We start from the raw sequence: 72089 nt of genomic DNA, 5'->3' as shown, positions 1-72089 counted from the left end.
TAATGAATGAATTTTTTTTTTTAGTTTGAATAACATTATCTAATAAAACATCATAAAATAACATAAGATATTATAATATTGCATAAGATTTCAAAAATGATAACAATTTTTTTTTTGTTATTCATTCCTATTCACATTACTAAAACTCAGAGACTCTTGTAACACTTTAGATGGCAATTGACAAGACTTGGACAACATTGAGAAATCATGCTTGTCAAGAATATTGGAATGGTCTACAATCTTTTTTGACGGTGGCCTTGAAACATAAGGATTCTGATGGAAGAATTAGGTGTCCATGTGTCAAATGCATAAATAATAGGCTTGAAATTTTACCTGTTGTCGAAGCACATGTATTCGACAGGGGATTTTAGCAAGGTTATGAGAGGTAGATTTATCACAGGGAAGCGAAACTAGATGTTGTTGATGAGGTAGTTGATGATGATGAAGTTGACGAGATGATTCCCATAGTGGAGGACTTCCTCTTACCGACAACTGAGCAAGTAGACAATAATTACAGCGCAAGTCAGTATTACGACGAGTTATTTGAGGAGATTGAAGCTGAGTTGTATCCTGGATGTGATTGGATTTCTTCCCTTAACTTCTTAGTTAAGCTATTACATTTGAAAGTTAGAGGGAAGATTCCTAACAACATATTCGATGAATTATTGAAGTTGTTAAAGCTTTCCTTTCCGAAGGAAAATAAAATCCCATCAACGTACTACGAGGCTAAAAAGAGATTGAAGAAATTAGGGTTGGGATACGAGTCGATTCATGTGTGCCAATATGATTGCTGTTTATTTTACAAAGAGCATGCAAACAAAGAGGAATGTCTAGTTTGCGGAACTAGTCGATGGGTTACTTTTGAAAAAAACTAAAGGAAAAAAGGTGTCGCATAAGGTGATGCGTTACTTTCCATTGACACCCTGGTTGAAAAGGCTATACAACTCAAGGCTTATAGAGAAGGACATGCTATGGCACCACACTGGGAAATCGAAACATGATGGAGTGATGTGACACCCGGTGGATGGGGTGGCGTGGAAGAACTTTGACGTCAATCATCCTGCTTTTGCAAGTGATCCTAGGAATGTTCGTTTAGGCTTAGCTGCTGATGGATTTAATCCATTTGGCAACATGAACCTAGCATACAGCATGTGACCTGTGGTGTTGACGAACTATAATCCTCCACCTTGCTTATGTATGAAAGACAATAATTTGATGCTGACCATCCTTATTCCTGGTCCAAAATCACTGGGTAAGGACATAGATGTATTTATAAGACCATTGGTGGATGAGTTGAAGGAGTTGTGGGTTAACAGAGTTGTTACGAGAGATAGTACGACCAATACTGTGTTCAAGCTGCGCGCAACCCCTTTATGGACAGTCAATGATTTTCCAGCTCGAAGTAGTTTTTCTGGATGGAGTGGTCCGGGATACAAATCTTGTCCCACATGAAATGAAGACACATCTTCCATTCGAGTGATCGGTAAGACATCTTATGTTGGTCATAAAAGATCCTTGCCCAGTACACATCGAATGAGAAGGGACACTGAGTTCGACAACCAAATTGAGAGAAGACGTCCTCCGAGACGATTTACTTGTGAGGAAATATTAGAAAAAGTGAACAACCTTCCACCCCAAGTTCCTGGAAAACACTTGCAGTTTGGAGGTGTGAATCGTAGAAGAGTTGCGGAAGACAGAAATTGGAGGAAAAAAAGTATTTTCTACAAGCTTGATTATTGGTGTACAAACATTTTAAAACATAACATTGATGTCATGCATGTAGAAAAAAAATGTGTGTAATAGTCTCCTCAGCACAATCTTGGACAATGACAAGTCTAAGGACACCACTAATGCAAGATATGATTTGAAGAAGATGGGAGTAAGGGAATCATTGTGGATTTATGAAGATGAGAATGGAAAGTTGATGAAGTCGCATGTTTCTTACGTGTTAACTCCTGCTCAGAGACAACAATTTTGTCAATTTATTAAAGAAGTGAAATTTCCAGATGGCTTTTGTTCAAATTTTAAGAAAAAAGTAATCGAGAATGAAACAAATATCATTGGGTTGAAATCCCACGACTGTCATGTTATAATGCAACGATTATTGTCAGTGGGTGTTCGCAAGTTTCTCCCAAAAGATATATCGACCACCATTTCTTAACTGTGTAATTTTTTCAGGCAAGTATGTTCGAGGACTGTAAATGATACAGATATGGAGGAAGCACAAAAAGACCTTGTTCTAATATTGTGCAAGATGGGGTTGATTTTTCCTCCGGCTTTTTTTGATATAATGATTCACTTTGTCTTACATTTACTTGAAGAAGCGATTTTGGGTGGACCGGTATTTATGAGGTGGATGTATCCTTTTGAAAGGTACATGAATAAATTGAAGAACTACGTGGGAAATAAAGCTCGTCCTGAAGGGTCGATAGCTGAAGGCTATGTTGCTGATGAAACTTCGACATTTTGTTCGATGTATTTCAAAAGGGTTGAAACAAAATTTAACCGTCTTGATTGCAATGAAGATAAGGTGTATGTCCCATGACACCTTACTGTGTTTCAATCTCAATGTCGTCCCCTGACAAAGGGAACTCTCAAGCCTCTCGACCTTGCGACTCGTGAAATGGCTTAATGGTTCATACTTGACAATTCTCCTGAAATTCAGGATTACTTAGAGTAAGTTTATTCCCTTTAAAGTGAAATTTATGTTCATTCAAAATTGTTTTATCTAATATAGTCAAAGCATTCAAATTTACAGTGAACACCTAGTGGAGATCAAACTGAAATACACAAATGGTGATCCTAATTTTTTACACAAGAAAAATTTTCGCCAGTGGTTTCATAAGAAGGTAAAATTGAGATTATTTTTAAACCTTTATTGTTGTAATAATATTTTTATCATTCTAATATATGTTTATTAATTTATTTAGATATATGACTTGCACAAACTTGGATCTTTAGAGAATGGTGATGAGTTGCTAGCTTTAGCATCTGGGTCAGATCACTTGGCAACCTACTACGTAGGTTGTATAGTTAACGGTGTTCGATTTATCGCTTACGACCGAGATCAAAAGTGCACCACACAGAATAGTGGACTGTCTGTTGCGGGAACTGAAGGTTTTAACTATTATTGTACGCTTCAAGAAGTACTGGTGTTATCTTTCACTGGTGCATATTCAGTTGCATTGTTTAGTTGCAAATGGTTTAACACTGATCCAAGCAAGAAGAAAACAATCACTGAAAATAATATGACCAGTATAAACGTCAGTAGCGAATGGTACAAAGATAAGTCTTATATACTTGCTAGCCAAGCTAAGCAGGTATTCTATCTCGATGATCTACTTAGAGGCCGACACTGGAAAATTGTTGAGGATGTCAATCATCGTCAAATTTGGGACATCGAGGATGGTGAAGCTAATGCAGATGTTGATGTTGTACATGACAGAAGCTCATCAAATTTTTTGTTGACAGTGGATCTCGGTCAGTTGGTTATGGAATCTCATGAACCTGCAACATATATTGGCACTATACAAAATTCACATGCTAATCAATTGGATGGTAATTTCATAAATGACGACTTAGGCAAAGAAGAAGTCAATGAAGAAGATGAATTGCTAGTTGATATTTGTGAAGATGATGTTAATCATGTGTCTCCGATTGATGTTAATTTAATTAATGATGAAAGTGATAGTGATTATTCTACATAGTTGTTATATTTTTGTAATAAAGACAATCGTTTAAAATATAATATATGGAACTTGTAATCATTTTATTCATTTCCATTGGTGATATTTGATACTAACTAATAATTTTTGTTCCTAAGTACAATGTCAGCGGATATAGCTGTTGGGGTTTTATGCCCTAATTAAAACTCAAATTCTTTGTAATCTCATTTTATTATCAATAAAAGAATAGAAATCATTTTTTGACTTGGTCAATCACTTTGCTCACATGTTTTATTTTCATGATTATTTGTTTAATATAAACTTCTATTAAATCCCGAGCATATAGCTAATCTTATTTATAGTGACGTAATCACAGTGGAATATAAATATGATTATATGTTCAAAATAAGTTAGTCCTAAGATTAGTCAGTGCACCAGATTTACACTGACTTGCCAATCTACGATATGATCTACTTACACATTACAGTGTTATGTTCTTTCCAGAACATTAGCAAAGTAGATAAGATCGGATGTATTTGTTACATCGGACAGGACCGATATTGACAGTTGATAAGATAAGTAAACATACCGTTATTATATATTCTAGTCATATCATATAGTTGACCATAGGTCAATCCAATATCAATTCTGAGTGGTTAGTATTCTAACTGATTATATTATTTGAGTTCTTTGACTTGTTCGTTACCAGCTTACCCTACGGACTAGCCCATACTTACATCTTGGGAACTCAGTAGTATAATTGAGTGGGAGTGTTAATCATAGATATGAACATCTATAGCTTCTGATGAAGAAGTGAAACGATGGTTTCCTTTTAGTTTGGTTCAAGGTGTTAAATGATAGAGATCTCATTTCAGTAATTAAATTAGTTTACTGAAATATCATTTACAAGGAACTAAGTGTTTTAAGGATAGAATACAATGAGGGGTAAAACGATATTTTAGTCCTGTCTCATTGTAGACCGTCTATAGAGGATTGAGTGACAATTATGGTTGTAACAATGGATAATTAATAGCGTATCTATATTTGTTATAGAGCATTCTATGAATTCAAGAGTGCAATTCCAAGTCTATAGTGGAGTCACGAGGAATTAATAAGTTAGTAAATTTATTTGTTAGATTTATGATAACTTATTGGAGCTTGATTTCATAGGCCCATGGTCCCCATTGTACCTTGGATAATATCATCTAGATAGTCTCAATTAATTGATTTAATTATCAATTAGAATTATCAAATTTGACCAGGTCAATTTTGGATAGTTTCACAGAGCTGTGTAATTTTGAGAAGAAAAGAGAAATTATGGCAAATTTATTAATTAAGATAAATTGGTATCTAAATTAATAAATAAGTTTAAATCAAGGTTCAAATTATAAATAATTAATTTGATAAAGGATTTAAATAATTATTTAATTAATTAAATCAATAGAAAATAATACAGGCCTTGATTTTAAGTCCAATGGGCTTATAATCAAATGGGAAATTTCACAGGCCTATAGCCCATGATAATTTCGACCTAGGGCTTCAAAATGACTTATTTTATTTATTTTTTAATTAAATTAAATGGCCTAATTGAGTCTATAAAATGACTGCTTAGAGAGAAGTCAAAAGATAAGTTTGATAAGTCACAAGTCAGATTTTCTGATAGTTTTAGATTCTCTCTAAACACAAGTCCTTTTCTAAGCTACTTTGTTATTTTCTCTTCTTCTCTCTATATCTATCTCATGTGTTGAGAATTTTCCACACTAGTCTAGGTGGTTCTAAGGATACATTGGAAGATCGTGAAGAAAATAGAAGATCGGTTCAGTTTCTTGATAATACTCTGCGACAGAGAGGATACAAGAGTTAGAGAAACTGAAGGAAGGACTCTTTAATTCCGCTGCGTATACTGTAAGTATTCTATTTTTTGTTTCTCTTTGAATTCAATTTTAGAAACATGTTTTAGGTTATCTCGTATTAATTTGTTTAATATTAGATATACATGAAAATAAAAAAAGATCTTGTATAAGCTTTTTCCAACAATAGCCACCTCTCACGGCGGAGATGGTGGAGGTCTAGACCCGCCAGATCCTAGTAGAGTACCCACTTCTTGCGAGTCAGGTTAATAATAATTTTAAAATTTTGTTCATAGCTTGAAAGTCAAGCTCAACGAATGTTTAATATATATTAATATTTCAAATTTTGGTTATTGTTGAAAATGTGGATAGCTGAAGTGCCGAGAAGAAAGGGTCGTGGCCTGGCTAATAACATACCACTTGAAATTCGAAGGCGGAATGCCGGGAAACCACTAGATCTTCACCTTTATCCTAGGACGGACAAAGTGGTTGGCTTGGAGGACCAAGCTTTTTTCCGCGAGATAGGCCTCCAAGTCACCTTATTGTTGCCAGGACATTACTTGGATTTTGCTAATGTACCTCAACAATTTAAGGAACAAGTCGTACAAAAGATGAAGGTAAAAATTTAGAACAAGTCTTGTGGTATATATTTTTTATTAAAATCATTTACAAACTAAACTAACGTGTTATTTTTTAATGTAGCATTTTTATAATGTTGATGGTCATCCAGAACCCGAGAGAGTTATGAAAACTATCTACACAGAGATGTGCAAAAGATATTTTGAGAGAAAGAACATCAGACATACTCACTTCAAAAAATATTACTCTAAGCCAGAAGATTTGGAGAGTGTTCTCATTTCCCCACTTGACCATTGCACCAAGGAGAGTTGGAAAGATATTGTTCAGTTGTTTTTTAGCCCAAAATTTATTGCGCGATCCAACCAAAACAAGAAAAACAGAAAAGAAATGAAGTATACATCGACGCAAGGCACAAAATCGATGACAGCTAAGCGTCACCAATTTGTAAGTAAAAATATTAATTTAATTTAACAAAAGTTTACAATCTAACTTCCTATCTCTACATTTGTATAGGTGAACCCTGATGAACATGTTATTGATACTTGGAAAGATAACCATTTGAGAAAATCGACAAAAGTTTTTGTCAACGACACAGCTCGAGAAACTTTTGTAAGTTTAAATTTTTGTGTTATTATTTTCATTAAACTATGTTACTGTTGTGTTTCTAACACTTTTTATGAACAGGAAAAAATGACGGAAGAGTTTTAGAGGGCACAACTTCAAAGCTAGTCTCAAGGACCAATGGAGGGATCTGAAATTGGATCTGCTGCTGATTCCTCGTCGATCGATCCATACGAGATTATGAGTAAAGTACTTGGGGAGAGGTCTGACTTTCAAAGAGGAGTAGGTTACAGCAAAGGTAAAGGGAAAAAATCAGCTTCCAGCTCCACAAGTCAAAGTCAGTCACAGGCCCAACCTGCTCATACACCTTAGAAAGACATGGCTACTATGGCGGAAATGATGAATTCAATGCGTGAAGAGATCCGGATGTTGAAATCTCAACAAGATCCATCTGGTAATCCTCAGCATACTAGTACAGAAACTGAGTCGCGGTTTGAAAGCCTTCTACAATGATATTTACCATCACAACCTGAAGGTGGTATATCTTCTCAAAGTCCACCTCCTTGGTCGATGCCACAACAACAAAAATATTTTTATCCACCTCAACAGAATTATCCAAACATGTATGGACGCTCCTCCCAGTCCCCTCCTTTTTATTACCACGACGTCCCTGCAGGATCTCAGACGTCACTTCCTAGGCGTCGTCACTTTGGGGATTCATCACAGCAGCAACATCCACAACAAATGTATGGTCAATTTGTGAGCTCGTCGCAGCAACAGAGGTATGATCAGTTTGAGAGTTTATTGTATTAGTCTCCCTCGGCGCGACCACATACTCGACAATTTGGATCATCTTCGCAGCAGCACTCTCCACAAGCACCACAGTTTGCTTCACCACCATTTTCGCGCCCTAATACTGGTGATCAAGATATTGACCTTAATGAATATCTTACACTTGGTTGGCCCGATCAAAACAATAATAATTAGATTACGTTTTTTAATTATATTAAGACAATTGAAATTTTATTATGTTTATTTTATAATTAGTTCATGTATAATTAAAATGAGACAATTGATATTTTTATTATGTTAATTATAATGCTATTTTTGTTTGATGCATATTAATTGTGTTATTAATTTTAATTTATGTTAAATATTATTATTTTTAAATAAGTATTATATGTATATTTATTATGAAATAAAATAAAATCAATTATTATATTTTAATATTAGTATTTTATTACCGGCGGATTAATAGAGGCGGAACCCACTGGTATTAAATGAGTCAAACGAGGTTGACAGTGTTAATTTATACCAGCGGAGTCCCGCCTCTATTAATCCATCGGTATTAATACAATACCGGCGAGTGTGTCAGTCGGTCAGTAATTCTGCTAATTACCAACCAATTATTATCGGCGGAGCATTACTGGCGGACTGTCGTCGGTAATATATATTACCGGCGGATACACCAATTATTACTGGAGGAATCCTCCGTCGGTAATACTATATTTTTTTGTAGTTATTCTGAGTGATTAGTATTCTAACTGATTGTATTATTTGAGCTCTTTGACTTGTTCGTTACCAACTTATCCTACGAACTAGTCTATACTTACATCTTTGGAACTCGGTAGTAATTGAGTGGGAGTGTTAATCGTAGATATGATCATCTATAGCTTCTGATGAAGAAGTAAAACGATGGCTTCCTTTTAGCTTGGTTCGAGGTGCTAAATGATAGAGATCTCATTTCAGTAATTAATATTAGTTTACTGAAATATCATTTACAAGGAACTAAGTGTTTTAAGGATAAAATACAATGAGGGGTAAAACGGTATTTTAGTCTCATCTCATTGTAGACCGTCTATAGAGGATTGAGTGATAATTATGGTTGTAACAATGGGTAACTAATAACGTATCTATATTGCTTATAGAGTGTTCTATGAATTCAATAGTGCAATTCCGAGTCTTTAGTGGAGTCACAATGAATTAATAAGTTAGTAAATTTGTTTGTTAAATTTATGATAACTTATTGGAGCTTGATTTCATAGGCCCATGGTCTCCACCATACCTTGGATAAAATCATCTTTATAGTCTCAATGAATTGATTTAATTATCAAAGTTGACTATGTCAATTTTTGATGGTTTCACAGAGTTATGCAATTTAGAGAAGAAAAGAAATTTTAGGGCATATTTATTAATTAAGATAAATTGGTGTATAAATTAATAAATAAGTTTAAATCAAGATTCAAATTATAAATAATTAATTTGATAAATGATTTAAATGATTATTTAATTAATTAATCAATAGAAAATAGTACGGGCTTTAATTTTAAGTCCAATTGGTTTATAATTAAATGATAAATTTCACGAGCCTAAAGCCCGTGAGAATTTTGACCTAATGGTTGCTATAACCTATTATTTTATTGATTTTTTAATTAAAATAAGTGACATAATTGAGCTTATAAAAGGAATGATAAGTGATAGTTGAAAACAAATGAACACGTGATCAAAAGATCTAATTTTGATGCTTTAGGGTTTTAGACTCTCTCTACAACAAAAGTCATTTTCTAAGCCTCAATATTATCTTCTCTTCTTCCCTTTGTATCTATCTTATGTGTTGAGAATTGCCCACTCTAGTCTATGTGATTCTAAGGAAACTTTGTAAGGCTATGAAGAAATTTGAAGATCGAATCAGTTTCTTGATGATACCCTGCGACAAAAATGATACAATGGTTAGAGAAACCGAAGAAAAGACTTATTCATTCCCTTGTATATAGTGTAAGTGTTCTTATCATTATCTCTGTATAAATTCAATTATAGAAATATGTTATAGGTTTTCTTATATTAATTTGTTTAATATATGATTTATATGAAAATAAATAAGATATTGTATAAGTATTCCCAATAGTATTTATTTAGTTAATCTATTATTGTTTGAACCATAGTTATTTTATTGGATACTTTATTGCATATATACATCTGTAAATATATACATATATTTATATTACTATGAAGATGCATTAATTTGAATATGGGATGATAAATATATTAATCGGATTATGTTTTTGAAATCATTTATATTGTGATATTATTATTATTATATTTGCTAAGTACCAAATCAAATTCATATGATATCACTTATTTATTGTTATTGTTTTCTTTTTAATTTTATATTTATTTTTTGTGAGGATTTTTAATATTATATTAGGTCCTTGTAAAGTATCATCTTCAGCCACCGTAAGTATATGTGTAATGTCTTGGATAGTCAAGACCATTACACTGTGTGTTTTAAATAGTGATAGACTCTCTAAATGAGTCTCTTGGCCATAAGCGTGTAACTAAACGTGATTATCAGTTTAGGGTTAAAATTTTTGGTAAAAAAGAATAATCATTTCATTAAATGTTTACATTCGTAAATGGGATCCCAAATAACGTTTAAAAGGCTAATTACAGTTCAAAAGGTACAACTAGCCGACCTAAACGAAAAAATAAGGTTTGACCCTAGTTCCTTTGAGAAACCCCGGCTATGGTGGTCGAGCAGCCGCATATGTACACGTCGCCACCGAAGCTCTCCAACTCATGGCTAGTCCAGCTTCCCTGTAATGCCCTACTACCTTAGAGCCGTTACTAAGTGAGTTTAAAACATAAATTGTGCATTTAATTGACTCAAAGTGGTTCCTAAAACCAAAAGTGTGATTAAACCAGAGTTTAAGGCTGTAATCTTTTAAAATGGTCAACTTCATTGAAAGCGTTAAATATAAAACATCTGGGATCCCAAAATAAGGTTTACAAAATATTTACAACTCAAAAATAGATCTACACTTGATCAGTTATCAAAAGAATGGTTAAATACAGCCATATACAAAATGCCCCCAACCAAAGCAGTCGGGCAGGCCGAACATGTACGCGCCGCCCCCACGCTCCCCATACTCATGGCCGGCTGACTGACTCCTTGCTTTTACCTGCCACACGGAGCACCCGTGAGCCGAAGCCCAGCAAGAAAACCCAAATAACACATAACATATGCAAAGTAAATAGCTGGCAATAATTCACTGATACATAGGAAAACCACCATAATAAACAAGTACGGCCATGCCGCTCCCAAGGCCTTACCAAAGCCTGGAGTTTCGGTTCTCACCGCGAGGATAACTCATGTATCCCTTGGGTCCCACCCTGAATATAAGCATCCCATGTGCTGTGTTACTTTCGGCCCACGGCCGCCCCGGCCTATGCCGTACCCGGCCTCTGCCGCTCGTTTCATCATAATAACACATATAGTACATTCAAAATAAACATTCACACACATCATGGTTCATTTAAGGTTAAGCATTTGCACGTAATACAATCCGGGGCCACGCCCTACAATCACACAGTGGGGCCATGCCCTAAACTCGGGTGTTACGGTTTTCTTACCTGTATTCCGTGCTTTCCGATGCACCACGATCACGAGCACGGTCCACAAGCACGAGCCCCTCCGAAATCCTAGTCACAACACACATAAAACACTTTCAATACTAATCAAGCCTAGAACCACTTCCCGGGACCAATCCCGCACTCCCGGGACCTCTAAATCCACAAAACAAAGTATCGGAATCATCCCCCGTGTCCCCGGGCAAAACCCCTAAAAATTCAACATTTGGGCTGCCAAAATGGCCTAGGGCCGCGGCACACCCATCAAGGGCCGCGGCGCCCAGAGCCCAAGCCCCATCCTGAAGCCTCCTCGCGCCGCGGCGCCCAAGAATAGGGCCGCGGCGCTCCATCGCGAACCCAGAAAATCTGGGTTTTTCCTGCATTTTTTCCGAACTTTAACCTCTCCAAATCACCCCAAACCAATACCTAAACCCCAAAACCCAAATCCAAACCTCATATGAACAATCTAACATCCTATAAACACTAGAATCCACTCAAAACATCAACACACCCAAGATCCACTCCTATGATTTCAAATTTCAGCAACTAACCCCAAAACCCAACAATGTTTAGCTTAGGCATTTTAATTCCTTAAATCAAAACAAAAATCCATACTTAGATATGTATAAAACCTTTACCTCAAATGAAGAATCCACACAAGTCCTTGATCCCCTCCTAGACTCCCCCTTCTCCTTCTCTTCTTCTTCTTCTTCTTGCTTGCCCTAGCCTTTCTCTTCTCTTCTTTTCCTTCTCTTCAAATTTTATCAAGACACTAAATGCCCAATACTCCAAACCGTGCCCCCTATATCCCAGCTGCCTTTTGTCTATTACCCTTGCCAAAAGACCAATTTACCCCTCCTTACTAATCCTTCTAAGCTAAACCTTCAAGGGTACTTAAGTCTTAACACTTTCATTTCAATTCTACCACTTCCTATCTTAAAACTTGTTACTCACAGCAGTTACAAGTGGTTACCAAAACACCAATAACTAATCACTCTTTCTAAACTCAACTTATAAGATTCCTGAAGTACCCCTGGGCTCCTCCCGAGCCGGGTACAACATCCCGTTGTGACTTTAAGACTAACTGGCTCTCTAGGACCGTCTCGATGCGTGCATCCTGATAAAACATCACATTCACATGGCATAATTCACATAATACAATTATCACAGTTATGCCCTAACGTGGCCAAGTTATAATCATGCTCATTTTAAGACAATCAGTTCTACATGCATACTGATTCACATAGTCATGCATCTCAAATAATCAAATAGTCATATAACGTGCAATAAATCATAATGATGCATTAAACTTAATAAAGTCACACACAAAATCCCATCATGCCCTCCTGGCACACTACTCCAGGCCCTTAAGCCTTAATCACTGAATTTGGGTCGTTACAACTATCCCCTCCTCAAGAGAATTTCGTCCTCGAAATTTACCTGAACAACTCGGGATGCCGCTCCCGCATATCTGATTCCAGTTCCCATGTCGCCTCTTCGACCTTGCTGTTTCTCCACAATACTTTAACCAAGGGGATGGTCTTGCTCCTCAAGACCTTGTCCTTCCTATCAAGGATCTGAACAGGCTTTTCTTCGTATGATAAGTCCCGATCCAACTCCAAGTTCTCATAGCTCAACACATGAGTAGAGTCCGAAACATACTTCCGGAGCATGGACACATGAAACACGTCATGAACTCCTGATAAAGCTGGAGGCATTGCTAACCTATAAGCCACCTCCCCAATTCGTTCTAGAACCTCAAATGGGCCAACAAACCTGGGACTCAGCTTGCCCCGAACGCCAAATCGTTTTACTCCTCTCAGGGGTTAAACCCTGAGGAATACATGATCACCAACCTGAAATTCTACGCTCCTGCGTTTCTGATCTGAATAACTCTTCTGGCGACTCTGGGAGGCGAGCATACGAGCTCTAATTTTCTCAAGTGCCTCATTGGTCCTCTAAACCATCTCAGGACCTAAATACCTTCTCTCACCTGTCTCATCCCAGTGAATCGGTGATCTGCATTTTCTACCATACAACATCTCATATGGAGCCACTCCGATAGTCGCCTGATAACTGTTATTGTACGAAAACTCAATCAGAGGGAGATACTTACTCCAAGATCCCTCAAAATCCAAGACACAAGCTCGTAACATGTCCTCCAGTATCTGAATTGTCCTCTCAGACTGTCCATCCGTCTGAGGATGATAAGCGGTACTAAACCGAAGCTGTGTGCCCATTGCCTTCTGCAGGCTCTTCCAAAACTTGGAAGTGAAAGTGGGGTCTCTGTCGGATACTATTGACCTCGGAGCCCCATGAAGTCGAACGATCTCCTTAACATAAAGCTCTGCATACTGCTCCACGGTATAAGTCGTCTTCACAGGTAAGAAGTGGGCGGACTTCGTATACCTGTCCACAATCACCCATACCGAGTCATGCTGACCCACGGTCTTTGGCAATCCTACCACAAAGTCCATGGCAATATCTTCCCATTTCCACTCGGGAATCCCAAGAGGCTGTAATAATCCTGCTGGCCTCTGGTGTTCCGCCTTAATCTGCTGACAGGTTAGGCATCTAGCCACATAATCCACCACGTCCCTCTTCATGCCTGACCACCAATACAAAACCTTCAGGTCATGGTACATCTTCGTAGAACCTGGGTGTAAGGAGTAAGGAGTGGTATGAGACTTGTCCAGAATCTCTCGCCGAATGTCTGGATCAATCGGAACGCAAATCCATCCTTTGAACTTCAACAAACCCATCTCAGAAATAGAGAAGTCCTTAGCTGCTCCCGATAGGACATTCTCTCTACGATCAACTAACTGAGGGTCCTTTCCCTGTGCTTCCTTAATCCTCTCGAGGAGCGTTGACTGAAGAGTAATGTTGGCTAACCTACCAACCACTAGCTCTATACCCGCTCTGGTCATCTCTCCTGCTAGTCTGTCAGATATCTGCCTCGAACTATACAACTGTCGTGGGCCCCTCCGGCTCAATGCATCAGCCACCACATTAGCCTTCCCAGGATGGTATAGGATATCACAATCGTAATCCTTTACCAGCTCTAGCCACCGTCTCTGGCGCATGTTCAAGTCCTTCTGGGTAAAGAAATACTTTAGACTCTTGTGATCAGTGTATATCTCGCACCTCTCTCCATACAGATAGTGTCTCCAAATCTTAAGTGCGAATACCACTGCAGCTAATTCCAGGTCATGCGTGGGATACCTCTGCTCGTACTCCTTTAATTGCCTTGATGCGTACGCTATCACTTTCCCAGCCTGCATCAACACGCATCCCAGACCCTGTCTGGAAGCGTCACAGTAGACCACAAACTTCTCATTATCTGTTGGCAGGCTCAGCACTGGTGCAGTAATCAACCGCCGCTTCAGCTCTTTGAAGCTATTCTCGCATCGATCTGTCCACACAAACTTGGTCTTCTTCCTTGTCAATTCTGTCAACGGAGTAGCAATTCTGGAGAACCCCTCTACAAACCGCCGGTAGTAACCTGCTAGTCCAAGGAAACTTCTAACTTCAGGAACATTGATGGGTCTAGGCCAATCTCTTACTGCTTCCGTCTTGCTTGGGTCGACCAGTAACCCATCCTTACTGATAATATGGCCTAGAAATGAAACTTGCGATAACCAGAACTCGCACTTACTAAACTTGGCATATAGCTTATGCCCTCTTAACTGCTGCAACACTAGACGCAGATGATGCTCATGCTCTGTCTCTGTCTGGGAGTATACTAGGATATCATCAATAAACACAATTACAAACTTATCCAAGTAATCCTTAAAAATTATGTTCATCAAGTCCATAAATGCCGCCGGGGCATTGGTTAATCCAAAGGCCATAACCAGAAATTCATAATGCCCATACCGTGTCCGAAATGCAGTCTTTGGTATGTCCTCATCTCTGATCCTCAATTGATAGTAGCCTGATCGGAGATCAATCTTTGAAAACACTGTACTCCCTTGAAGCTGATCAAATAAATCGTCGATCCTAGGCAATGGATATTTGTTCTTGATGGTCAACTTATTCAACTCCCTGTAATCGATGCACATCCTGAGCGATCCATCCTTTTTCTTAACAAATAAAACTGGAGCACCCCACGGCGAGAAACTCGGTCTGACAAACCCCAAATCAAGTAGTTCCTGCAGTTGAATCTTCAATTCCTTTAATTCTGCTGGAGCCATTCTGTAAGGTGCTTTAGATACTGGCTCTGCTCCCGGAGCCAACTCTATGACGAACTCGATCTCTCACTGTGGCGGCAACCCCGGCAGATCTGCTGGAAACAAGTCTGGAAACTCACAGACGACTCTGGTTTCATTCGGTCCCACTGCCGCCACCTTAGAGGAATCCACTATACTTGCTAGGAATCCTATGCAACCCTCTTGCATCAGGTCTCTAGCCTTTAGTGCCGAGATCAAAGGTACCCGCGGTCCATCCACCGTTCCCACGAACACAAAGGGTGCCTCGCCCTCTGGTTCAAAGGTCACCATTCGTCGCCTACAATCAATTGTTGCTCCATACCGCGTCAACCAATCCATCCCTAGTATTATGTCAAAATCGCCCATATCTAGTTCAATCAGGTCAACAAACAATTCTCTACCGTCTACCACTACTGGTAAGGCTCTAACCCACCTCCTAGAGACTACCAGCTCCCCTGTAGGCAATATAGTCTGAAAACCCCTAGCATACAAAATACTAGGTCTACACAGCTGATCAATCACCCTAGCAGAAACAAATGAGTGCGTAGCACCAGAATCAATCAATGCAGTAAACAAAGATCCAGCGCTAAAAATCTGACCTGTGACCACTGATGGACTGGCCTCTGCCTCAGTCTGAGTCAAGGTGAAGACCCTAGCAGGTGCGAGGCTGTCTCCCTGCCTAGGCTCCTCCTTCTTAGCCTGTGGGCAATCTTTCTTCAAGTGACTGGTGCTTCCACAAACAAAACAGGCCCTGATGCCGGTACCCGCCCCAGAGGCGGACCGGCACTCGCCCTGATGCCGTCGCCTGCATCGAGGACACCATGGATAACTCCTCCAGTTGTCATTACCGCCCTGGCGGCCACCCACAGAACCGCGAACCCTCCTGTCAGAACCATAGGGAGTAAAGGAGTCTGGTACTCTCCTCTTCTGCTCACTGGGGCCGCTGCCCCGACTAGGCCCAGAAGAAGAAGGCACTACCCTACTGGTATCACGCCTAGCAGCGTTATCCTTCCAGATCTAATCCTCAGCCCTCTCAGCAGTGAGGGCCTTGTCCACCACTTGCGCATAGGTAGTCTCTGGAGCCATTGTAATACTCACGTCACGGGCGATCATTGCACCTAATCCCCGTACAAATCTGTCCCTTCTGGCCGTATCAGTCGGCACAAGCTCTGGCGCAAACTTCGCCAATCTATCAAATACCAAGGCATACTCAGTGACAGATAACCTGCCCTGAGTCAGACTGTTAAACTCATCCGCCTTCGCCGCTCGAACGGCTACGCTGTAATATTTCTCGTTGAAAAGGCTCTTGAATTCCTCCCAGGTCATAATAGCAGTATCCCTTCGCTGCCCCACCACCTCCCACCATATTCGTGCATCATGCCTAAGCATATAACTGGCACAATCAACCCTATCCCTTCCTTCAACCCTCATGAAGTCCAGGATTATCGACATTGTACTCATCCACTGCTCAGCCTGCAGTGGGTCTGCTCCCCCCTCAAAGGTAGGAGGTTGTTGTTTTCTGAATCTTTCATATAGAGGTTCCAACCTGTTCCCAGTCACAGGTTGAACCGGAGCCAGTACCACACTAGGCGGTGGTGGTATCACAGTGGCCGGTGGAGGAGCTGGTTGCCTGTACTGACTAAGCTCATCCTCTGTTTTCTTCAACCTAGCCTCCATCTCTGCTAAAATCTGCTGCCAGTTCTGAGGAGCAGGTGGAGGGTCCTGCCCCTGGTTATCATCCTCGGCCTGAATGCCGCGGAGTCTCGATGATTGGCGAGGCATTGCAACTAAATGCCTGCAATCAATGACACCGCTCATTAGGCATGATAACAAGGTCCAATTTCCACCTCTCCATCTCAACAACAACCAAGATCAATCGACCAGAATGACATACAAATATCATGCAGCATACAACGGGCCTTGCCCTAGCATCATGCATATATTATTTCAATGATCATGCTCATAATAATTTAGGCAGGCACACAAAGCATTAAACACATATTCATGAATATATCAACCGATCATACCAAACCACCCTGAGTCGAGCTTTTCAATGGCAGCGTGCGTACATGTTCGGTCAATCTCCAGAACCAATAAACCTTGGCCCGCTCTGATACCAAGTTGTAACGCCCTACTACCTTAGAGCCGTTACTAAGTGAGTTTAAAACATAAATTGTGCATTTAATTGACTCAAAGTGGTTCCTAAAACCAAAAGTGTGATTAAACCAGAGTTTAAGGCTGTAATCTTTTAAAATGGTCAACTTCATTGAAAGCGTTAAATATAAAACATCTGGGATCCCAAAATAAGGTTTACAAAATATTTACAACTCAAAAATAGATCTACACTTGATCAGTTATCAAAAGAATGGTTAAATACAGCCATATACAAAATGCCCCCAACCAAAGCAGTCGGGCAGGCCGAACATGTACGCGCCGCCCCCACGCTCTCCATACTCATGGCCGGCTGACTGACTCCTTGCTTTTACCTGCCACACGGAGCACCCGTGAGCCGAAGCCCAGCAAGAAAACCCAAAAAACACATAACATATGCAAAGTAAATAACTGGCAATAATTCACTGATACATAGGAAAACCACCATAATAAACAAGTACGGCCATGCCGCTCCCAAGGCCTTACCAAAGCCTGGAGTTTCGGTTCTCACCGCGAGGATAACTCATGTATCCCTTGGGTCCCACCCTGAATATAAGCATCCCATGTGCTGTGTTACTTTCGGCCCACGGCCGCCCCGGCCTATGCCGTACCCGGCCTCTGCCGCTCGTTTCATCATAATAACACATATATTACATTCAAAATAAACATTCACACACATCATGGTTCATTTAAGGTTAAGCATTTGCACGTAATACAATCCGGGGCCACGCCCTACAATCACACAGTGGGGCCATGCCCTAAACTCGGGTGTTACGGTTTTCTTACCTGTATTCCGTGCTTTCCGATGCACCACGATCACGAGCACGGTCCACAAGCACGAGCCCCTCCGAAATCCTAGTCACAACACACATAAAACACTTTCAATACTAATCAAGCCTAGAACCACTTCCCGGGACCAATCCCGCACTCCCGGGACCTCTAAATCCACAAAACAAAGTATCGGAATCATCCCCCGTGTCCCCGGGCAAAACCCCTAAAAATTCAACATTTGGGCTGCCAAAATGGCCTAGGGCCGCGGCACACCCATCAAGGGCCGCGGCGCCCAGAGCCCAAGCCCCATCCTGAAGCCTCCTCGCGCCGCGGCGCCCAAGAACAGGGCCGCGGCGCTCCATCGCGAACCCAGAAAATCTGGGTTTTTCCTGCATTTTTTCCGAACTTTAACCTCTCCAAATCACCCCAAACCAATACCTAAACCCCAAAACCCAAATCCAAACCTCATATGAACAATCTAACATCCTATAAACACTAGAATCCACTCAAAACATCAACACACCCAAGATCCACTCCTATGATTTCAAATTTCAGCAACTAACCCCAAAACCCAACAATGTTTAGCTTAGGCATTTTAATTCCTTAAATCAAAACAAAAATCCATACTTAGATATGTATAAAACCTTTACCTCAAATGAAGAATCCACACAAGTCCTTGATCCCCTCCTAGACTCCCCCTTCTCCTTCTCTTCTTCTTCTTCTTCTTGCTTGCCCTAGCCTTTCTCTTCTCTTCTTTTCCTTCTCTTCAAATTTTATCAAGACACTAAATGCCCAATACTCCAAACCGTGCCCCCTATATCCTAGCTGCCTTTTGTCTATTACCCTTGCCAAAAGACCAATTTACCCCTCCTTACTAATCCTTCTAAGCCAAACCTTCAAGGGTACTTAAGTCTTAACACTTTCATTTCAATTCTACCACTTCCTATCTTAAAACTTGTTACTCACAGCAGTTACAAGTGGTTACGAAAACACCAATAACTAATCACTCTTTCTAAACTCAACTTATAAGATTCCCGAAGTACCCCTGGGCTCCTCCCGAGCCGGGTACAACATCCCGTTGTGACTTTAAGACTAACTGGCTCTCTAGGACCGTCTCGATGCGTGCATCCTGATAAAACATCACATTCACATGGCATAATTCACATAATACAATTATCACAGTTATGCCCTAACGTGGCCAAGTTATAATCATGCTCATTTTAAGACAATCAGTTCTACATGCATACTGATTCACATAGTCATGCATCTCAAATAATCAAATAGTCATATAACGTGCAATAAATCATAATGATGCATTAAACTTAATAAAGTCACACACAAAATCCCATCATGCCCTCCTGGCACACTACTCCAGGCCCTTAAGCCTTAATCACTGAATTTGGGTCGTTACATTCCCTTTCCCCTTACCTGCACCACATAGCACCCGTGAGCGAAGGCTCAGCAAGAAAACTAAAACATGCTCATAAACAGTTAATAACATATTACATAATCATAATAAGCATGCCTAGCAGTAATAACCCTACTTATGCATGCATTCTATTCAAATAAGTGACTAATATGTCATAGTGGGGCCCGTTGCCCCAAATACGTGACCATAGGGTCACCCTGGGGCCGCGGCCCTAAATAAATGATTAATAAGTTATATCGGGGCCCATTGCCCTAGGATATTGGACTATAGAGTCACTTCGGGGCCCACTGCCCTATCCTTTGTATAACCAGCCTTAGAGCTAGCCCAGCGTAACTGGCGCTTTAATTTTCCAACGAACATAGGGCCAGTCAAGTGTATATCACGCTCTTGATTAGGCCTAACCATATAGACCAGCGCTCAGCGCGCTATTGCCGCCCTTGACTTATAAGTCAATGCTTTCGACCAGCGCTCAACGCCCTATTGCTTCCATTGACTTATAGGTCAATGTTTTTCAATCAGATAATGCAACACATGCATACAACATCTAACAATTATCCACATACGGTGTATTCAAGCATGCTTAATCAAGCAATCACAGGCACAATCATAATCATGCTCATTCACACGGCCCGAGTCGTAATCAAATCTATGTTTAACAACCAAGTCAAGCCCTAATCACATACATCACTGTTGACCCTCGTTTTGGTCAACAACACGGAGTCTAGAAAATGACAGAAAAATAATGTAGAGCTTGAGAAAACGATCTAATGGAAAATAAAGAACACAGAGAATTATAGTGGTTCGGCCCCAGTGATTGGTAATAACCTACGTCCACTTGATACTGTTATTGGTATTGAGCTCCAGAGGTGTGATCAAAGAACTAGGGTTCCTGAGTTTCACAGACCTTAGAAGAAAAAAACAATACAAATGATGTATAATAGTAATATAATTCAGAAAAAGAGAAAGGATCCCTTCCTTGAGTTATTTCTTATGTATTTATAGGCTCAAGAAGGGTTACATGAATCAAGTAATAATATCTTCCCTTAATAAATGGATTTTCAGGTCATAATGAAGAGATATTCTCGGATATCATTACAAATGTACAGATCTTTTCATTAATGAACGGAGTATACGACCAGTCTGGTCGTATATAAAACTTGAACTTCGCATGTAGAAATATTTCTGGTCGATAGGCGAACAGTATCTCTGCCACGTGTCAAAAATTCTTGCCACATCATCAACAGCTGTTTTTTGGATAAACATTTTCCCCCCAAGCTTATTTATTGCGACTAGCAATAAGTAAACTTAGAAAACTATCTTTTCGTATGCCCCACGAAATCTGTCAAAGCCTCTCGTGCGTTCTTGAAAACTATGACCTAATCACATCCAATCATGCCTTTTCAATTTCCAAGTAACCTTTCCAACGGCTGTTACACCCCCCCATGCCTTGAAAAAGGTAACTCATGATTACCCCTTTTCAACACATCTCAGCTTCTATAAATAATCCTCTCATTCACCTTTTAACCTTTTACTCGCCATTTCCTGCCAAGAACTCTCAAGAACTCCATCTCAGAGCTCAGAACATCGAAGGTCTCCATCACTTTTCTTAAGGGTTCTTTGTTTGCAAGCCCAAAGTCGTCCCATTTCAGAATCTTCAACCTTCATCCAGGTAAATTCCTTCGTCTTTTAAACCCTTTGAGATGCCATGCATACTGCTTTTGAGTTCTTAAACTTTTTGTGTTCTTGGGTAGAAATTCGTGAGGATATTGTATATACCGTTTGATGCTTGATAGGGTAAGTGTATTTTTGCTCTATAGAAGTTAGGAATCAATTTGATAGTTAGGATCATGGGTTTAGGGAATAAAATCAAAGTAAAAATTTGATTTTTAGGCTAGCTGAAAAACTGGGTTTTTCCCGCCCCTTTGGAGTTGAAAAAGCTTTTTCCAGAAAAACTTTTTACTTTCATTTTTTTATCAGTCTTTCAAACTGTTCGCATAAAACTTAGTGCTTCGGTTAGAATACTGCTGGTCGTAGACGCGAGCAACGTTATTCAAACTTTCAACATAAGCTCCCAGGCTGTGCGTCTTATCTCCTCCTTTGTCTGTTTGTAGTTTACATGCAAGACCTATGGGGAGGAGAAAGACCCATCGACGACGACCTGCTAGCTCAACTGCTCGAGGACGAAGAACAACCCTCGTCATTGATACCTGAAATTCCATTTTCTCATACTAATCCAAACACTTCCCCAATCTTGACTCGAAATATGGCTCGCACCAAAACCAAAGCCCAGAAAAGGAAAACCTCCGACCCTTCTCATCAGCCTGCTGCTTCGGCTGATGCTCCCTCGACCAGTGGTCGAGATGAAAATTCTCTCGACCCTAACATCCAAAGACATGCCTGCCCTCGACACGCCATTTAGCCGGATGTTGAGTGGTATGTAGTTTTTGAAAGCAGGGTGATGATCAGAATGATCGCCAATCATTTAAGGAAATATGGTCTCCCATGGGTTACCTTAGTCAGACCCAAACCAGACCAAAGGGCGAATCTGCCTGGATGCGCCTTCAGTGCTTGGTTGAGGTTTCATATCGAGGTAGGGGCTACCTTGGCTCTTCACTCATTTTTTCAGGGGCTAGCTAACTATTTTGGAGTTGCCCCCTTTCAAATAACCCCAAACGGATATAGGATGCTTGCTGCACTCTATATCCTTTATAGCCAAAAGAAATGGCATGTGCCATCGCCTCATGAGGCCAACTACCTATTCGACCTCAAATCCAACCCCAACCAAGAAGGCACAGGGTTCTTTCACTTCTGTCATCAGGAAACCAAGCACACCTTCCTGACTGACACAACCCATATCTCAAATGTGGGGAGGTACTATCAGGAGTACTTCCTCACAACTGATATGATTGTAGACAACCTGGCCTTCGCACAAGGAGGTAAAACTTTCGTATCACTGGCTGTTACTTCTTCACTTAGTATTCTCCCTCCATATTTTCTTAAATTGTTAATGTCTTCCAGGCCCATGGCTGCGACCAAACCCAACTCTGAGCATGGAGTTGAGATCTGCGCTCCTCACCAGCATGTCTGATGCAGAAAAGAGCGTTAAGCATCTGGTTATAGAGGCTAACCTTAGGTTGGTTGGCCTCTGGGCCCCTCAATCGGACACGAGGGCCCCTTCAGAAGGGAGTGGCTTTGCCGAGGAGGAACCCAAGCAGCAACCTTCAGCGTCACCTCCACGGAGGATATCGACTGGGGTCACGATCAGGGAACCTGCTGACACTCCTCCAACAAAGAGGTCCTTAGGGAAAGGAAAGAAGAAGGCCACTGAGCCTGTCGAACTCTCTGACGATTCGTCAGATGACAATGGTATAGTTATTTTGCTTTTAGACAATTTTCCAATTCCCTGTCATCTATTCGACGGGGACGGCAATTTTAAATATGCTCCACATTTAGGTCCAGACTTCTTCATGTCAAAGAGTGAGTATAAGACTAGTAAAGTCTGTAGGATAGCGACCAGTAATAATAGCTCGGGTATTTGACTTTGTAATCCTTTTTTGCTTCTTTTTCTGATGTAATGTACTTGGTCATTCATGCTATCTCACTGTTCAACTTTGTTCTTCTTTTTCAAACATGGAATCCGTCAATGTGTTCGACCTCTACAGCACTCCAGAGGCTGTCGCGGCTCCCCCGAGCAAGAAGAAAACCAGCAAGAGACACCATGGGGAGAGTAGCAAAGTGCCTCAAGCAAAGAAGGCTCGGAACACAGACCCTTCAAAGGATAGGCCCTCCGCCACCACAACTCCACCTTCTCCCCGCAAGCAGTAGACTCTTTCTGCTCCGGCCGAATCGACTCCTCCTCCCGTGGTCCCGACCGACCAACCTCAGCAGGTTGATCCTGCCTCAACGGGGGGTGAGATGGTCGGTCACGCCTTTAAACTAATCAAGGAGAGGATCACCAAGATCGCGAAGCACGACCGCTGCCGAGAGGCAATGGCTGCTACGGAGACGATGGGAGTTGACCCAATCCTGAACCGTGCCCTGAATGAGTTCACCAGTGTAAGTCATCTCTTTCTATGGAAACAGGTCTTCTTTAGTTTATTGTTTGTCTAACTTCTGGTTCTGACTGCAGGCCATGCTAACCCTTACTGTCGGCCGCATCCGCCTGGGTGCTGTCACCGAGCAGGCCAAGACTTCGGAGCAACGGCACAAGGATGAACTCAAAGCTGCTGAGGCCAAACATGCTGATCAGCTGGCAGCAATGGTTAAGGAAAAGGCCCAACTGGCTAAGGAGTTAGAGGAGAAGCAGAGGTCTCTGGAGAAAGCTTGCGAGCAGAGGGACCAATTCAAGGAGTCCAACCGCTTCAACTACAAAATGGCCAAACAGCTCAAGTTAGACTTGATCGCGAGTAGGCAGGAGACCACAACTCTGGAGGGCCGGGTTGAGGAGTTGGAGAAGGCCAACACCGGCAACTTGGAAAGGTACAAGAATGTCACCCTGAGATGCTTCTATGATTTCTGGAAGCATAATCAGGGTGCCAACTTCGACTACCTTCCCGAGAATGTGAGAGATGCCGAGCTTGCTCACTGTGTGGCTCAGTTGGCTGAGGAAGAAAAATCAAGGGTCCCTGCTTCCCCTGAAATCTCACTGGCCACTGGGATGGATGGTGCAAACAACGAGGCTTCGGGTGCTGTCAACCAAAACCTTCCCCAAGATCCTCCAACTCCTCAAGCTCCTTAGTCTTTTCTCTTTATGTTTTTTTTTTTAACTACACGACCTATGGGTCGTGATGTAAAAACAATATAATTTTTTGGTATGCTGCATGGGCAGCTTTTACTTTTACTTGAACAATTACATCCAAGCATTTACTGCTTGCGGTGTAAAAGGATTCGCTTTGATATTATAATATATTTGCATATTATTATAACATCTATCTGTTCGCATGACCAAACTTAGCATAGCACTTTGGTTTGATTTAACAAAATATCAAAATTTTGAAAAATACTCTAAGTGCCCTAGCATGCTTTCACTTATTTTGCTCATGTGTTTACATACCTTTTAATGATATGCTTTGCTTACTTGTACCTTGTATGCCCCCCAAGTGATCGGGGAGCTTTAGGTCCTTGGTCACTTCCCTTGACTAGAACCTGCTTGAACATTTCTGCTCGGAGCAATATGATTAGCATTATAATATAGCAAAATAACACACGTAATGAGCAAATACTTGTAATAAATACAATAGTTGGCAAGAAATGACTAGCTGAGCACAATCCCTTTTATTTCTCGTAATAAATGGACTAAACATGTCTTTACGAGCGATCAATAAGATCTTACATTTTTCCAAAACTTGTAAAAAGTAAAATTTATACAAGCCAATTCTTTAAGAAGAATTGTTCATTGATAATACTTGCGAAGGTGTTCTCCATTCCAATAGCGAGGAACGAGATCTCCATTTAAGCGTGCAAGTTTATAAGTGCCTGGGTGAAGGACTTCATCAATTTGGTAAGGCCATTCCCAATTTGGGCCAAGTACGCCAACAGTTTGGTCGCGGGTGTTAAGGAAAACTCTTCGGAGCACAAGATCTCCAACATTGAATTTTCTTTCTCGCACTTTAGAGTTGAAATACCGGGTAACCTTCTGCTGGTATGCAGCTACTCGGAGCTGGGCTTGTTCATGTCTTTCATCAATTGAGTCCAAGGATTCCATTAGTAGTTGGCTGTTAGAGTCCTGGTCGTATGTTATTATGTGGTGCGAGGGTGGATCCAACTCGACAGGCAACATGGATTCATACCCGTATGCTAAGGAAAATGGGGTCTGACCTGTTGTTGTTCGATGGAAAGTTCTGTATGACCAAAGAACTTCAGGCAACTGTTCTGGCCATGCTCCTTTAGCTTCTTCAAGTCTTTTCTTTAGGGTATCCTTCAGCATTTTTTTAACTGCTTCGACTTGCCCATTCGCCTGGGGATGAGCGACTGAAGAAAAGCTTTTGATAATATCATGATGTTTGCAGAAGTCCGTGAATAGATCACTGTCAAACTGAGTGTCGTTATCTGAGACTATCTTCTTTGGTAATCCATAGCGACAGATGATGTTTTCGACTACAAAGTCAAGCACTTTCTTGGTCGTTATGGTCGCGAGTGGCTCGGCTTCGGCCCATTTGGTGAAGTAGTCGACGGCAACCACTGCATACTTTACACCACCTTTTCCTGTAGGCAAAGATCCAATTAGATCTATTCCCCAAATTGCGAAGGGCCATGGACTCTGCATCTGCTTTAACTCGTTGGGAGCTGCTCGTGGGATTTTAGAAAATCCCTGACACTTGTCACATCTTCGCACGAACTCTATTGAATCTTCATTCATGGTTGGCCAGAAATATCCCTACCTTAGGATCTTTTTTTTATAGGCTTTGCCCCCCAACGTGGTCCCCACAAAATCTTCGTGCACCTCTTTCATTAACCCTTTAGCTTTCTCCTTTGCAACACATTTGAGAAGTGGCAGTGAGTATCCCCTTCGGTACAGGATTCCATCGACTAAGATATACCTAGCAGCTTGCCGCTGAAGGATCCTAGCTTTGTTTCTGTCCACTGGTAGCACACCGCTTGACAGATACTCCACATATGGTGCCATCCATGTATCCGCCATCTGGATGACCAAAGTGGTTTCTGTTGATTGGATGCTTGGTTCTGATAGTCGCTCGACTGGCACTATGTTCAGAGTATCAACATCTTTTGCACTTGCCAACTTCGTCAGAGCGTCTGCGTTGGAATTCTGATCGTGAGGTACTTGCTGGAGACTATATCTGTTGAACTGGGCTAACAGATCCTTTGCTTTGTTCATATAGGCGACCATTTTCAAACCCCGTGCTTGATACTCTCCCAAGACTTGGTTCACCAGCAGCTGAGAATCACTATAGATGTTAAGTGCTTTTATGTTCATATCCTTGGCTAACCGCAGTCCAGCGAGTAATGCTTCATATTCAGCCTCATTGTTAGAAGCAGTGAAGTCAAATCTTATTGCACAGTGAAATCGATGCCCTTCCGGTGTTATCAATATCACTCCTGCTCCTGCGTGAGATTCGTTATATGAACCGTCTGTGAACAATTTCCACGAGGGCGCTTGGATTTGACATTCAGGCTCACTGGGCTCCTCAATCTGCTCGCCACCCACGGGCTCTGTGAATTCAGCGATGAAGTCAGCTAAGGCTTGTCCTTTTATCACTGCTCGCGGCAAGTAAGATATATCGAACTGCCCGAGTTCGACTTCCCACTTTATTAATCTTCCGGAAGCCTTTGGCTTTTGCAGAACTTACCGAAGAGGCTGTTCGGTCAATACCGTAATCGAATGAGCTTGGAAGTAAGGCCACAACTTCCTAGAGGCCAAAACTAAGCAATAGGCTAACCTTTCGATGGGGGGATACCTCAATTCTGCTCCGAACAGCCTTTTTCTTACGTAATAGACAGCCTTCTGCACACCTTCTTCTTCTCTTACAAGAACAGCACCAGCATCGTAATCCGTGATTGCCAGGTAGATGAACAAAGTCTCTTTATTGACAGACTTTGACAGGATGGGTGGCTGCGCCATATGCGCTTTTAGTTCTTGAAAGGCCTGCTCACACTCATCTGTCCATTCAAATTTCTTATTGCCTCTGAGTAGATTGAAAAATGGAAGGCACTTGTTCGTTGATTTTGAAATAAATCTACTTAGGGCAGTAATCCTCCCGGTTAGGCTTTGGACATCTGTAACGCCCTACTTCCTTAGATCCGTTACTAAGTGAGTTTTTAAAAGAAACTTTGTGCAATTAACTCGCTAACCGAGGTTTTTAAAACAAAAGTGTGGCTAAGCAAAATTTTAAGGCTGTAATCTTTGAAAATGCGTTTCTTCATTAAAACATCTAGTAATAAACATTTGGGATCCCAAAATAAGGTTTGAAAACTAATTACATCTTAAAATCAGTTTACAGTTGATTAGTTATAAAAATCATAGGTAATTACAGCCATTTTTCGCATAAACCCCCAATCAAAGTAGTCGGACATGTACGCGTCGCTTCACGCTCTCCATACTCATGGTTGGTTGACTCAATCTATACCCCTACCTACAACACAGAGCACCCGTGAGCCGAAGCCCAGCAAGAAAACTCATGCAGCTCATAACATATGCAAATTATACAGTTAATCATATCAGATAGTCCACAGATAAACAGGTCAACCATTAGACTAAGCAAACACGGCCATGCCGCCCCAGAAGCCTTACCACAACCTGGGGTCTCGGTCCTCACCGTAGGGATATCACACGTATCCACTAGGTCCTACCCTGACCATAAGCATCCCATGTGCTAAGTGTTACTACCGGCCCCGCTGCCGTTCTCGGCTCCGCGCCATATCATTCCACTATAATCACGTATAGTATAACTCAAACAACATTCAAACAAATATCAATTCATTTAAGTCTACACCCTAACATGTAATGCAATATAGGGTCGTGCCCCGCAATCACACTATGGGCCCATGCCCTATCTTACGGGTGTTAATAGTTTTCTTACCTGTCAATTTGATAGCTTTGATCACCTGACTCCTTGAGCACGATCCCACTCGAGCCTTAGCGCACACCTAGACACAAACATAGGTCAAAGTCAACACCGAACCCCAAGTCCGAAAACCTAGCCTCGGGACCAATCCCGAGCCCCGGGGAAGTCCTAGATCCCCAAAACAAAGTGGCGGAATCGAGCCCTGAACCCTAGGTCAAAATCCCTCACAATTAACCCAAAAACCCCTTCTGTGAACAGTGCAGCGCTACAGCGCTCTAAAGAGGGCGCTGTAGCGCTACAAGCAGAACCACACCCCCAGGAACAGGGGCTAGCGCTACAGCGCCCACTGACTAGCGCTGTAGCGCTAGTTGTAGACCAGCACTACCCAAAATCGCCTCCTGCGATTTCCTTCTACCAATTCAACCCCAAACTTGTCCAAATCATTACCAAACTCAAAATCAAGCATATAAACACTCTCCATTCATCCCAAGCATCCCCAAATCTCAAAACCCAAGCACACACATCCTAAATCACAAGATTCAACATAGATGAACCCTAAACCCAGAAATTCAGTCAAACAACAAAGTTAAGGTCTAGAAATCATACCATTGATGCAAATTTCGACCTTGATTCAACCCTAGGCCTCCTTAGCTTGCTCTCCCTCAAAGCTTGCCCAGAAATTTCCAAAAGTTCCCATCAACTCGGCTCAAAACACAGCTCAAACCAGCAAAACCCTTAAAACTGAAATCTCTAAAAACTTACCTCAAAAGTTGATGTGTTCTTGCTAATCCTTGACAAATCTTCAAGTCTAACTTTAAGATCCTTGATGCTCAGCCTATCCTAGCTCTCCACTGAGCTTTGCCCCGAGAAATTAGAAGAGAAGAGGTGCTAGAACCCCAAACCGATCCTTTGGAAAACCATCTGTTTTCTCTCTTTTCTTTCTTTCCTTTTTCCTTTCTTTTCTTTCTTTTTCAGCCTTCCCTCCTTTTCTACAAAATCCACTAAGTGAATAAAGCCTCAAAATAAATCTCTCAAAAGCCAATTGACCAAAATGCCCTCCCTATTAATTCTAAACTCTTTTGTCCATGTAGGGCCATTTTAGTCATTTTACCTAATTCCCGCTAATCCTCAAGTGTCTCTAATATTTTCCCGTTGCTTTCCAATACCTGATAAATCACCAAATAATATTCCCCATCATCAAAATTAATCTCTATCTATTCTCTAAATTCCTGCTTATACCCCCAGGCTCGCCCCGAGCCGGGTATAAATCTCTGCCTCGACTTTCCGCTAGTCCGCTCACTGGGATCGTCTCAAGTCACAAATCACAGGTACATCCACATCACAGTGTGGTCTCAACAGTCATCACATATCATGCCCAAAATGGCCAAAATTACAATTATGCCCTTCTAACACAATCCGGGCCTACATGCATACTAATATACATAGTCATGCATCTCAAACAATCAAATAGTCATATAACACGCTTTAAATCATAATCATGCATTTAACTCATAAATCACACATAAATCCCATCATGCCCTCCTGGCACGCTAATCAAGGCCCTTAAACCTTATTAGCGAATTTGGGTCGTTACAACATCCTTAATCTTCACTGGCGACTTCATCTCGATCAGGGCTTTTATTTTCTCTGGATTAGCTTCAATTCCCCTTGAGTTAACTATAAATCCCAAGAACTTCCCTAATCCTACTCCGAAGGAGCATTTAAGGGGATTTAGCTCCATCCTATATTTATTCAGGGCGTTAAAGCATTCCTGCAAATCCCTTACATGCTCTTCTGCTTTCTTTGACTTAACCAGCATGTCGTCGACATAAACCTCCATGTTTGTATCGATCAACTCCTTAAGCATGTGGTTGACGAGTCTCTGTTAAGTCGCACCAGCGTTTTTCAAACCAAAGGGCATCACCTTGTAACAGTAGAGCCATGTATCAGTTCGAAAGCTAGTGTGATCCTCATCAGGGGGATGCATACTGATTTGATTATACCCAGAGTATTCATCCATGAATGAGAGGATCTCGTGTTCTGCAATGGCATCGACCAGCTGGTCGATCCTCGGGAGTGGGAAACAGTCTTTGGGGCAGGCTTTATTTAGGTCTGTAAAATCCACGCACGTACGCCACTTGCCATTTGGCTTGGGCACGAGTACGGGATTGGAAACCCATGATGGATAAAATGCCACCCTGATGAACCCATTCTTCTTCAGCTTCTCGACTTCCTCTTTCAAAGCCTTTGATCTGTCTTTATCGAGCAGCCTTCTTTTTTGTTGCACTGGTGGAAAGCGTTTGTCAATGTTTAGGACATGGTTGATGATTGCAAGATCTATCCCGACCATTTCCTTATGTGACCAGGCAAAGACATCCTGGTTCCTCCTTAAGAACTCCACCAGTGCTTGTTTTGTTGTTGTCTCTAAGTTTTTACCGACTTTCACAACTCTGGTCGGATTTTCCTGATTGAGTTGGACCTCTTCAAGGTCCTCAATGGGTCCACTTCTTCTTCAAAATCCCTAAAGCGAGGATCTAAGTCTCTATCCTCACTTTGGGCAACGCCCTATTTGGTGAGATTATCACCTGAGTGGGCTTGAACATTAGTTGCCATTTGCAACTCCTTTCCGGTGGCATCTCTCGATACACCCTTCTTTGCCCTGGTGATCGAGGCATTGTAACACTCCCTCGGTTCCCTTTGGTTTCCCAACACGCATTCTACCCCTGCGTCTGTTGGGAATTTCATGGCGAGGTGCCATATAGAAGTGACGGCCCGAAGGTCAACCGGAATTGGCCTCCTTATCACAGCATTGTACGCTGAAGGACAATCAACTACTATAAAAGTAGTGAGTAATGTCCTGTTAGCAGGCGCAGTGCCTGCTATGACTGGGAGTCTAATCGACCCTACTGGGGCGAGCCCATCTCCGGAAAAACCATAAATGGTTTGGTTGCATTGCTCTAGGTCCTTTACGGATAATTTCATCCTTTCCAGCGAGGACTTATATAGGATGTTGACCAAACTTCCTGTATCGACCAACACCCTTTTTACCATCATATTCGCGATTTGTACATCCACGACCAGCGGATCGGAGTGTGGGAATCATACATGTTGGGCATCGTCTTCAGAGAAGGTGATCAGTTCCTCCTCTGCTCGAGCCTTTTTTGGTGCATGATCCTCGACACTCATCATCTCAATGTCCTGGTCATGGCGTAGGGTTCGAGCATATCGTTCCCTCGCTTTCCCACTATCTCCTGCAAGATGTGGGCCTTCACAGATGGTGAGTAAGGTACCTGCCACGGGAGCTGGCTGTAAAGGTGGTGAGCATTGGCATGCAGGCGCCGGCTCGTTGCCACCTTGAGCCTCTCGCTGAGAACCTCCCGCAGCTCGTACATATCTTCTTAAATGCCCCTGTCTTATCAAGAACTCAATTTCATCCTTCAGCTGGTTACACTCATTGATGTCGTGCCCGTAGTCGTTATGGTAATGACAGAACTTTGTAGAATCTCTCTTGGAGATACCCTTCCTTATTGGTGCGGGTCGTTTGTAGGGCACGCTCGAGCTGGTCGCCTGGTGAACCTCGGCTCGGCTTTCAATAAGGGCAGTGTAATTGGTGAATTTCAGTTCATACCGATTACCTTTAGGGCGCTTACTCTCGGAGGTCGAGGGTTCGTTGCTCGCCCGCTTTCCACCATTCTTACCATTGCCATTCCCGTTGCCTTTGCCATTGCCATTGGGCTTAGACCCATTGGCGGCTTTGGCGGGTTCTTCCTTGGGCCCCTTCTCTTTGCTGGCGATTTCCCTTCATTGGCAATCGCGTCCTTGAGCTTGATGTACCGATCAGCTCTATCTAAAAACTCCTGGGTACTTTTAACCCCATGATTTCCGAGGCTACTCCAGAGGGGAGAATGGCGCCTAACCCCAACGGTTAGGGCCATCATCTTGCCTTCATCGTCCACAGGCTTGGCTCTTGCTGCGGCTCGCATGAAGCGTTGAACATAATCCTTCAAGGGCTCCCCCTCTTTCTGGCGTATCTCGACCAATTGGTTCGCCTTGGTGGGGTGCACACGACCCGGGTAAAATTTTCCGTAAAATTCCTTCACGAACATCTTCCGGGATACTATACTTGCAGGAGGGAACTTAAAGAACCACTCCTGGGCGGCATCAGAAAGTGTCGTTAGGAAGATCCTGCAATGAGCATCTTCAAAGACTTTCTGAATGTCCATTTGTATCTTAAACCTGTTAACATGAGATACCAGGTCTCCATACCCGTCGAAATTTGGCAGAGTTGGCATTTTGAACTTGTTGGGGGTTTCTGCCACAGCAATCCTTTGTATGAAAGGTGTGCCTCTCCTCCGATCGTACTCGATGTACGATGTCCACCCCCCGACCAGCTGCTGCACAGCCTGGTTCAGGGCATCGATTTGAGCCTAAACGGCTTCTAGAATTGCTGGGGCCTCTGGTGTCGGGGGGAATGTACTCATTGTGCCTTTCTTGGCGGTCGTTGAGTACATCCCTCAAGTCATCGTCTCTTCCCCGCTGTTCGCTGGCTCCGAGCCGGCTAAATATGTTATTTTTTCTAGGCTGCCCCCTAGCATTATGTCCTGCTTGTCAGTCTTCTCTAGGTAGGGGGCTCCTACCTCCACCTCTTTCTTCGTTCCACTGACTAGCATTTCCTCTGCCTGAGTCGGCCTCATTGTAGTCGTGGCCATCTCTGAACCATGACTGGCTATGATGCAACCGACTATTTCCTATGTTGCCTACTTGGGCTGGCATTTCCCGAGCATTAGGGGGAGGCATGCGTTGGTCGGTGGGTCCCCGTGCATTGTCATGCCGTGGGGGGCCCCTAACCGCAGAGCCTGTCTCTGAGTTCCTTCTGTTGGCAGAAGGATGCTGCCCCCTGCTCGGTGGATTCGGCTCTTCACCCCTGGGCATCTAGGGTTGCGGGGTTATTGCCCAGCCCTATTCTGCCTCGGGCGCGGGGGATTGCCTCGACTAGCTTGAGACAGAGGTTGCGTCTCAGGATCCCTAGGTGGGACATCATCCTGAGGCATAGGTGGCTGCTCCGGCCTCTGAGGGCTTATTGGTTGGAGCGGAGGGCTAGGATTGGGACCCCTTTGAGGAGGCCCGCTTGGGGGTTGATCAGGCTGTGAGGCTGGCGCAGCCTGATTCTTAGCCAACTGGAGGGCTGCTTCAAGGGCTGCCATGGCATCCCTCTACCGACGGTCCATCTCCGCCTGCTGATCGCTCAGCTCTTGGCGCTGGCGCTCTATCTCCCTTTGCTGCGACGCCATTATCTCGGCAGCATTCTCCTGGTTGGCCCTCAGATTGGCCAACTCATCTTGCAACACCCCCAGTCTTGTCTTCAGGGTCTCAGAGTCCAACTCCTCATCAAAATCCAAATGAGGTTCGTCTTCAGCCACATTTGGGGGAGGAGGCTGGGATGGTGCAGCGGCAACCTGTCCAGTTTTCTTGCTAGTTTTTTCCATTAGATCTTCTTGAGTTCAGCTCTCAATGAAAGCACCAGAATGTTGACCCTCATTTTGGTCAATGACACGGAGTCTAGAAAACGACAGAAAATAATGTAGAGCTTGAGAAAATGATCTAATGGAAAATAAAGAACACAGAGAATTATAGTGGTTCGGCCCCAGTGATTGGTAATAACCTACGTCCACTTGATACTATTATTGGTATTGAGCTCCAGAGGTGTGATAAAAGAACTAGGGCTCCTGAGTTTCACAGACCTTAGAAGAAGAAAACAATACAAACGATGGATAATAGTAATATAATTCAGAAAAAGAGAAAGGATCCCTTCCTCGAGCTATTTCTTATGTATTTATAGGCTCAAGAAGGGTAACATGAATCAAGTAATAATACCTTCCCTTAATAAATGGATTTTCAGGTCATATTGAAGAGATATTCTTGGATATCATTACAATTGTACAGATCTTTTCATAAATGAACGGAGTATACGACCAGTCTGGTCGTACATAAAACTTGAACTTCGCATGTAGAAATATTTCTAGTCGATAGGCGAGCAATATCTTTGCCACGTGTTCGGCCACGTGTCGAAAATTCTTGCCACGTCATCAACAGCTGTTTTTTGGATAAGCAATCACGTATTGGGTGTAGTTTTATTACATCTAGTCCAACCACAAGTTAGTTTATTACAACCCTTGAGCACGATCCTGTTCCGAGCCCTAATGGTACCCCAGGCACAACCATAATAAACGATATCCATCAATATCGAATAAATAAAGACTTCCAGACTGAGTCCTAATCTCTGGGACCTCGAATTTTACTAAACCGAGTAGTAGAATCTTTCACGAGCCCTTAGGTTTGAGTTTCCGCCACCCAAAACCTAACTTGGCCAAAATTCCCATTTTGAGTCGCGGCGCCCCTCACAGGTGCTGCGACTCTCCTCAAGTCAGAGAGCCCAACCCTCTTTTCTTTGGACACAGGCTGCAACACAACCCAGTAGGCGTCACGGCGCGATGGCGGTTCAGGGAACCGCCCATGCTCTTGGGTTCATGAGGGTTGCAGTGCCCCAGGAACAAGACCGCGGCGCGACCCCTTGAACCTAGTTTTTCCAACGTTTTCTCCTGGCTAATTCCCTTAAAATTCACCCTAAAAACAGTACCAAACACACAAAATGAGTCCCGGGACATCATCAATTTATCACAGGCAGCAAAACCCAACTCACAAACGAATCAAAAACTCACCAAAACCATAAAACTCAATCAAAGCTTAAGAAACTTTAGAAAAACAAAACTCAGAAACTTAAGGGCTCGAATTACCTCAACTACAGTTATTTTCCAGCTAAATTCTCAGGCTAGCAAGCTTCTAATCTTCCCTAGAATCATTATGACTCTAACCTCGCTTGACTCCGAGCTCTAAAACTCGAGTTTCCTTCGAAAACACTAACGAGCGTAAGGAGAGAACGGGAGAGAGAGAGAACGGGAGTGAGATTTGTGTTTTTCTGAGTTAATGAACTCAGCCGAACCCTTACATTCGAACGGTCCCAAATGAGAAAAATGCCTCCACTCAACCCATATCTCCCTCAACACCCATTAGGGAAAAAATGTTATTTTCACTTTCTAATCCCGCTCTATACCCAAATTTCCCCAAATAATTTCGCTGAACCCGGAATAATGCTATATCTCCCAATATACGATTCACGCTACAATGAGTCCCGGTGACTCTCCAGATCACCCAAAATACCCCTTAGCTCGCCCCAAGCCGGGTATTTCTCATCGTTGTGACTAAACCACTAACTTGCTCCCTAGGATTGTCTCATGCTAGATAACTCAAACATATCCACATAATAATGTGGTCTCAATCAATATGCACACTTATATATACAAATATGTCATCAATTGGCCAAATTACGAAAATGTCATTCTAATAAGAAACGGACCCTTATGCATGTTTGATATACCTAAACATGCTGATCTAGTCATATTATAATATAACTCACATTATAATGCAATTAAATCAATTATTGCTCTCATGACCCCCTAATCAAGACACTAAGTCTTATTAGGGAAATTGAGATGTTACAATATATATGTCAAAATGCTTATCTATATGTATAAATAGCAAAACAAGAACTCGACACTTTCTTACTTTCTTAGGGCTTTGTATATTATTTGTTTTCTCTTTTCAATTTTATTTAGCTTTTTTTTTTATCGTGTTGTACTTTTAGTTTTTGCTATAGTGAGTATATTTATATATATATATATATATATATATTATATGTATATATATTTATATGTATTACGGGGAAATCTTTACTCTCGCAGCACATTTCTAATTGAGGAGTGTGAAATAATTTTTACTCCAATTTTTTATATATAATTATATTTATTATAATCATAGTAAGACTTTTACAAAAAATGTTAAAAATATAAATAATTTATGGTATTGAAATTAGAGTTTAAAGATTTTGTTGTACTTGTGTTTATTTTTTTTATAAATAGGAAATAATAGTTTATTTGAATCTTGATTTTGACATAAAAAATTATACACTTATAATTATAATAAATACTATCATAAAAAAAAAAAATTATAGTGAAAATTCAATTATGAATGTACCGCACCAATATGACATTTTGGCATGCCGCACTAGAGACACGCCCATTGTATTATTTTATAAAAGTACTTCTAGTTATTAACTTTGAAAAGTAGATAAACTGTCGCTTACAAGTCGTCGAGATAAAAATAATGTCGTTGTTTTCCCATAGCAGATCTAAGAGGTTGTTGTAGTTTTTCCTCTCTGGGCAGGAACAACCTGGAATTTTTGGGTTCAAGGGAAATAAAATAATAAAATTAAATAAGAAATATACAAAGAAGAAGAATTAAAATCGTATTAGATCAGCTAAACACACGTCATTACAGATCTTTATTGGATTAATAACTTGTATTTAAATATTCAGACTATAACTGCTAAAAGAAAAGTCTAATTTTACCTTCAAGAAAAAGGAAAAGTCCAATTTAATCTCTTACTCTTATTTCAATCAATTTTATTACAGTGACTCTTTCAGGTCACAGTCCTTAGATCAGCCAAAGCTAGAAAATATAAGCAAATTTTAACTATACTTAATTGTTATAAGACTTCTTAGATGTAACCGTTTATAATAAGAATAATATATAATGTGGATGCTATACATATCATTCATAAATAAAATTATATTAACTACTTTTTTGACATATCAATTAAATTATTACCTCATATAATGTGTGGCACACGAACACTAAAACACTTATATAGCAATACTCAATATTTATACATAAAATTCTTCTCCATGTAACCAATTTTGTACTATATGAAGACTTTACATACACAATTTGGACTCTTCATAATTAATTGTCCAAACCAAACTAGACATGATGTCACAGTCGCGTACATATTTATTCATTACTCCCAAATACACAAGAGAACAATTAAAATTAATCCATCTAGATTCACAAAAAAGTCAGAATCTATTTTTAATTAATTAACCTGCCAAACCCTTAATTAACCAAAAAAAACATTAATTAATAATTTAAATCAAAAAGCAAATCCACCTCCATCTCCAAATCCACCATTATTATCAGACACCATATCTCCGATCAAAACCCCACCAATTGTTCCCCCTGCTAATCCAGCTCCTAATCCCATTCCAAACTTGTTATTATTACTACTGTACTTCGGGCCCACACCTTGCTGATATGACGGGTACACATAACCCGGTCCAGTCGGGTACCCATAACCCGGTGGCGGCGGAGGTGGGTACCCATAACCCGGTGGAGGAGGATGATGAGGCGGGGGCTGCGGCGGGTAGTACCCTCCATAACTCACTGCTGGATGTGGATAGTACACTCCTGATCCGTACCCTACACTCGGTTGCACCGGAACATAACCCCCTACAACTGGCCAAGGAGGCGTCGCCACCGATGGTCCCACCTCAACCGTCGGATATAACTTGACGGGATCTCCGTCGCCGTCGCCGGGTTTACCCGCGAGTTGTGGGCTGAGTTTGTAGGAGAAATGGAGTTCGCCTTTGGGTTTTCTGGAGGGTTTTCTTACCTGGTAACTTACGAACTGTGTGGATGAGGATGATGATGATGATGATGTGAAGTCTAGAAGCTCTTTGACCGAGACGTTGACTTGGCCGATTTGCTTGTCGCCGAGGGCTCTGTCGCAGAAGAGGGTGAAGACTAGGGTTTGGGCCTCGGAGTCGTTAATGGTGAATTTGACGGGGAAGTTCCATGTGGGTTTGGTGCCCGAGCCCCGGTCCACGTTGGTCTTGAATTTTTGATAGTTTTGAGAGTCGCCGGAGAGTGAAACGACGACGTATACGTCCATCTTGGTCACGATGTTTACATCCTTGAGGTCTTTGGCGGATATAACGTTGATCTCCAATGATCTTTGCTCCATTACAGAGAGAGAAAGAGGAAGATGATAGATCAGAGGAAGAAAGAAGGGTGTGATTTTGTGAATAATAAACTAGTTATTAATTACTTGTTAATATATAATATATAATATGTATATAACGTGGAATGGAAGTTCAGTACGGCCATGACTCGGCCATATGTATTATGTGGTCAAGTCAACTCTTTTGTAGTCAACTTTGCGCTAGGTCGCTTGTATTGTGAGGTTATGGCTAACCAACATCCATAATGTCAGTTAAATATCCATAAATATACATGTCACATTTAAAAATTACTAGTGGGGCGAGCACGTGCTAGGCACGTGCTAGTTATATATTGTAAATTTATACTTTTATGATCAATTTTAAATAATGATGAAAATGACGAGGGAGAAGGAGTTAAAAAATTATGGAGTGGGTAGAAGCTTGTTGAAGAGCAAAGGAAAAAATTAAGTTTAATAATTTTAATAATTTTTAACTGCTGCATCTTCCTCTAAATCTAAGTGTATTAATAATTTCAATAATTTTTAGCAAAAACTTCTGGCTTGTTATGTTTGAGTAAAAGACGGATGTTGAGTCTGGAAAAAGAGAACTTGTCACAATTTTTCATTTTATTGTGGAACAACTTAAATGATTTGGAAAAGAACTAACTCATATGAAAGTTATATGACATGTTTTTAGTTGGACTTATTCCAATAAGACAAAGGAGAGAAGTGTAATAGGTGAAGAGTTTGGGTGAAGGTGGGCAGCTGGCAATGATGTTAAGTGTATAGTGAGGCTTTGTAAAGAGAAGACCTGTTACAGAATCTTGAGTACTATACTTGTAAGAATGACCACCAGTATTGGTTATATTTACACAATCAAATCAAATCTTAATTCTTTTTTTCTTACGACACTACAAGCAAATCTTATCTTAATTTTGATATTTATATCACTGCTTTGTACTATAGATTATTGTCTTTTTTTTTGTCTAATTGCTTTCTATTAAAGACTACGTGTGGGATTATGTAGTTTATAAATCAACTTGTATGTATATCCATATAAAGAGAATCGAGAATATATTTTTATCTGTTAGCTTTAGAGAAATGAACTATTTCTTTTAGCTTGTGTCTCATAACACTTGTAAGTATAATAATATTGGTTTGCTATGTAATCTAAAATTTTAAAACAATCATTTTCAAAAGTGTATGCATGCATATCTATACATATATAGAGAACGTAAATAATTCATATAGGGAGAAGATGTATGAAACAACAACTGAAAGCTTCTTTATTATACAAAGTTGGTCCCCAAAATTTTATATAGAGCTGCTCTTCAAAAGGTTTAAGTTACTTTTGGAGCATGTTTACAATAAAAAAAAAAAGGCAGCTTAAAGAGTTTCTTCTTTTAGTTTTATACAGACCTGTTCTCCAAAAGTTTTAAGTTACTTTTAGAGCATATTTACAATAAAAAAAAAGGCAGCTTAAAGAGTTTCTTCTTTTATACAATATATACATAGTTGGAGCTTCTGGAGCTACACATCACTATATTTTTTCCCCTCAGATATATCCATAAGATGTGTGATGGTGTACTTGTATTTTGTTTGCTGTTGTCGTATATATTTATATGTCTTGATCTGGGCAGTATATTCTGTAGTACTGGAGACATCAGCAATTGTTTCCAAGTTATCAATTCCTTCCTGACAATGAAACAAGAGCATTAGACTTAATTTTGTATGGTGTTAAAATAGTTATATAAATATGAGAATAATTATTCCATCATAATGTTAGATACCTCAGTGGTGTGTTTCATTAATTCAAGTGCACTGCAGTGAATGAATTTCTCTGCGTTCTCTCCGAAAATTGCTGCAGGTAACACTCCAGAAGTATCTTCACATTCAACCAGAACAAAACACCTGTAACATAAAGCAATCAATCATATAAGTTTTTTATATACTTTATGAAGAGATAAAGAGACTACATGAAGACTTCATTATTTCTTGTGAAATGTTTTTTTGAAAAGAAAAGAAGTGTCATAAATGGTGGATACCTGGGTATTGCTTTGCCATCTTTGTTGTTGCAGTGGTCTTTTTCTACAGGCTCGTTGAACTCTTTTTGTGTAGATTTGTGACATTTATCACAAGCCATATACCAGAAATTTTGATTTAAGTTCCTTACGCAAAATTTTCCTTCAATCCAAAACCTATCTTTCTGCAAGGCAAACACAATTATTTATATAATCTTGGATATGGTAATGAAGTGAGAAGTTATACAGATATATTAGATGTATTATTTACCTGTTCTACAAGGCTTTTAACAGTATTGATTGGTGTAAGTGTATCACTTGTAGGTATAGTCAAGGTTGAAGAAGCTGGAAGGTCTCTAGAAACAAAGTGCTCTAAGTACATGTTATTTTCAGCTCGCCTGCATTAATGCAGTTTTATTCTTATTCTAACAAGGATATAACAAAGCTTCGAAATCATTTAACTAATTAACTCTTATTGAATATGGTTACCAGGTGCGTAGTGCAATTGCTTGTGGTAGTTCTGGATCAATTAGGAGGCGACTTGCAGGTTTTGTACTGAGTGATGTGTCTGTAAAGAGTCACAAAAAGAGTATTAGTTTTACTAATTTTAATATGAAGTAGGAAATTAACTTGTATTTTAACTTACTCATATATGAAACAACTTTAAGGTTCTTGGCTGCTAGAACTGGTCTTGCTCCAATTTTGCTTGAAATAACAGCACATTCATTCTCAAACAGCTCATCCCACACCGTCAGCAGTATTTGTGATTTTCTATAAGTATATATATGGTGTGAGGTAAGGCAGTGATCAATATAAAAATTAAATGTGAAAAACAAGAAACCTGGGGAGCAGTACTTACTCTTCATTCAGTAGAGTCAATTCTCGAACACAACTTACACCAGATGATGTCGGGATATATTTTCGTGGTTGTATGTCGATGACTAAAGCCAGGATATCTGTATAAATATATTAATAAAACAAATCTTATAATATGAATATTAATAGTATTTATATAAATCTAGTATGACTAAAGGATCAATGAATTTTTTTTACCAACTTCCATTGTGCGACTTTTATATTGCTCCAAAGCATTGAATGGCACAAAAGAGAAGTTATAAAGTTCCTGTGGTGCATTTATTATTTCTTCATCTTCAACTTCTTTAACAGCAGTGTGCTCGTTGATGATCCACTGGTACTTATTATCAACTATCCGATATTGTTGTGGAATGAAATTGACTAAAGCATTTGAGATGTTGTACGTCTTAAACATAATGATTAACTTTTCATATTTTTGTATGTTTTCCTCAAAGATTGTAGCTTGTATCCTTGTTCCCTGTGAAGTTCAATTATAATAAAGTTATACACTAAATGCATTATGATTCATAATAATAAATAAAAAAGTCAACTCTACATAACATACATATTGTTAGTGGAAGTGGAACATGTAATTTATCAAAAGAAACAATAAATAGAAAGAAGTTTCTTAATCACATGTGTGCTATCTTTGAGGGGAGGACTTATGGTTGTTTGATTAAAATAGCTTGAAGTTATGCTACGTAAATGTTCTAAAAAATAACCTACACAATTACTTTGAAACACAATTACTTTAAGTAGACTACACAGAATGTATGTGTGATATTGAAAATAACCTAGAGTTAGTATTCTAAAAAATCTTAGTGATTTAGCAAAAATAACTAAATGGTTGTTAAAACTTTTATTATTATATATATATATATACATGTACTATATGATATACTTGTTGCTTGTATATATTTTATGGTATCTTTATTAAAGAATCACCATAAATAAAAGGTATGTTAAAATAGACATATATATATATCATTGCTTGTATATTTATAGAATTGAGGATTAATTTGTAAATAAAAGTGAAATACCTCCTTGTCAACAAGCAGAAGATGTTGAAATATGGAGGAATTACGGCGAGAATTTCTGGGAGGATGCTTCTCAGCTACTAATACCTTGCAGATCCAATTTTTACTTCGAGGGAATATTTCTTTTATGCTTTTGATTTGCCTCTCCATCTTCCAGATCTGCTCAAAGCATAGACATTGAAAATAACTCCTAAGATTAATATCGAGATGGAAAATATAGTAAGCATATGGTGAGAGTCAATCAATATATAATAATATTATAATGTGGAATAATTATTATTATTATAATAATAATATTAGCTCATGATTTGAAGGTTATTGTGAGTTGCTTAATTGCAGTAAATCATGATAGACAATATTTTTTGTGTGGTTGAAATCACATATATCATGAATGCTCGGGCGAATGAGTATTTTGATTGAATGCGATGTTTTTGCTCTAGAAAGAGCAACGTAAAGTTGACCATGGGAGAATACAGGCTCCAGAAGGTATAATCCAACATGCTCTAAACTTTGACCTTGAGCTTTATTTATTGTCATAGCAAAACTTAAGCGAATTGGAAATTGAGTTCTTTTAAAAGGGAACAAGTTTTGTTGATTTTCAATTGGTGTAAATGGAATTCTTGGTAAGAAGACTCTTTTTCCAGAATATTGTCCACTAACTATTTCCGCGTCAACTAAATTTGAGCTAAAACGACGACACAGTAGCTGTGTACCATTACACAAGCCTTCAGAAGGATTAATATTTCGTAGCAATGTGATTGGACAATTTAGTTTTAGAAGAAGTTGATGAGGGGGAAACCCACTTGGTGTGTAGCTATGTAAAAAATCTTCTTCAATTTTTTGTTCAGTAGAGTCTATGTTTTCGTCATAGCTATAGTATGTAGTTACGTTGCCTGGGAATTGTTGTATCAGTAAATTATTTATATGATCAACATATTCATTCTTTGGTGTCAATATTGCTCGATGGATCATCATATGTGTGTTGCTTGCACATTCATCTAAATTTGGGAAGATATTATTTATTAAATTTTTTAATGATGAAGTATCATCTTCATATGGAATAATCATTGATGCAGGAATTTCAATTTTTTCATCATTATTTGTTGGTTCTTCACCATTGCCGACACGAAGTAAAAACTTGCAAAAGCTTGGATCTAATCGTGCGCGCATATTTTCTGTTAATTGAATTTTGTGAAGCAAAGGCCATAAATATGATTTCACTAAAGTTGCATCAATAGTTTCTTCTCTTCTGGCTTTTTGAACAATAGGTAATACTTGTCGGAAATCTCCACCAAGCACAACAACTTTACCACCAAATGGTTGAGCAGAATCATTTATGTCTTTCAACATTAAGTCCAAAGCTTCTATTGATTGATGATGAGACATCGGAGCTTCATCCCATATTATCAATTTTACGCATTGTAGTAATTTGGCTAATCCAGATTGTTTGCTAACTGTGCATATAGTATCCTTTTCGCAAGTGAGAGGAATTTTAAATCTTGAGTGTGCAGTGCGACCACCAGGTAATAAAATTGCAGCCACTCCAGAGGATGCTGTCGCCAAAGCAATCATGCCTCGCGATCTCACTGTAGCAAGAATAGCTCTATATAAATAAGTTTTTCCAGTTCCCCCAGGTCCATCTATGAAAAAGGTAGCAGATGCTCCACCAAATACTGTTTGAACAATTATATCATATGCCTCTCTTTGTTTGACATTCAAAGTTTCTGGTAGTAATAAATCCTCTTCAGATATTAATATATTTAATTCTTCACGTATTTCTTTTAGTTTCATAGCTTCTTCATTGGATGTGACTGTATGATCGACCAAATGGTAATCATTAATATCACTTCCCATTGTTTGAAGCATTGAATGAATATGGTGGAGTACTTGTGCTCTTATATGAGATAAAGGTGGATGTGAAGTAGAGTAATCTTCCGACATTGGCTTTTCAAATAGTTCCCATAACTTTTTAGGATTATTAGGTCTGCAATAAATTAAGATAGTAGCAAACAATCGTCATAGAGTACAAGGCATTTGGTAAAGACTGGCTTCTTCTAAGCATTGTTCTATAGCATTATCCGACTCCAATAAGCCATGTAACATAGCTGACTCGCGAAATGTTGTAACTCGAATGTTGTTGAAAGTTTTGAGATCATCAAAAGAACTTGCTCCTCTTACATGATTTAACAATAATCTTAAATAATATCGTTCACCTTCAGTTGGATATGCAGACACTACTCTTCCAATGACAACTCCTTTCTTTCGTGGTGTCCAAATTTTTTGTTGTTGATTCCAAACAAAATTTTCAGGGAACTCTTTATACAAAAGTGTTCGTGCGGCTTTGTTGTAGCTGTTCATTCTGAAGAATTCAGTTAGCATAGATCGTGAGAACACATCAGATTGTACTATATGTGAAAGTTTTGTTGATGTGTTAAATGTAACGAGTTGTTTATCTTCGAGATGTAATTGAAGTGAGTAAACAGCTGGGTAAATTTCATTTAATGTGAAACCATATATTCTCCACATAGCTTCTGGAGCCGAAATCCATCTTGCTGATTGGAAATTATCAATTTCATTAATCATATTCTCATCATTTGAAGATGTAATATTGAAAGCCACACGATCGTGTCCCTTATAAATATACTTATACAAGTATTTCACAGCTTTTATAGTAGAACATATTTCTACATTCATATGGCAGTCAAATTTTGCAAGTAAAAATGGATTGTATGGAACAACCCAACGATTGTCTAAAGTAGCGCCTCTTACTTGAATGTGTTTGCCATCATCGCATCGTTTATATCTAGGATATGCATTTTGTGCTTGTGTTGTGACGGAGCAAAAAGATTTAGGATAGCGGTTTCTACAGTTTCCTTCTTTCGTCATGCAAGCATTCTTTGGGTTTAAAAAACCACAAGGACCATGTATCATATGTTTGACTACCATTGTATATAAATGAGAGTTATGGGTTTCATGTGGTATTTCTGCTGACACAATTTTGTCGAAGTTTTCAGGTCCATAAATTTTTGAGTTGGGTTTTAAAATGATCAACAAATGTGCATGCGGAAGGTCTCTTTTCTGGAATTCAATGACATAGACGTATGCTGCTACTCCTCCAAAAATTTGTCTAATAAATAAATCCTTTTTTAACTCCTCTAACTTCGCCCTAAATATACGTACAACTAAGTCTGGTCGATTTTGAACCTCATCATTAGGTTGAACCTCATCATTAGGGCCTAATTCTTGCTTGATTTCATACCAATTAGGATTACATGTCATTGTGAGGAATATATCCGGTTTTCCAAATCGTTGAACTAATGCCATTGCATCCATATATCTTTTTCTCATGTCTCTAGGTCCTCCAATAAACGATGAAGGTAGAATAATCCGACGACCAACTTTACATCCGCGATTTTCACCATCCTCAATATTGTCAATGATTCCTTGATATAATTCAGCTCGAATCTCTTGTTGCTTATGACGGAAATAATCTAGTCTAGATGTCTCCAGCTTAACATACATGTCAACAACATATTGTTGTAGCAACCTTCCTGCTTGCAATAAAATTGCCTCCTCCGATGGCCTAATTTGTAACTTGTAGCAATAATATTCTCGACAGGAAACGTTAGTGCGCGTTGTCTTATTTGTACATACTGGAAGACAAAGAGAAAGTATTATATTGGAGATATCATTCAAAATATAACTAATTCATGTCTTTTATGTACCTTGTGCTTCTTTTTGGAGAAGTTCTGTAGGAAGCTCTATATGGTCTAAATCAAATAATTTAGTGCTCGTGGCATATGGTGTGTAAGTATTTTTGCAAGCTCGTTTAATTCCACAATGCCAACCACTTTCTCCATGGGGAAATAATAAAGGGTATTGCAAAGGGTCATAACAGTTGAAATAATATTCAACATTGTGTGAATATCCTGAATGGCTTTGAACAATAATATCCCGATTTTTATGGTCACCAGAGGAATGGTCATCAGTCCACATTGCCGCAACTTGCGAAATTGAAGGAGCATTGTAAACTCGTTGATCTATGTGAGTGTTTGATCGAATGAGGATTTTACAGTTATCTAAATCAGACAATTCTCTTAGATTTCTGAAGAAGCGACAGTAAGGGTTGGATGATAATATCTCGATTAATTTTGTCAATATGTGCGATTTCATTTTTGATGAATTACACATTCGATGTTGGAGTTCATGCTCTGTGTCGTAAAAATAAAGTTGTAAATAAGAAGGGTGATTATCTGATGGCAACAATTCATTTATGAAATGATACACTTGTCCTTGAATTCGAAATGTATATATTCCTTTATTTATCTCGCATAACTCTTTATCATATTTAACACCGAAGGATGTAAATGCAAAAGTGTTATTATATGTTCGAATATATTTTCGAAATTCTGTTGACTCATCAGAATCAGATGTGAAAAGAGCATGAAGTTGGCGTGGAACAAGGTTTGACACTAATGATATATCTCCATTAGAGCAGCAAAATCCTTTAGTTTCAGTGTGAAATCTTTTTGCATGACAGTGTATGCAAGGTGATTCCATTGGTAAAAAATGTTGCCTAAAAGGAGTATTTGTTAATGCAGATGTGGCAGATTTCTTCTTGAGCGAAACCTGTGGTTGTCTTCCACATTCAATAGAGTTGATCATCGAGGCCTTGGAAGAAGATCCTAAAATGAATTTGTAGATTTTTAGTGTAGAGTTCTTCGAAATGTTTGCAAAACCAAACTATTGACTAACCGATTTCAAAAGTGTTGGTAGAGTTGGTGGAAATGTCTCCATCCATAGGCATCACAACCTTGTTCTTTTTAATGTAAATCTCCCGTCGTCTCTTTTTTATATCATCTTTCTTTTGTGGAGATAAATTTGAATACCAATTTTTCCTTTTCAAACGAGAAGCCATTTGTTTCGTAGTGGCTCCGGTGAAAGTAAGAATTACAAATTGAACGAAACACTGGCCCTGCTCATTTGATGGTGTATTTAAGTAAGTGGTGTAGCAGTGCATCGACAATGCATAAATGATATTAAATTTTATTTGTTTGGAATTTGATGGAAGACATAAATAGACTGCTGACACATTTACTGGACAGTGATTTACTGATGCCAAAACTAATAGTTAAAATATTGTTAAGTTCACTATTATTAGGGATACTAAGTCAACAATAAAATAGCGTCATTTTTTTAAGGCCATGTAAAATGCTTTTTCTTGTAGTATGTATGCCAAAATTAACAATATAATTTATTAAGTTAAAAAAGAGAAGAAATAAATACATTATCTTCTGAAGACTTTTCTGGGCAAGGCAATAAAGCTGTGCGTCCCAGTTGTTTAGGATTAATGCTGGTATAATAAAAGAATAAGAATTACCATTATTTTAATATTGAACAATCTAAACATAATACTTATGGAATAATCTAAAATACGAGAAAGATATGAAGTATAAATTAGATATATTTTTAGTTCATGTATACCTAGTTAATATCTAATATCACATATACATGGATATAAATTGGAAATTGAAAAAGAGAGAAAATAAAAATAGCAGAGAAAAGATTGGCAGTTAATTTAATTATAGTCAAAGTTATTAAGAAGAGTTTAATGAAAATCCAAAAATACATTTTGTAAGATAATTTATTTATGTCTAAATAATATTATCTATTTTTATTTATTCATTTTGGTTTTATTTTAATTTAAATAAATAAGGGTGTTTTGAGAATTTTAATTAAAATTGTGTGAATAACTTTGAATTAAGCAAAGAGGAGTTATATTTACACCCATAAATGTATGAGTACAGTCCATATTTCTTAAAAAAGGAAATTATTACATATATTTGTCCAAGGACTTGGTAGCAGACGGGTCGGAATTACAATTCATCTAATTCATCTAATTGAAGATAGAGCAGTTTATAATAAACCAATCGACCAAATACATATATAGATATTGACAAGTCCCAATTTGACAAAAGGATACTATCTTTAAGTGGAACAAAACTTTTTCTAGCTTCTTGAAAGTAACTTTAATAAACTCTGAAAAATTTAACCTCTTTATTTCGTCCTTTATATAACACTTTATATATATATATGGTTGTCATCCACATTCAATAAACACCTTGGTAAAACTTTAATAAAATGCAGATGCAAGAACAAGCACAGGCACATTTTTACAAACTCCTTATATGCATAGAAGTTATATAGTCGAGAAGTAAGATGAATGGTTGAAGGTTATATGTCATTGTAGGTTATATGTCATTGTAGGTTATATATCATTGTCATGCTTGGTAGACCCCAAATCCCGAAATGCGAAAGCAAGAAGTAAAAAAAGGGAAATGGTATCTTAAAGCCAAACTGCCGAAATAAACATTTCAGTCAGGCATAATCTTCATTACCAAACCGGCTAATAACACTATAACTAACTCGCAATTCAGTAAATTACTCCCAATACGTACAAGTGAAGCCTTGAACCTCACCGAAATTCAAATTCAAACAGATCACCAAAACCAAAATCACTTTTAACAGTTCAAGCAAAGAGGGAGGAAAGCGAAAAAAAAAAAAAACAACAAAGTAACGCCACACAACAACAAGCCAAATAAAACAGCCAAAAACTCGATACAAATATATACATAAATCTAGAATTTGTTTTGATGGCAACTTATAAAATGCTTTTTCTTGTAGTATGTATGCCAAAATTAACAATATAATTTATTAAGTTAAAAAAGAGAAAAATTGAATACATTACCTACTGAAGACCTTTCTGGGGAAGGAAATAAAGTTGTACGTCCCAGTTGTTCAGGATTAATGCTGGTGTAATAAAAGAATAAGAATTATCATTATTTTAATATTAAGCAATCTAAACATAGTACTTATGGAGTAATCTAAAATAGAAGAAAGATGTGAAGTACAAATTAGATATATTTTTAGTTCATGTATACCTAGTTAATATCTAATATCACCTATACATGGATATAAATTTAAAATTGAAAAAGAGAGCAAATAAAAAAAGCAGAGAAAAGATTGCCAATTAATTCAATTATAATCAAAATTATTGAGAAGAATTTAATGAAAATCCAAAAATACATTTTGTTAGGTAATTTATTTATATCTAAATAATATTATCTAGTTTTATTTATTCATTTTGGTTTTAATTTAATTTAAATAAATAAGGGTGTTTTGAGGATTTTTATTAAAATTTTATGAATAACTTTGAATTTAGCAAAGAGGAGTTATACTTACACCCATAAATGTATGAATACATTCCATATTTCTAAAAAAAGGAAATTATTACATATTTATCATAAAGTAAAATAACTAAAATATACATTATTTTAAAATCTTTAATTATATTTATAAAATTTTACACTTAGCACGCCCTTGTTTCTAATAAAATGAAAAGTACAAAATTTTTTAATTTAAATTGAGTTTTTCTAATAATTACTAAAAATTATGTAACAACAAAATAGTGAAATTGAGTTTAATTTTAAATACATGAACTTTTCTATTTATATGTGGAATGGTGGACAATTAATATAGGGTGGTCCATTTTGACAAATCATTAAAATAGTTAAAACTGAAGAATATAAATTGATATTGACCAAATAAATTATATACAAATTACATGTTAATATTTAAAAAATAATTACTAAATTGAGGAAAGAACAATTTATAGTAAACCAATCGACCAAGTACACATATAGATATTGAGAAGTCCCAATTTGACAAGAGGATACTATCTTTAAGTGCAGCAAAACTTTTTCTAGCTTCTTGAAATTAACTTTAATAAACTCTGAAAAATTTAACCTTTATTTCTGCCTTTATATAACACTTTATATATATACCGTGGTAAAACTTTAATACAATGCAGATGCAAGAACAAGCATTGGCACATTTTTACAAACTCCTTATATGCATAGAAGTTATATGGTCGAGAAGTAAGATGAATGGTAAGGGAAATGGTATCTTAAAGCCAAACTGCCCAAATAAATATTTCAGTCAGGCATAATCTTCATTACCAAACCGGCTAATGACACTATAACTAACTCTGAATTCAGTAAATTACTCCCAATACCCACAAGTGAAACCTTAAACCTCACAGAAATTCAAATTCAAACAGAGCACCAAAATTACTCCCAATACCCACAAGCCAAATAAAACAGCCAAAAAGTCTATACAAATATATACATAAATCCAAAAATTGCTTTGATGGCAACTTATATATATATGTATATATGAAGATCGAAAATAATTTCATAAATTAATTAGTATGTAAATGTAAAAGTTGGGTTGTGAACATATTTAGTACTGATGGAGTAGTCTAACATAAAAGCATGATACAAATAAAATAGACCCAGGAAACATTTTACATGCACAGGAACTAACACTAAATTATTTGCTAAATTTGCGATCATGAAATAAAAAAAAAAAACCTTTTGATTTGTGTCTGTGTGTAGCTTCAGGGTTCTCGTAGCTCAACAAGTTACTTTTTTGTGCATATATTTATTGAATATCAATTACCACCACCCTAAAATTTACCGACATAAAATGATAGCTAAGTTGTTTTTTAATCTTCTAGAATAGTACACCACATGAAAGAGAAACAGTGGTCAACGTATGAATCACATTTTTTTTAGATAATGATAAAAAGGATGAGGTGGCAAGAGGAAGAGATATAAGGAGCAACAAATTAAGCAGAAGAAAATAAATACTCCAAAAAATAAATTTTTTTTACGTTTAAAATGGTTTTGTAAATGGTTATTATGCCAAAATGGTTTTATAAATGTAGAAATTAAATAGTAAACAGAATACTTATGGAGTAATCTAAAATAGAAGAAATATGTGAAGAAAACATAAAGAGTGACAGTCAAAGTCAGAGAGAAACTTATGTACATATATATTACATATATATTGAGAACTACAAAAAATGCTGCAGACGTTATTATGCCGAAATGCTTTTATAAATTTAGCAGTTAAATAGTAAGCATAATACTTATGGAGTAATCTAAAATAGAAGGAAGATAAGAAAGATGTCAAGAAAACATAGGCAGATGCAAGAGTAAACATTTTAACGAACACCTCATATGCATATAAGTTATATGGTGGAGAAGCAAGTTCTAAAGAGAACATAAACATATCCATAGTTAGAGAGAAGCATGAAATGCGCATGCAAGAATAAGCACAAGCACATTTTTAAATTGAAATAGCGAAAATTTCTTCAACACACGTGATCATGCTTGATACACCCCAAATCCTCAAACGCAAAAGCATGCCGGCTAATAACACCATAACCAACTCTCAAATCAGTAACTTACTCCCAATACCCACAAGTAAAACCGTAAACCTCACCGAAATTCAAACTCAAACAAAGTACCAAAATCAAAAACACTTTCCACAGTTGAAGCAAAGGGGGAGGAAAAAAAAAAAAACAAGCACAGTACACCCACACATCAAGCCAAATAAAATAGCTGAGGAAAAAACTCTACTTACTGGCATCGGTCACAGAGGTCAGCTAACTCTCCGGTGCGGGCGCCATCCCTTTCTGGAGCGCTCCGGTTTCAGTTCCTTACGCTCAGAATTGTAGTAGACCTTGGGAGCCATCCACGAATACCAGGCAGTAGGCATCGAAGCTCGTACAACTCTCACTCAACTCTCCTTAAAGAGCAGAAACCAGAAGACGGTCTTCACAACCTGATCTATACTGCTGCACAAAGGTGGAGAGAGAGAGAGAAATAAAAGGGGAAAACGGTGTAAACCAAATGGCTGGATGGGTAACGTGAGGAGAGAGAAAGAGTAATATCACATTTTCGTTTTGGGCTATTATATTTTTCTCTGCCGAATCTGTTTCCAATTCACACACTCCAAGACAAAAAGTGTACTTTATGCAAATGAAGAATAGGAAAGTCCAAGAGAAAAATGGGCAAATTACCTAAATAACTTTATGTAAATAAAAAATTACAGGATTTTGTATTATACAATTAAAGTAATATATAAAATAATTTAGGAATAAAAATGGAAAAAAAATGGAGCAAGAGCTTCCGAATCTGTTTCCAATGCACACACTCCAAAACAGAAAGTAGACTTTAACAAAAAGTAAATTTTATTTGGCGTCATTTGTTACTTTTGTTATTATGAAATATATTCTTTTTAATTAAGACAAAAAGCATGCAATTTTGTCTGAGAAGTGAACATGTGATATGTGGTGATGTATGAACAGGCAATGATGTATATATATCTCTATATATATATATGTACTGAAAACACTTGCCAAAAAAAATAGGAAAGTCCAAAACAAAAACGGACAAATTACCTAACTAACTTTATGTAAATGAAGAATTGCATGGTTTTTTATTATACAGTTAAAGTAATATACAAAATAATTTAGAGATAAAAATGGAAAAAAAGATAGACGAAGAGCTGCTTGCTTATGCACTCGTTTACTAATAGTATAGATTTAAAATTGACAATTAATAAATTAAAATTTCAATTATTCGCATATTTATTAACGAAAATGATATTTTCAGCAGCTCTTCAGAAATCACACTCTGGGCAAACCCAGGGCATTAATTGTTAACGAAACATGTCACGTCACGTGGAAGGAAAAAGAAAAAGTAAAAACATCTAATCTTGAAACTCTATTATTATGTTTCCACTTTGAAATAATGAAAGGATCTCTCTAATATAAATTAAGTGTTTAGATACTTTATTTTCATAAATTAATTTAAAATTTTTATAGTTTATAAAATAATTCAAATAGAATTTTAAATTTGATTTTGGTCAAATTTTTTTAACTAAAATTATAAATAATTTTTTTCAATTAAAATTATAAATAATTCACCAAATTAACAATTTAGAACAAAAATAAAATTATTTTGCTTAAAAACTATATTGTTATATTCAATTTTTTTATTCATCAAAATTGAGTTTAGGGTATCATTTGAACCATTTTATAAAATATAGGGTTCAAAAATAATTTTTTTAATATACTGGATCTAAATAGGTAATGAGAAAAAATACACGTAAAAAAAAATATAAACCCATAAATAAATAAGCAAATGGTAGATTAGGATTTTTTTAAGGTTGCCGAAGACATGCCATATTGTGAATTATTTTATTACTTGTTAGTTAATATATCATGTTAATAAGAAATTTTCCTTGTTCAATAGTTATAATTAAATATGAACAACATTTGTAAATTTATATGATATATAAATATATATATATATATAAATTCATGTTTGACAAAACAAACAATCATAGAATTACTTTTCTAGAGAAAGAAAACTAAAGCTACCATTTTAGTCACAGTAGTATTCATATTGAGATACATTTATGATAAAAGTATTAAGAATTGTATTTTATGATATTGGGAATTGTCCTCAAAACATGAGTACACACTCTCAATCTAATGGTCAAACTATGACCTTCACAAATAAGATTTTTTTTATGTTCTATTCTAATATGCTACATCCAAGTTTCGAAAATAAATAAATGGTCTTAAAATATAGGCTCGCACTACAAGAAAAAATATTTTCAATAAGACTGAAAAAGTATTATCAAATATATACCATAACACTTTTTGATGTGTTAAGGAAAGCGGTATTATAGTAGGTCGGAGCACTTTGCATAACATTTTTCCATAGTTATAGACATGTGTTATGGTATAGCCTACAATAACATTTTTGTTGTGTTATTTTAATAGTTAGATAAATATTTCATTATGTTAATTATAAATAGATTATATAACACATTTTTGTACTTATAAAGTAGTGTTATGATACACTTTATAATAACACACTTTCTGCATTATAGAAAATAATTTGCATAACAAAATTTTAGGCTTATAAACCAGTGTTATTATAAAAGATACAATAACACATTTTTTGTATTATTCTAATATTTAAATAAACTTGAATTATTATTATATAAACTTGTACATTATAATTATTTTTTATTGCTTTAATTCAAACCCACTTCATTTAATATACTTCAGATACCCGTAACATTGTACAAATATATTTTTAAGTACCAATTATATAGTTCATAACACATATAATTAAATAATTGTGTCAAAATACATTCAATATTATCTAAAAAATAATCCAAAAGTCTTAAGATATTCAACACTGTCTAATTAACATAAACAAAACATTCTCACAATAGTCAACAAAATAGTCTTAAACAGTTGCATATTCAAAAGTAAAGGTAGGAATTCATGATCTTCCAAATGTCAGCACACTAAAGCCTTGCAAATCAGATTTGTTGGGAAAACTTATACAGGATTTTTATTTATTTTCATGTATATCTAATATTAAACAAATTAATACAAGATAGCCTAAAACATGTTTCTAAAATTGAATTCAAAGAGAAACAAATAATAGAATACTTACAGTATACGCAAGGGAATGAAACAGTCATTCCTTCAGTTTCTCTAACTCTTGTATCCTCTCTGTCGCAGAATATTATCAAGAAACTGAATCGATCTTCTATTTTCTTCACAATCTTCCAATGTATCATTAGAACCACCTAGAATAGTGTGGGCAATTCTCAACACATGAGATAGATATAGAGAGAATAAGAGAAAATAACAAAGAGGCTTAGAGAAGGACTTGTGTTTAGAGAGAATCTAAAACTATCAGAAAACCAGTGATCAAACTTATGTTTTGACTTATCTCTAAGCTCTCATTTTATAGACTCAATTAGGCCATTTAATTTAATTAAAAAATCAATAAAATAATAGCCATTTTGAAGCCCTAGGTCGAAATTATCATGGTCTTTAGGCCCGTGAAATATCCTATTTGATTATAAGCCCATTGGACTTAAAATCAAAGCTTGTATTATTTTCTATTGATTTAATTAATTGAATAATTATTTAAATACTTTATCAAATTAATTATTTATAATTTGAACCTTTATTTAAACTTATTTATTAATTTAGATACCAATTTATCTTAATTAATAAATCTGCCATAATTTCTCTTTTCTTCTCAAAATTACACAACTCTGTGAAACTATCCAAAATTGACTTGGTCAACTTTGATAATTAAATCAATTAATTAAGACTATCTAGATGATTTTATCCAAGGTATAATGGGGACCATGGGCCTATGAAATCAAGCTCCAATAATTTATCATAAATATAACAAATAAATTTACTAACTTATTAATTTCTCGTGACTCCACTATAGACTCGGAATTGCACTCTTGAATTCATAGAACGCTCTATAACAAATATAGATACGCTATTAATTATCCATTGTTACAACCATAATTGTCACTTAATCCTCTATAGGTGGTCTACATTGAGAAAAGACTAAAATACCATTTTACCCCTCATTGTATTTTATCCTTAAAACACTTAGTTCCTTGTAAATGATATTTCAGTAAACTAATTTAATTACTGAAATGAGATCTCTATCATTTAACACCTTGAACCAAACTAAAAGGAAACCATCGTTTTACTTCTTCATCAGAAGCTATAGATGTTTATATCTATGATTAACACTTCCACTCAATTATACTACCGAGTTCCCAAGATGTAAGTATGGGCTAGTCCATAGGGTAAGCTGGTAATGAACAAGTCAAAGAACTCAAATAATACAATCAGTTAGAATACTAACCACTCAGAATTGAGATTGAATTGACATATGGTCAACTATATGATATGACTAGAATAGATAATAACGGTATGTTTACTTATTTTATCAACTGTCAATATCGGTCCTGTCCGATGTAACAAATACATCCGATCTTATCTACTTTTCTAATGTTCTAGAAAGAACATAACACTGTAATAAGTAAGTAGATCATATCGTAGATTGACAAGTCAGTGTAAATCCTGTGCACTGACTAATCTTAGGACTAACTTATTTTGAACATATAATCATATTTATATTCCACTGTGATTACGTCACTATAAATAAGATTAGCTATATGCTTGAGATTTAATAGAAGTTTATATTAAACAAATAATCATGAAAATAAAAACATGTGAGCAAAGTGATTAACCAAGTCAAAAAATGATTTCTATTCTTTTATTAATAATAAAATGAGATTACAAAGAATTTGGGTTTTAATTACGGCATAAAACCCCAACAAACTCCCACTTGCACTAATTGAAACAAATGCCTTAATTCTACTAATCCCATTTCCTTGATATGCTTATCAAATGTAGCTTCTGGTAGTGTCTTTGTAAACGGATAAGCAAGATTGTCTTCAGTTGCAATCTTCATAACCTTTACATCTCCCCTGGCCACATATTCTCGAATAATGTGATACTTCCTTTCTATATGCTTACTCCTCTTGTGACTTCGAGGTTCTTTCGAGTTAGCTATCGCTCTTGTATTGTCACAAAACAACATAAGCGGTTTATCCATTTCTGGAATAACACAAAGATCTGAATAGAACTTCTTTAGCCAGACTATTTCCTTAGCTGCTTCTGACGCAACTATGTACTCAGCCTCCATGGTGGAATCTGAGATTGCGGATTGCTTTATGCTTCTCCAAATCACAGCTCCACCCCCAAGAGTAAATACCATTCCAGAAGTAGACTTCCTGTCATCGACATCAGTTTGAAAATCTGAATCGGTGTAGCCTACAGGGTTCAGAACACCACCCTTGTAGACTAACATATAATCCCTAGTCCATCTCAAATACTTCTGGATATGCTTAACGGCTATCCAATGTTCCGGTCTTGGGTTTGAATGATACCTACTCACTACTCCCACTGCATAGCAGATATCTGGTCTAGTACACAACATGGCATACATCAGACTTCCAACTGCAGATGCGTAAGGAACTTTTCTCATTGCATCTTCCTCTTCAGGAGTCTGGGGAGACTGCTTCTTTGAAAAATGAATTCCATGGCGGGACGGTAGACGCCCTTTCTTGGAATTTGTCATTGAGAAACGTTCAAGCACTTTATCTATGTAAGCGGCTTGAGATAGAGCTAAGAGTCTGTTCTTTCTATCCCTGATGATCTGGATACCTAGAACATAACTTGCTTCACCCAAATCCTTCATCTGGAATTGAGTGCTCAGCCAATTCTTCACATCTGATAATTTCTTAGCATTATTTCCAATGAGTAAGATATCATTTACATAAAGAACCAGGAATACCACTATTTGATTTGCCTTCAGTTGGTAAACACAGGGCTCATCAATATTTTGTTCAAAGCCATAGGTTTTGATTATTTCATCAAACCTAAGATTCCAGGAACGAGAAGCTTGCTTAAGTCCATAGATGGACCTATTCAACTTGAAAACTTTTCCTTCTTGTCCAGATACTTTAAATCCTTCTGGATGATCCATATAAATGACTTCGTCAAGCTTTCCATTAAGAAAAGTTGTCTTGACGTCCATTTGCCAGATCTCATAGTTGAGAGCGGTTGCTATGGATAGGAGGATGCGAATGGATTTGAGCATGGCTACCGGACTAAAAGTTTCCTCATAGTCCACGCCTTCTCTTTGGGTATAACCCTTTGCCACTAATCGAGCTTTACAAGTCTCGATATTTCCATCAACACCTCGTTTCTTCTTGTAGATCCACTTGCACCCAATGTCCCTAAAGTCACTAGGTGCTTCCACAAGTCCCAGACGGAATTTGAGTACATGGACTCCATTTCCTGTATCATGGCTTCGGGCCATAGTTCCTTTTCAGGGCTATCCATTGCCAGTTTGAAAGACAATGAATCATCATCACTAGTGTCACCAACATCCATATTGGTTTCACCATCCAAACCATAGCAAACTGGGTTCCTAGAAACCCTCCCACTACGACGAGGCTCCGTGACTATTTACTCAGGAACAGTGGTACTTTCTTCATTTAAACTGACTTGCGTCGGTTGGACGTGAATAGTGGTAATTTCATCATCAACTCGTGTTGATGACGATGGAACATTGGTTGGAGTCAATTCTTTAACCATCTCTTCTAAAAATACTTTGCTGCAAGGATTAAAGTTCTGGACATAGTCATTTTCCAGAAAAGTAGCATTTGTAGAAGTAAACACTTTCTTTTCTGAATGACTACAGAAAATTCCACCCCGAGTACCTTTAGGATAGCCAACAAACATGCAAACTTCAGTTCGTGGTTCTAGCTTTCCCCCCTTTTTCCTCAAGACGTGAGCGGGACACCCCCAAGTTCTATAATGGCGTAAACTAGGTTCATGATTGTGAATGCAAAAAAATTGACCAAGGAAAAAAATCTTTGGTCCCTAGTTAGACCACATGGCTAAAGGTCGGGTATTCATGCCATTAGGCTCAGACCTGTGGGTCTTGGGAATGTGGAGTAATTTCCCTTAGAGTTTTCCTCGCTTGATGTATAGAAATTATAGGTGAACATTTCCCTAGGCTAATGGCCTCGCGCCATCAGGGCAATTCGCGCCTCAGATGGGCCTCATGCCTAGAAGGGTGCCTCACACCATGCCACACCTAGCCTCGCGTAGTGAGACATCACAGGCCTCGTCCAGCCTCGTGCAGCGAGGCGCTCCTTGCCTTGGCCAACCTCGCATAGTGAGACACTCTAGGCCTCAGCCAGCCTCGCACAGCGAGGCGCTCCTTGCCTCGGCCAGCCTCACACAGCGAGGCGCTCCATGCCACATGGAGCCTCGCACACCCATGCATGCCTCGTCATGCACCTAAGGGTCACGTACCCATGCATTCCTCGCCATGTATCCGAGGGTCTCTGTAACGCCCCAACTCCAAGGACCGCTACAGTGCACATGGTAAACAGTGCTAAACTCGCTAATCGAGCCATTTGGCCATAAACGTGTAACTAAGTGTGATTAGCGGTTTAAGGATTAAAAACTTCGATTGAGGTGTAACGTTTCACTAGAACGTTTACTGTATACATTGGGATCCCAAAAATATAATTTTAGAGTCTACTACAAAAGAATATTTACAACAGGCCGTTCTAAGCGGCAAAACAGGGTTCAACCCTAGTTCCACTTTCAAACCTCGCCCAAGTATTGGTCGAGCAGCTGCATATGTACACGTCATCACCTAAGCTCTCCAACTCAAGGATGGTTCAGCTTCCTTTTTCCTTTACCTGCACCACAAAGCACCCGTGAGCCGAAGCCCAGCAAGAAAACTCACATGCTCATAAACAGTTATATCATGATTTCAAATCATATCTGGCATGCCTAGCAATCATAGGTCTATTCAGCATGCAAATGAATTCAAACATATGCTGGGGTATCCAGGAAAAGAAAAACTGGCCTTCTGATTGGAGGACTATCAAGTCAATCCTAATCAGATGAGTGTCGTAACACTAAAGGTTCTGATAAACCATGCTGAGTGACCGACAAGCGAATCACTAACTCAAGTGGAAGGGTGGCTGTTGGGTAAGCCTCTAACCTTCAATAGGTTATGGTAAACCATACTGAGTGACTGAAAAGCATGTCACTAATTCAAATGGAAGGCTGGCTCTTGGGTAAGCCTCTAACCTTCAACAGGTCCTGGTAAACCATAATGAGTGACCAACAAGCAAGTCACTGGGGCTTCAGTGCCCAAGCCATGCATATGATGATCAAAATGATCATGCAGAGCCCGTAGCTCTGATCAGATGAGTGAATATCACTTTGAGGTCCTGGTAAACCATACTGAGTGACTGACAACCAAGTCACTAGGGCCCAGTGCCCATTTCCTGCAATGGCTCTATATGACTAGCCTTTGGCTAGATAAATGCTTGTTTATATTCATCGAACTTGAGGTCGGTCCTGCATTAATGCTTTTGGAGTCATTCAATGCAGAGGATCGATTAGGCCCAATCGACATAGCTTGCACTACTCACTAGGGTTGCATGTCTAGTGAGACAGCACAATGTGGCCAGTGCCCAGTACCACTGCCGAACCTGACTAATAAGTCACAGCTTCACAGTTTGTAACGCCCTACTACCTTAGAGCCGTTACTAAGTGAGTTTTTAAGACAAAACAGTGTGCAATGAACTCGCTAACCGAGGTTTTGAGACAAAAGTGTGACTAATTAAAATTTAAGGCTGTAATCTTAGAAAATGCGTCGTTTCATTTAAAACTGCTAGTATTAAACATTTGGGATCCCAAAATAAGGTTTGAAAACTATTTATATCTTGAAATAAGTTTACAGTTGATAAATCATAAAATCATAGATTATTACAGCCATTTTCAAATAAACCCCCAACCAAAGCAGTCGGGCAGGCCAAACATGTACGCGCCGCTTCACGCTCTCCGTACTCATGGTTGGTTGATTCAGTCATTGCCCTTACCTGCAACACGGAGCACCCGTGAGCCGAAGCCCAGCAAGAAAACTCATGCAGAACATAACATATGCAATGTATACAGTTTATCATAACAGATAATCCACAAATAAACAAGTCAATCATTAGACTAAGCAAACACAGCCAAGCCGCCCCAGAGCCTTACCGAAGCCTGGGGTATCGGTTCTCACCGCGAGGATAACTCATGTATCCCTTGGGTCCCACCCTGAATATAGCATAACACATGTATCCACCGGGCCCCGCCCTGACTATAGCATCCCATGTGCTAGGTGTTACTTTCGGCCCCACGGCCGCCCCGGCCTACGCCGTACTCGGCCCTTGCCGTTAATTTCATCATAATCACACATATAGTACATTCGAAATGAACATTCACACACATCACGGTTCATTTAAGGTTAAACATTTACACATAATACAATCCGGGGCCATGCCCTACAATCACACAGTGGGGCCATGCCCTATTATCGGGTGTTACGGTTTTCTTACCTTTCCAATCAATAGCTTAGATCACCTGACTCCTTGAGCACGATCCCACCCGAGCCTTAGCGCACACCTAGGCACAAACATAGGTCAAAGTCAACACCGAACCCCAAGTCCGAATACCTAGCCTCGGGACCAATCCCGAGCCCCCGGGAAGTCCCAAATCCCCAAAACAAAGTGGCGGAAACAAGCCCCGAACCCTAGGTCAAAATCCCCCACCAAAACTCAAAAATTCCCCTCTGTGAACAGTGCAGCGCTACAGCGCTCTAAAGAGGGCGCTGTAGCGCTACAAGCAGAATGCACCCCCCAGAAACAGGGACTAGCGCTACAGCGCCCACTGACTAGCGCTGTAGCGCTAGTTGCAGCCCAGAAAACCCAATATCGCATTTCTGCGATTTCTTTCACCCAATCTCAAACCAAACTTCCCCAAATCTTTACCAAACTCAAAATCAAGCTTATGAACACTCTCCATTCATCCCAAGCATCCCAAATCCTCAAATCCCAAGATCATTTATCCCAAATCTCAAAATCTACCATGAACAACCCTAAACCAGAAATTCATGCAAACCACAAAGATAGAGTCTTAGAAATCATACCATTGCTGCAAATTTCGACCTTGATTCAACCCTAGGCCTCCTTAGCTTTCTCTCCCTCAAAGCTTGCCCAGAAATCCCCTGAGATTCCCATCAATCCAGCTCAAAACACAGCTCAAACCATCAAAACCCTTAAAACCGAAAATCTCTAAAACTTACCTCAAACATCGATGTGTTCTTGCCAAATCTTCAAGTCTAACCCAAGATCCTTGATGCTCAGCCTATCCTTGCTCTCCACTAAGCTTTGCTCCAAGAAAATGGAGCGGAAAGGTGCAAAAATGCACAAATCGACCCTTGTGAAAACCCCTCTGTTTTCCCTCTTTTCTTTCTTTCCTTTTTCTTTCTTTTCTTTCTTTCTCTCCACAGCCAACACTCTCTATAAATCCCACTAATTGTATAAAGCCTCATTTAACCTATCTCAAAGCCAAATGACAAAAATGCCCTTCCCATTAATTCTAAATCCTTTTGTCCAAGTAGGGCCATTTTAGTCATTTTACCCAATTCCCGCTAATCCTCAAGCGTCTCTAATATTTTCCCGTTGCTTTCCAACACCTGATAAACCACCAAATAAATATCCCCCATCATCAAAATAAATCTCAATCTATTCTCTGAATTCCTGCTTATACCCCCAGGCTCGCCCCGAGCCGGGTATAAATTCCTGTCAACACTTTTCGCTAGCCTGCTCACTGGGATCGCCTCGAGTCACAAAGCACAGATACATCCACATACCACTGTGGCCTCAACAATCAACACATATCAATACAGTTACGCCCAATCATGGCCAAAATTACAATTATTCCCTCCTAACACGATCCGGGCCTACATGCATACTAACATACATAGTCATGCATCTCAGATAAACAAGTAGTCATATAACATGCTTTAAATCATAACCATGCATTTAAATCATTAAAATCACACATAAATCCCATCATGCCCTCCTGGCACGCTAATCAAGGCCCTTAAGCCTTATTAGAGAATTTGGGTCGTTACAACTATCCCCTCCTCATAAAAATTTCGTCCTCGAAATTTATCCAACATATCAGTCTGTAAACCCGCAACTCTGACCATACTTCCCAAGGCCCACCGCCTTTACTTTACTTTTTAACAACACTCTCACAAGAGTAACAATCTTGCCTCTCAAGATTTTGTCTAATAGCCATGCTCCCGATAGCTTCTTGTTTACACCGCAACCCTGCTGAAACCTCAGGGTCTGCCTAGATTACAATGACCAATTCATTGTCTTCTCGATAGCCAATTCATTGACCAATTCATCACCTCTACTAGGTGGGATCAGCTTGTAGGCCCCACTGGCCTAACCCTTAGTACAACTTCATAATTTCATGTTGAAATAAGAGTCAGAACTCTCCCTTTTTTCTCTGAACACCTTACAGATCCTCGTCTGTTATTACGTAGAGTTACAAATCTTTCCTTCCGGAACTTTATTTCCTCAACATTTAACAATTTACCAGCTCTTTATTCTTTCAAATAGGCAGACACCCCTGCCTTGAGAAGTTTCAACGACCTCTTTGGCTTTCTCTCCGAACTAAAGCCAAACCGTAGTATTCACTATGCGTTACATTAACAAGACACCAACAACTGCCACCACGACTAACTCGTCAGGGATTACACTTCCCTTAATACCTCAAGTATTCGCCTACTCAGCGCTTAATTCTTTAAGATCTTTGATAACTTTCAGACTGCCATTCCACTTGCAATCAACTGATAATTCCAGGTTCCCACCCTGTTCTTTTTCGTTCTCTAGACCCATTCCAAAATTTAAAATACCATAAGGCCTCAATTCAGTATCATCGACGTTTTATCTCGAAACCATTTCACTTGACCCAACAACATTAACTCCCTCAACTGAGTTAAAACTTTTCATGTCCAAACAATTTACTCAGGGTCTAAAGTGGTCTATTCCCATGATACACTACCACATCACCTAACCCCTCAGGGTCCAAAGGAAAACGCTATATTCCGGCACCCGCTCGACCCTCCCGGTACAACGTACCCTAGGAGGTGGAATAATGTCCATTCAGAATTCTCATTCATAAACCAAATCTAATTGGATCCGTCATCCATTCCTGGTATCCTAACTTGTACCACCTTAGCAGGGTTCTTCCCTGCTTCAACCCAAGCCGACACTTCGGATTCCATAGCTCAGTGACCCTCACCAGCTAATCAAACCTACTAACGTTACGCCAATCTCAGTCGTTGCCTTATATCCTCCATCACAATCTATGGCGTTATTCCCTGACTGATACTCGCCTCACAGCTAGGAGCTCCGCCTCTAATTATATCTCCCCTCGCTCAATCGAGGATTTCAAGCACTGGTCGTCCGTCTGCTACTTTTCACCGCATCTGGGTCATAACGTAAACCTTCTTACTAATACCCAACACTCAAGTACCTCATCATAGACCAAGTCCTTTATGCCACCACTCTTAACTTAGCCATAACACACACACATTCCAGCATTCCCAGATATTAATCAATTCTTACCTTGTCTTCTGAATTTCTTTCTGATTCGACACACTCAGTCCGTCTAACCTCAAGTTTTGCTGTTCTTCTCATCTCTGATGTAGTTGTCCCCGGAGATGCTGGTGCAATAGATGACGCGCTTACCAGCCTCGTTATGCCTTCAATTTTTCAGACGTTCTTCATTAGCTTCTTTGCGGCTTCAGATCAATTCTTCTCTTACCTGTCCTTTCTCCTTGTAGCTCTAATCTGAGCATTCCTGACGATGCTCAAACTAACACTCCGTAGAACCTTACCTGAGACTCTGCCTTCTGGGTACTAACGTCTTCAGCATAATTATCAGTTGCTCACCATTTCCGTCTGGGAGTAATCCACATGCACTGTTCGTGAGCTTGAAGGGGACTTGCCCATACCATTCACGCATTCTCCGCCTAAAGAACTTACCTGTGCTGCTGCAGCTTGAACCGTTCCAGAATCCTTGTTACCAATTCCTCACACCCTGCCCGGTGCAACCAAATCAATTCACGAAAAGTCTTTATCCTTGGTTTCCAACTGGTAATAACCAGGTCGTAGATCAACTCTTGGGGACATCGTCCCATCTTGTATCCAACATTGTACTTTTCGTCCTAACCCGACGATATTAGCAATCCTTGCAGTACAACACACTAGCTACACCAGGCTCAGATTCCTTCGATTGCTCCAATAGACTTTCTGTCGGCCAAACCGTCTTTTACAACATTCCTTATACCAATCCTATCTGTAGTCTGACCTTGAAGTATCCCCTAAATCTTTCTTTACACACCCACGTAATTTTCCCACTGATCAGCTCCGTCTCCTTTACGTACTCCAAGTGATATCCTCAACAATCCATCTGTCAGAGTTTCTAATTCCTTCTCAATAAGTATCACTGTCCTCAGCCTCTCGAATGGCACCATAGAGGCACCCTCTCTATGTCCATCACCCTCTCGGAGCATTCGCAACACCGAATCCTTCCAGTTCGCTACATGACCAAAGCATAAGCTCGTCAGATAAATACTCATCCTTGAGGACTCAGCCTCGAACCTCGAATGTATCGGTGCATTCCAGTTCTCCGTTTCCTGCACCATGGGAAATCCATCCTAACATCTCGAGTCATTCTACGTAGAAGTCATGTCCTCACCTGACCTCCTCTCAGGTGGCATCCTCTTCCTCATGTGCAAATCAATTAATCTCCTGGTTCCTGTCGCCATCTCGATAACTACCTTTTCGATCAGGCTTCTTTCCAATCTCAATCTAGGTGCCCAAGCACTGTCTGGAGTCCTTTTACCTCAAAATTGAGAATCCGACCTCGCTGCGTTCTATCAACAAAAGTACCGTCTTATCAGTCAGACTTTTCCCCTTTTTCTTGGCAATCCAAAAGCCACAACACTATCCGGGGTTCTTTCAACTTGATTATCACGAATCTATCTTTACTAATTCCATCAAAGGAAGCACCGCCCTTGCGGCTCTAGCACTCATGCTTTATACATCAACCATCAATTCCTCAAACAATATGGCCGTCTCCGCCATCCACATGCAGACAAAAACTCTTTCCTCAAAGCAGCCCAAATGCCTTAGACTATTCCAGATCTCATGTCCTTAAATGGGTCGCCACCAATTCCAGATACATCCATCTGTATAAATTTCCGAAATGAACTATCCAATTCACCAAACCCATTGATCTACGCTGTCGTTACCCCTAACAGTCCAAACCAGACTTAAACATTTGCCCGTCTCCACGGTTCTAATCATGTCTTAAAAATCTCTTCTAACCATTCATCATCTAGGTTCTTTCCAACCCATTAAGCCAGTACCTCAGCCCGAGTACCAATTCCAGGCATCCCTCTGCCTCAACATTTAACATAACCCTCTAATCAGGATCTCTCATCCTCATAACCATGGGTGGAATTAACTCTGCTCATCTATTGATAAATTCCTTGTCAACTCGAACCTTCCTCAACACTAGAGGATAACACCCTATACCCCTTTCATATAGTACCCTTATCTGTCCATACCTCACAGTAAACCAACACCGGTAACCTTACTGCTAAAACCTCGAAATTAGCTATTTCCCCAGAGAAATCCGCTGATCACTTATCCCATCTCGACTAACAAACTCCACAGCTTACCCACACACTAGTGACCCTCTGCTGCTACTTTCAGGGACAACTAGAGATCTCAACTCCAACTTATATCTAGAATCCCTCTTTTCAACACAATATCAGGTCCACAATCCCTTCTAGGAACCAACAACACGAGTTCATCCGTCAAAACCGACCAACTCCTGAACTCTGTGGTTCATACTCTGAACCAAACCACCACTAGGTCCAAATATCCACAGGTATAATGCACACACAAGCATATTCTAGTTCAAATCCACAATGATATTCATTTAGCTACCAGATTTATCACCACTAAGTATATCCATGCTCATCATGCTTCATACAAGCCAATATACAGATATAACATATGAATTTAATCCAGAAAATTAACCACATACACTCAATATGCGAACCATTATGCTAATATTCATCCATATGCATAATAGTATTATTCTGCATGCATCAATCTCAACATGCAATAATCAAGGGCCCAGCCCAACAGCATCTCATGCATATGTCATTTCATTCCTCATGCTCCATATAAAATAAGCAGGCAAACAGGGTATTCAAACATATATTCAGACATGTCAATTAATCATACCAACCAACCCTGAGTCGAGCTTGTCACTGACAGCGAGCGTACATGTTCGGTCGATCTCCAGAACCAATAAACCTTGGCTCGCTCTGATACCAAGTTGTAACGCCCTACTACCTTAGAGCCGTTACTAAGTGAGTTTTTAAGACAAAACAGTGTGCAATGAACTCGCTAACCGAGGTTTTGAGACAAAAGTGTGACTAATTAAAATTTAAGGCTGTAATCTTAGAAAATGCGTCGTTTCATTTAAAACTGCTAGTATTAAACATTTGGGATCCCAAAATAAGGTTTGAAAACTATTTATATCTTGAAATAAGTTTACAGTTGATAAATCATAAAATCATAGATTATTACAGCCATTTTCAAATAAACCCCCAACCAAAGCAGTCGGGCAGGCCAAACATGTACGCGCCGCTTCACGCTCTCCGTACTCATGGTTGGTTGATTCAGTCATTGCCCTTACCTGCAACACGGAGCACCCGTGAGCCGAAGCCCAGCAAGAAAACTCATGCAGAACATAACATATGCAATGTATACAATTTATCATAACAGATAATCCACAAATAAACAAGTCAATCATTAGACTAAGCAAACATGGCCAAGCCGCCCCAGAGCCTTACCGAAGCCTGGGGTATCGGTTCTCACCGCGAGGATAACTCATGTATCCCTTGGGTTCCACCCTGAATATAGCATAACACATGTATCCACCGGGCCCCGCCCTGACTATAGCATCCCATGTGCTAGGTGTTACTTTCGGCCCCACGGCCGCCCCGGCCTACGCCGTACTCGGCCCCACGGCCGCCCCGGCCTACGCCGTACTCGGCCCTTGCTGTTAATTTCATCATAATCACACATATAGTACATTCGAAATGAACATTCACACACATCACGGTTCATTTAAGGTTAAACATTTACACATAATACAATCCGGGGCCATGCCCTACAATCACACAGTGGGGCCATGCCCTATTATCGGGTGTTACGGTTTTCTTACCTTTCCAATCAATAGCTTAGATCACCTGACTCCTTGAGCACGATCCCACCCGAGCCTTAGCGCACACCTAGGCACAAACATAGGTCAAAGTCAACACCGAACCCCAAGTCCGAATACCTAGCCTCGGGACCAATCCCGAGCCCCCGGGAAGTCCCAAATCCCCAAAACAAAGTGGCGGAAACAAGCCCCGAACCCTAGGTCAAAATCCCCCACCAAAACTCAAAAATTCCCCTCTGTGAACAGTGCAGCGCTACAGCGCTCTAAAGAGGGCGCTGTAGCGCTACAAGCAGAATGCACCCCCCAGAAACAGGGACTAGCGCTACAGCGCCCACTGACTAGCGCTGTAGCGCTAGTTGCAGCCCAGAAAACCCAATATCGCATTTCTGCGATTTCTTTCACCCAATCTCAAACCAAACTTCCCCAAATCTTTACCAAACTCAAAATCAAGCTTATGAACACTCTCCATTCATCCCAAGCATCCCAAATCCTCAAATCCCAAGATCATTTATCCCAAATCTCAAAATCTACCATGAACAACCCTAAACCAGAAATTCATGCAAACCACAAAGATAGAGTCTTAGAAATCATACCATTGCTGCAAATTTCGACCTTGATTCAACCCTAGGCCTCCTTAGCTTGCTCTCCCTCAAAGCTTGCCCAGAAATCCCCTGAGATTCCCATCAATCCAGCTCAAAACACAACTCAAACCATCAAAACCCTTAAAACCGAAAATCTCTAAAACTTACCTCAAACATCGATGTGTTCTTGCCAAATCTTCAAGTCTAACCCAAGATCCTTGATGCTCAACCTATCCTTGCTCTCCACTAAGCTTTGCTCCAAGAAAATGGAGCGGAAAGGTGCAAAAATGCACAAACCGACCCTTGTGAAAACCCCTCTGTTTTCCCTCTTTTCTTTCTTTCCTTTTTCTTTCTTTTCTTTCTTTCTCTCCACAGCCAACACTCTCTATAAATCCCACTAAGTGTATAAAGCCTCATTTAACCTATCTCAAAGCCAAATGACAAAAATGCCCTTCCCATTAATTCTAAATCCTTTTGTCCAAGTAAGGCCATTTTAGTCATTTTACCCAATTCCCGCTAATCCTCAAGCGTCTCTAATATTTTCCCGTTGCTTTCCAACACATGATAAACCACCAAATAAATATCCCCCATCATCAAAATAAATCTCAATCTATTCTCTGAATTCCTGCTTATACCCCCAGGCTCGCCCCGAGCCAGGTATAAATTCCTGTCAACACTTTTCGCTAGCCTGCTCACTGGGATCGCCTCGAGTCACAAAGCACAGATACATCCACATACCACTGTGGCCTCAACAATCAACACATATCAATACAGTTACGCCCAATCATGGCCAAAATTACAATTATGCCCTCCTAACACGATCCGGGCCTACATGCATACTAACATACATAGTCATGCATCTCAGATAAACAAGTAGTCATATAACATGCTTTAAATCATAACCATGCATTTAAATCATTAAAATCACACATAAATCCCATCATGCCCTCCTGGCACGCTAATCAAGGCCCTTAAGCCTTATTAGCGAATTTGGGTCGTTACACAGTTGATACTAGCACCTTTGCCAAACCTGACTAATAAGTCAGTGCCATGCACAAGTAAGCAATGCTATCAATATGTATCATATGCCAATTATCCAAGAGTAGGGCACTCAGCATGCTTACTAAACAATTGCTAGCATAATTATAATCATGCACAAACACAGAGACTCAAGCTCTGACCAATCTCATATTCATCATTCATGGCATGCCCTAATCACATGTTTCTCATGCATCACATGCATCACATTTAACCAACCAGCATGCCTCAATAATAATCATATGCAAATGGGCAAGATTGCCAAGCATTCATTATGCTATCAATGTTTACATTTCAACATCCAACATGCATCAAACATAACCATGCATGTCACAAATGGGGTGCATTTTTCTTACCTTGGGTCCAAGCACAGGTTACCAACAAATGAGCCACAAGAACGATCTCGACTCCAAGCCTCTAGTGATAACCTAGTCACAACCATAATATAAAACCTCATCAAAATGAGTAAATAAATACTTCCAAACCCAACCTAAGCCTCCGAGACATCGAATCCCACTCAACTAAGTAGTAGGATCGATCCCGGGCCCTTAGAGCTAAGTTCCCATCACAAAAACCACCATTTAGTATTTTTTTTCCCTTAAGGGCCGCGGCCCTACATGGCCATGCCGCGGCCCGCCCCCCTGGCAGAGCCTCCTCCATCTTCTTCAAGCTAGGGCCGCGGCGCCCAAGAACAGGGCCGCGGCCCAACCTCGCACCAGCCACTTTTCTTCGTTTTTTTTTCATTTTAAAACCTTCCAAAAACCCATCCAAACATTTCCCAATCATTAAATCAAAGTTCCCAAACTTCTCAATGGTCTAAAACCACCAAAACCTGAAGCTCAAACAAACTAAAAACTCAACAATTCACAAAATCCAATTCAAGCTTAAAAACTTTTAAAAACTTAAAACTTAAACTTGAATTACCTCTGATTGAGTTGTTTCCAATTAAATCCTCCGGCTAATAAGCTTCTAATTCTCCTTAGGATTGCTATGCCTCGATCCTTGCTTGATTCCGAGTCCTAGAACTCAAGATATCTTCGAAAATGCGATCGGGAAACGAAAAGGGAACTTTTAGGGAGAGAGAACGTACAGAACGTTCTTTTTATTTTCTTAAAAGGTTACTTCAAGCTTAAGTAGCTTCCAATAAAACCTAACGCTTGGGGTCCCGAAAACACCCCCGGGGACATTATAGTCAAAACTTCCAGAATTTCCCCCTGATCTTACTAACTCCCAATTTATCACCAAATATTAATTCCCATTACCCAATAACCCGGTAATGCTCTAAATACCCCTTGACTTACACCAAGTCAAGCTTAAATCCCATTGTGACTTTCCCACTAGCTTACCTCCTAGGATCGTCTTGTGCTGGGTAACCCTGGCATAACCAAATAATAACAAAGCACCACACCCATTTCACATATATGCCAAAAATGCCCGAAATGGCCAAAATATGAAAATCACCCAATTAATCACAAATGGGTTCACATGCATATTTGATACACCTAAACATGCATATTATCATTAAATAGCATAATAAATCAATTATGGCCCTCCCGGCCTCCTAATCAAGGTCCTAAACCTTATTAGGAAATTTGGGGCATTACAGTCTCGCACCCTCGCACCTATGCATGCCTCGCCATGCACTCGAGGGTCTTGCACCCATGCACGCCTCGCCATGAAATCGAGGGTCTCGCACCCATGCATGCCTCACCATGCACCCGAGGGTCACGCACCCATGCATGCCTCGCCATGTATCCGAGGGTCTCGCACCCATGCATGCCTCGCCATGCACTCGAGGGTCTTACACCCATGCATGCCTCGTCATGTATCTGAGGGTCTCGCACCCATGCATGCCTCTCCATGCACCCGAGGGTCTCGCACCCATGCATGCCTCGCCATGTACCCGAGGGTCTCGCACTACGTTGGGCCTCGCACCCTCGCATGCATAACCATCAGGTACAAAGCACCCGTATGTGTACGGGTGCAGGACGTACGACCATGAGGATGACAGAAGCATGACCATGACATCTGTATGACACAAGTAGTGGAGGTACGAATTTTTACAGAGAGTGGAAGCACTACATGCATGCCTCTAACTAGGCAACAGGCCGACACCATGACCTTCTGCCCCACCACAACCTGTGTCACTACCCTGAAAAATGTACCTATGTACAATCTTGTCCCCAGGGACCATAATGTACGAGGAGCCATTAGAGCTCCATTATAAATAGATGATCACCCCTCTAGAAAGGGGGTTGGAAAATTGATTGTATGCTAAGGCTGTTAAGTAATATACAATTTCGACTCCATTGTAGTTCTGCATATTTGCTCTTTCAATTTTTCTCCATCTTCTTCTAAGATACCTTTGGCAATACAGTCTTAGTTTTCTAACCTTATATCGTTGACAAGATTTCACCATCAACAGTTTGGCGCCGTCTATGGGAAGAACAAGCATCAAGCCAACGTTCTTTCATCACTTCCAGAAAAGAGAGATGCCAAGGCGTTCACAATGCTTGCGGCAACTACAAGACGTTGAGGTTCACCTGAACAGAGAACGAATGAGGGCTTCCAGGAAAGACCCTCATCCGCCTGGGCATGGAGATAGGCCGAGGGAATGTCCTCCCCTAGGGGAGGAGAAAGAAGCATCGTATCCGGCTGTCCAGCTTGACGGAGGTTACTCAAAGCCGCCAGTGTGCCCACATCCCCGGTCCCCAATGGCACCATGCTCAAGCTACCAAGACCCGGGTCCCTTGACGCGTAGGCCAGACAAGAGTCCCCGAGTACACTCGGTCAGTTCCCGCTCAAGGACTCGCTTCTACAAGGATGAGATTCACGAGTTGCATAAAAAGACTTGAAGGCTAGAAACCATGATAGAGAACATGCAGGAAGTCTTAAATGACCTCCTACAAGGAAATTCAAGCATACCCCTTCCTAAGCGTAAAGAGAAGGAGTGTGAAAAAGGGGAAAATACCGTCCCCGCAAACGATGGGAGAACCCGACTCTCCAGCAGTAAAA

The 72089-nt window shown here is 39.3% G+C and overlaps 4 protein-coding genes and 1 long non-coding RNA gene across 5 annotated transcripts; all 5 read right to left on the bottom strand.

The window, feature by feature from the left end:
• Window positions 1-36922: 36922 nt before the first annotated feature.
• LOC133819391 (protein SRC2-like) lies at window positions 36923-38257 on the bottom strand. Its single transcript, XM_062252636.1, has one exon. The coding sequence runs from the start codon at window positions 38057-38059 to the stop codon at window positions 37190-37192; it is 870 nt and encodes a 289-aa protein (XP_062108620.1). The 5' UTR covers window positions 38060-38257; the 3' UTR covers window positions 36923-37189.
• Window positions 38258-39360: 1103 nt separating this feature from the next.
• Window positions 39361-41056, bottom strand: LOC133816676 (replication protein A 70 kDa DNA-binding subunit B-like). Its single transcript, XM_062249041.1, has 7 exons — window positions 40916-41056; window positions 40703-40827; window positions 40546-40624; window positions 40328-40454; window positions 40081-40241; window positions 39826-39946; window positions 39361-39730 (listed from the first exon to the last, which is right to left on the bottom strand). The coding sequence occupies exons 2-7, from the start codon at window positions 40704-40706 to the stop codon at window positions 39566-39568; spliced, it is 657 nt and encodes a 218-aa protein (XP_062105025.1). The 5' UTR covers window positions 40707-40827; window positions 40916-41056; the 3' UTR covers window positions 39361-39565.
• LOC133815480 (uncharacterized) lies at window positions 40912-43889 on the bottom strand. The gene is made up of 4 exons (XM_062248318.1): window positions 42423-43889; window positions 41952-42107; window positions 41110-41389; window positions 40912-41012 (listed from the first exon to the last, which is right to left on the bottom strand). Exons 1-4 carry the CDS (start codon window positions 43887-43889, stop codon window positions 40912-40914), a joined length of 2004 nt encoding a protein of 667 aa, XP_062104302.1.
• Window positions 43890-43964: 75 nt separating this feature from the next.
• LOC133815478 (uncharacterized) lies at window positions 43965-46866 on the bottom strand. The gene is made up of 3 exons (XM_062248317.1): window positions 46704-46866; window positions 45674-46633; window positions 43965-45601 (listed from the first exon to the last, which is right to left on the bottom strand). Exons 1-3 carry the CDS (start codon window positions 46864-46866, stop codon window positions 43965-43967), a joined length of 2760 nt encoding a protein of 919 aa, XP_062104301.1.
• A 1537-nt stretch (window positions 46867-48403) lies between these two features.
• Window positions 48404-51751, bottom strand: LOC133816677 (uncharacterized). Its single transcript, XR_009885408.1, has 2 exons — window positions 51438-51751; window positions 48404-48758 (listed from the first exon to the last, which is right to left on the bottom strand). It is a non-coding gene; the product is annotated as an uncharacterized LOC133816677 (long non-coding RNA).
• Window positions 51752-72089: the final 20338 nt, after the last annotated feature.

The sequence above is a fragment of the Humulus lupulus genome, chromosome 2, assembly GCF_963169125.1.
Source record: "Humulus lupulus chromosome 2, drHumLupu1.1, whole genome shotgun sequence".
In the NCBI taxonomy this organism is placed as follows: Eukaryota; Viridiplantae; Streptophyta; class Magnoliopsida; order Rosales; family Cannabaceae; genus Humulus; species Humulus lupulus.
This window is presented reverse-complemented; position numbering and strand designations above follow the sequence as displayed.

Excerpts from the sequence above, each read along its gene's own strand:
- LOC133815478 (XM_062248317.1), bottom strand. The coding sequence starts at position 46,866 with ATGGCTTCTCGTTTGAAAAGGAAAAATTGGTATTCAAATTTATCTCCA. Across the intron at positions 46,634-46,703 it reads TACCAACACTTTTGAAATCG|GATCTTCTTCCAAGGCCTCG; the intron begins GTTAGTCAATAG and ends AATTCATTTTAG. Across the intron at positions 45,602-45,673 it reads TCTCCAAAAAGAAGCACAAG|TATGTACAAATAAGACAACG; the intron begins GTACATAAAAGA and ends TTTGTCTTCCAG.
- LOC133819391 (XM_062252636.1), bottom strand. The coding sequence starts at position 38,059 with ATGGAGCAAAGATCATTGGAGATCAACGTTATATCCGCCAAAGACCTC.
- LOC133816676 (XM_062249041.1), bottom strand. Across the intron at positions 40,455-40,545 it reads GCAATTGCACTACGCACCTG|GCGAGCTGAAAATAACATGT; the intron begins GTAACCATATTC and ends GCATTAATGCAG. Across the intron at positions 39,947-40,080 it reads GATGGCAAAGCAATACCCAG|GTGTTTTGTTCTGGTTGAAT; the intron begins GTATCCACCATT and ends TTTATGTTACAG.
- LOC133815480 (XM_062248318.1), bottom strand. The coding sequence starts at position 43,889 with ATGTCGGAAGATTACTCTACTTCACATCCACCTTTATCTCATATAAGA. Across the intron at positions 42,108-42,422 it reads GATTATACCTTCTGGAGCCT|ATCTGGAAGATGGAGAGGCA; the intron begins GTATTCTCCCAT and ends TGCTTTGAGCAG. Across the intron at positions 41,013-41,109 it reads AAGTCGCACAATGGAAGTTG|ATATCCTGGCTTTAGTCATC; the intron begins GTAAAAAAAATT and ends ATATTTATACAG.